We start from the raw sequence: 72089 nt of genomic DNA on the forward strand, positions 1-72089 counted from the left end.
GCAACTGCAACTAATGATCTATTTACAAGGCCGATAATATTTGTAAGCCAAGAGTTTTTTGTGACCATTTCATAAGTTGCATTATTTAATAATTCTTTATTGCCATAGTTGTATACAAACGTTGTTCTAGTAACGTTGATGCTATCTGTAAAGATAATCAATTTAACAAAATCAAGCGTGTCACAACCGCTTATCAGAGGGTTCTCCAAAAGATTCATAATTAAATATCGTGGAATACTTAACTGCTGTTCTACGAGTTTCATATCTTGCTGGCATTATATCCATATTTGTATATCACTGCTATAAGAATTTTATCCTGGAATTGAAGGACCAAACGACTGGAGGCCTCGTGTGTGTTTGCCATAGGTCAATGCAAAAATATATGCTCCATTTGTTCCAAGTATACTACAGGCAAAGTTTTCAGCCGATTCTATCTTTAATCAAATAACTTGAAATCTAATACGTCATGAAATTCAATATTAAAGTAGGTAGGTTCGTTCTCACTCATATCAATTAGTCGTAACTTGGTATTTGATGATAATATCTTTGACGGTACGACACAAAGGAAATTAGCTTTTAAGAAAACGATCTCAAGATCTGTATTTGTGGAGAACATATTTGAAAAATCATCAACAGTTTGCATTTTATGCAACTGATTATTAGAGAAGATAAAACTATTTAGAAAAGATGGCGATGTATTTTCCATATTGTTTCTAGCTAAACCCATAGTCTCCAATGAATGGAAATCATATGCTCCAGAAACTGTAATATTGACTATTATAATGTTATATTTGCTTAAATTCGCCATTTGTAGACCTGTGAAGAGACACTTGTCAAGCATGTATCTTGCATTTAATCTCAGTTGACCAATGGTACATGATCTGTATGTCAAACGTATGCATTATATTTGGAAATAAATCAGGTCCTTCATCTTTAGTCTCTGCCTTCAAATTATATTGCATCAGAAGCGGTTTTAATGTTGATGTCAGACGCAAAATAATTTTACAATACGAAAGGTTTCATTATTTTAAAGCTGTCAATGTTTCTAGTAAGGAATCATGTTCTTTATAGATTAACTTTAAGTCATCGTTATTATCTTTTTGTACATATGGGTCGCATTTATTGTTATGCTATTATATAGTTTATGGAATACATATAAGGTCGATTAAGTCAGTACAGTACAAAATATTTGTGTTCAGAAAAAATGTTTGTATACTTCTTATTTATCTTGACAGCTCCGGTGGCCTAGTGGTTAGAGCATCCGCCTGGAAAGCAGGAGGTCGTGGGTTCGAAACCCGGCCGAGTCATATCAAAGACACAAAATGGTATTAACAGCTGCCTCACTTGGGGTTGAGCATTAAGAGTTCAGTGTTAGGACCGGTCGGCCTGGTGTCAGGATAATGTGACTGGGTGGGACATCATGCTACGTGTCTGCGGTATGATGCCCCAGTGCTAGAAATCACTATAAATTGCCACACTGCAGACATCCTAGCGATGTGACTGAAAAATTGTTAAAAGCTACGTTAAAACTCCAAATCACACACACATTTATTTATCTTCATCTCTTTTTTCGTCTACTTAATATTAGTAGCAGTAGTTGTATTTGTAGTATTAGCGGTAATGATATTAATATTAGTAGTAGTACTTGTATTTGTAGTATTAGCGGTAATAATATTACTATTAGTAGTAGTAGTTGTATTTGTAGTATTAGCGGTAATAATATTACTATTAGTAGTAGTAGTTGTATTTGTAGTATTAGCGGTAATAATATTAATATTAGTAGTAGTACTTGTATTTGTAGTATTAGCGGTAATAATAATAATATTAGTAGTAGTACTTGTATTTGTAGTATTAGCGGTAATAATATTAATATTAGTAGCAGTAGTTGTATTTGTAGTATTAGCGGTAATAATATTAAAATTAGTAGTAGTAGTTGTATTTGTAGTATTAGCGGTAATAATATTAATATTAGTAGTAGATGGTGTTCACAAAGTGAATCTGCCTGATTATGCTTCAGCTCAAATAAACTCAAATATTTATCTGAGGTACGGTGCTATTTTATCTCCTGAGCCAGATATATATATATATATATATATATATATATATATATATATATATATATATATATATATATATATATATATATATATATATGTGTGTGTGTGTGTGTGTGTGTGTGTGTGTGTTTGTGTGTGTGTGTGAAAAAGATTGATAATACTAGGCATAATTTAGCATTTAATGCAAACAATGCTAGTCCAGATGGTATTTTGACCCAGACATGTTACATCATGTCCCACTTAATCATTAGGCCGACCAGTCACCAGACCGACCGGTCACAACACTAATGTTTTAATGCTGAACACCAAGCAATGCAACTGAGAGTACCAATTTTTTAAGTCCTTGGTATGTCTCGGTCGGGATTCAAACCCGCGACCTCCCTCATCCACGGCGGATACCTTAACTAATTACACCGCTGTAGTTTACACAATATATTTATAACTTTACAGAACATTCCCGAAGTAGACATGGCATCCAATGACAGAACCAAAATACACACAGGCGAGGAAAGCAATATTAGTTAGATAATTACGTTTAAGAGATGGCAGAGTAGTACAGGAAGGTATTTGAATTTCTTCGAACATTGCCATAAAAATTTATTTTGTGAATACCATCCCAAATCATGTGCCAAAAGATATAAGTATCACAATTCTCTTAAGCCCTCAAAATGACTGTTCCTACAGACGACACTGTTTCTTTTCTTTCTTCAGATATCTCAAAACCAGTTCAAATGCTTTTTTATCAAATAGTTCTTGCAATGGACTCAACATATATTTTGTTTGAAGGAATAAAGATGTCATTGATTGTCTTGTGTAACTCTGTTATTTATCTAAGCATGTAAAAATCAGGGTATTCCTAGCATGGGACTGGAACATAATTATGTCTGAAAGGCATATACCAATGATGTTTTCCTCCTAGTATGTTTGCTACCAGCATACGTCTTTCCTTAAGACCAACAATTAAGTGTGAACCTTTTCACCCAAATGAGTTAAGCATTTGAGGAAAATGCCTATTTTGTTCCATGTATTTGACGATTTGGATTTTCATAATATAATTTTGTTAGTAATTAGAACGAAGCTTAATTATGCTTACATGGGATTGCGTAATTCGTTCTTCTGGCATATATATATGTTAGGCCATTCATGTGAACACATCATTCTATTGATCCGAGTATCCCAATATCCTAATGCACTTAATGATCATTTTGCTAGGTCGACATATTATAGTCTGTCTGGAGCTCACTTAATATGAGGGTTGTTCGGCTACATTTTATGCGAGAAAAGGGTATGAAAATTGGGGTCTATTCCAAGTTGTTTCATTATATTTAGTATAAATAAAAGTAATAGCAATGACACTGCACTGCTAGGAAAGACTCGTGAAACCTTAATATCGTAGCTAAGCGACATTGACAAAAATTGTTACAGTCTCCTTTCCCTTTGAAATATACAAAAGCCAATAACAAATAAAAATAAATGTACTGCTCTCATGACTTCCTTTAACGTATATGAAGATCATGTACAACAAACAGAAACATGTTTTAAATGGGAAAGAAACTAACTTCAGTGTGCAGTTCATATGAACTTAAATTAAGTATGCAATAGCTCAGTATCAAAAGTCTAGGTTGAAAACGATACTATACGGTTTAAATTGAATACTCATGTTTCACGCGCATGGAAACTGAAAATAATTGTTAATTTCATTCTTTGAAACATATAAAATATACAGATCCATTTCATTTCATAAGATACTGTATCACTCTTTATTATAAAATACATAGCTACTTAAAGTTATACAGACCGGCTTGTGTAGTCCTAAAAATGTGTTCTAGATCTGCATATCTACACATTAAATATATTTAAGTTGCTATTGGGAAAAGAAAATGTAGAGAGTGACATAAATGGATAATACAATACATTATCTGAAGCAGAATAATATCATTCCACTCGATAATGAATACTTTTTTAAATTTATATTCAAAGCTGAAACGCAAGAGACTTGTCGGATAATATTAATAGCAATTGTTTCAAACAAATATACAGATCATATATTTGCATCTAATTTCATCAAGTGTTTGTACATACTTGTAATTTAAAGAATTTAAAGTTTGCATGCCTTTGACAAGCTTTTACTAGTATATATACTAGCATGTTTCATGAGTATGAAAACTAAATATAATTAATTTTATTCTTCGAGACACGCATACACACAGTCACACACACACACACAAGGATATATATATATATATATATATATATATATATATATATATATATATATATATATATATCACTGGATACTTTAGCACTGCTTATTATAACATGAATAGCTACTTATATACCCTTAAAATTTTTATTTCTTCAAAGTTTTACAGACCGGCAAAATGCCCCAGACCCAAAGTAGGTGAAATCATCGGGAAGCACTGACCCATCGTGGAATCGTTGGTCGCGCTAAGGTTAATCCTCCCGAACAAACCTGTAGTAGCCTACCAGAGACGAAAGAACATCAAGGACATCCTAATCAGGACGAAGCTAGCGCCAATCACAAATCATAACCACCTTAATTAATCTGGCTCCTGTGGCGATAAAAGCTGCATAACCCGTCAATATATGATAGATACCACATTTGTTTGAATGGTGACCAGTGAACAACTAAACATACATGGTTCAAACAAAACGTGCAAAACAGAATGTAATTTATTTCATCACGTATAAGATCAGTAGCCTTCAGTATGTCAGAGAAACTGAAAAGCTACACAAAATGATCATCCTTCATAGATCTGATTAGATGACAAAGATACGCCGCCTTAGAACATTGAAATCAAGCTGTTTAATCCAACAAGACCAAGAAGACACATTTTCTTTTAAATAATTTCTAAATTTGTTTAATAGAATATAATGACTAATATAACAATGAAATATTCGGAATATAATTTGCTCTTGCATAAATGTGCATAAAATAACAGATATCGTTATGATGCACTGATTTCTAGGTCATTAAAATATTTCCAGAATCCACAACAAGTTGAAATAACTAGTTGAAAAATAATAAATCTCAAAATTTTAATTCCTGCAGAAAAAGCAATATAAAGTTTTGCAAACGCAACGGGTTTTTCTGTTTTATTAGTTTTGCTTGTCTATACTTTATATTTGCCGTTGAAAAAGACGCATTAAGAGTCAATAGCACCCAGGATAGTTAAATACTAGTTTGCATATATATATATATATATATATATATATATATATATATATATATATATATATATATATATATATATATATATATATATATATATATATCTTCAGTGCAAATGTTGCCCGTTAATTTATATTTTAGCACCCTGATAGATCACCATTAGTCAATTCCTTTTTCGTCTCAGATCCGATTCATCTATTCTTTTCCCTCTCGAATGAATTTGTGCGCAGTGTGCGAATGTTGTTGTTGCTGGTTTTATCACGTGAAAGTGGTCAAATGTATCAAATAAATACTTTTGGAGCACTCTGAAGAAGAAAAAAATCACGATCAACTGAATAAGGGTTTGGCAATTCTTAATGCTAAACTGAATAGTTGAAGGTCGTTTAAACCTACCATCCTGGCTATTTCAAATAAAGTGTATGTCAGATAACGTTTAAAAAATCTTTTCCTTCCTTTAAAACTTGAGTTAGATTGGATGAATGGAAATATTAAGAGTTACTATAGTAAACCAAAGGTTGATTGCGCTAGGTTGACACAGCCAAATAAACTAAACAAAATAAATACAGAAATGTTATGTGTATGTATTTATTTTTTAACTCATGCTATATGATATTATCTAATGTTCGTAATTTTTATTGATGCCTGCAAATTGTGCTGGTTACCTTTAATTAGTTTCGTACCTGCATAAGGTGAGTTGAAAATTAATAAATAACCCAAAATTGCGTAGGATCTATAAATAGATATTTAAGTAAATCTTGACAGTTATTTATAATATAATTTTAGTAAACATGTTTATTAGATTTTCCTTTTTCCCATTTGAAAGATTGGTCACGTGGTACCATAGAAAAATTAAATTAATTCTTGCCGGACGAATTTGGTCTTTTGAAACATTATAATAAATATTATTATCTGTCATGTAGTGGCTTGCTATAAAACAGAACCGTACAAAATGGTGTATATAAGGAAAGGACTGAGTAATCAATTTCATTCCTATTTTGGAGTCATTCTTATTTCTTGTATTCCTGTTGTAAGATAAAATCTGCAGACATTTTTATGTTGCGCGTACAACTTATTTGCTAGCAGAAAGATTTTTGGGACTGTTGAGTGGATATAGAAAGTGCCTTTTGTACTATACTATTATTTTGGAACTGTTGCAAATTATTCAAAGGATTTATGCACAGTTCCCTGTCAATAGCGTCCCTATCCTTGGCGTACAAGAAAATTTCAGGCTTTGACATTTAAAAGGAACTTTTTATTCTTTTCGAGATTAATTGAAATTTTGTATGCTTATTTTAATTCACTTCCTGTTACTGTACGTTCTGAGATATTTTCGTTTATAACATTGATAATTAAACGTTTTGTTAAGTGTTACGAAACGTGCTAGCACCGCTTCTTTCGTTTATAACCAGTATGATGTAACATAAATTAATCAATCATGCATTCGAGATATACACTTCCAGTATAAACATCTTTGCTGTTTTCCTGAGCATGAATAATTTGTTTTTTGGCTAAATTTGGAAAAAGCTGAGAAACTCCAAATCTGTCAAGAAAATTGGGGCTACAACACTTTCACTGCAGCTTGTTAGAAATAAATTATAAAACATAGGTAAATTGAGAAAGGGATTGGGAGGAGAGGGTTCAAAGATTAACACCATAATTATTTGATTCACAATGATACAGTGTACGCCGCCGTCCTTGATAGTTACGATACGGTGTTGGTGGGTGATTCACTACACCACCTTCGTAACTGTCAGTGTCAATTCTTGCACTGTTTGACTGTTGGACCACCATCACTATAACCATATACCGAAATTAGCTCATGTTGGCAGCCTAAACTGCTGACCAGCACGAACATATATTTAATGACGCGAACATTGGTTACTCACGTGTCTGAATCATAATGGTTCGGCCAAGTCAGAATGAACTCATGACATCATCAAACCTATCGCATGTGAAACATGACAAAACATACTTTGCTTTGAATATTGAACTTACAATTAGATCACATGTGCCAAATTAGATTAAAGGTCAAGACCATGATGTGGAATTTTAAAAACTGTAGATCGCCTACAACTGGTAGAATGTTTTGTTTGATAGTTAGGTAGCTATTACATTGCAGATGGAGAATCCCCTGTTCTAGTAATAGCTATGTAGCGGACACCTCAACAATAATTCAAAGCGTCAGCAGGGTCTAAATAACTGATATGAAATATTGATCAAAAACAGCAAAATAAGGAAACAAATTACATAAAATTATGAATAATTGCAATCATAAGAGTTTAAAGTGCTTTTGTTGAGTGAATCGTGATGTAAACTGTCAGTTGCCGACATTCGCAGAGTGCATAATGTCATTTGGGCATTATTTGCTGTGTGATTTGGCAACTGACATTTTATACAACGATAAGCTCAGAAGAGAAACAACATTAAACTCTTAAGTTCTCAGCAGCATACATTTATCTTCATCTTCATGATAATTAACAATCCTTATTTCAGCATTATATTTAGATGATGTTCCTAGATTAATATTTTAGTACTTGCAAAACATGTGTGTACTAAGTCACTCAACGGATGTAACTCGGCACAATGTGTCAAATCGTGCTTAATCTGGCAATTTGTCTAGAATCTCTTTGAATGGGTAATTCACGGTAAATATGGTTGGAATTTATACAGGTGTAATTGAGTACATATTCACAATTCAATGGTGTATGTTAGGTCGGTGATGGAAAATGTATTTGTATGCAATGATCTAAATTAAAGGTAAATCACAATGATATGACATCCTATACACGAATATTAATAATATTTACTTATGCCAAAGTACGGTATCAGAAGAACCGATATACGTAGATTGTGAGCCATTGCTTAAAACAGCACACTAATCTCGGAGTTATCTTCAACATTTTTAAGACAGTATTGAAGGATAATTTGGTTAAATTTAAAACAGATGAGGGTAAAGTATATAGAAGTTGATAGTTGCGATGTAACAAATTCGAGGATCACAACTCTCGCAAAAGATATATAGAAAAATAAGACAAACGCAGAATCTTCGATCCTGTGATGATGAAACTTTGGGTGAAGCAACAGTATAATGATTAGTTTGAGACGAATATTGGCCATAACTAGCTAAACATGGACATAATTTATTAATTTATTAATTTATGGAATCCATCGAAATCTGGTATCTGCCAGAGTTTTAGTTTGATTTGGGTGTAAGTAAAGTAAAACAATGCAACTAATGTTCAGGTTTTCAAAAGGTATTTGGTCGTCGACTTAATGTTAAAATGAAATAAAATTTTAAAAGTCTGCGTGTAATATATTTGTATCACTGGGCTGCAGCACTTAGTTTTTTAATGACTACCAAAAGTTCGGACGATGAAAAGGGTTCTTTTTACATCGCTTGTAAGTAAAATCATTGCTCCTCATGAATAAAGGCAAAGTAAAAAACGAATAACTTGCAATAATCTACAAAATAAAGAAATACATTTTATACCTGATATAAAGACTAAGCCATATTTGCTCTACTAAGACTAAGCCATCTTGAGAAGCGTATATAGTTCGAATATGTTATATTTCCACATAGCGATAGCAAGACACGTTAATTTAGGAATAAATATCAATGTATTTAATTAGTCACAAGACTAGAAACATATATAAACCTATGCTCACCGAAACTGGTCCTTCAACATATTGTACATATACCAAACCTAACCCCCACAACTTTGAAAGCAACAGTTTACAATATTTGAAATTTTCTTATTGGACATAAATTCACTATTGCTTTTCAGGCCATTGTGTTTCAGGCCAGTGGTATTGTCTGCTCCAAAATAATTAGGACTGAAAACGGAGAAAAAAGAGAAATTGATCGTGAAACCCATGCATATATATATATATATATATATATATATATATATATATATATATATATATATATATATATATATATGTGCATGGTTTATGCCAGAGTCTTTCATAAAAATCGGGTGTCACGATATTCAGATTCAGGAATGCTTTTCAGTACCGTGCATATATTTATTTAAATTATACAAATTTCACATAGTCATTTATTTGTATCCCCATTTCACATGATTATTTTATCACGCTGTCCATGTGTACGAAATGTAATTTAGGTCGCACGGGTATATGAGAAAAAATGGTTGTTCTAGATAATTCAATTATATTTTCCAGGAAACTGGGACAAGTAGCGTTGATCACACAACAATCGGAAACAAAAATTAGGCCCTACACTAATTCAGTTAGACAATATTATTCAGTGTCATTCCAGTGACAGAGTATGGTGCAGGGATTGACGGGATTATTGCCTGAGAAAATGTGAGCGCTTATGAGCTACAAATATATAGAGTGGAGCCCCACACAACTGATTTTCCGCTCATACATATCTTCTTATTATTCTTTTAATCCGTCCTTTTATCAAACATCTGAGGGTGAAACGAATGTCACTGTCAGTGTGAATGCGAATGTTGCATTCTGTACATGTGCTACACTTTATGCATCCTTCAAAGTGGCTGATATAAAGACGGATACCACCGAAAAGAGCACTGACTGGTTTTATCGAAATTACATCGATAACCTCATGTGAATGATAAACAACAAAAATGTATAGACTAATGAGAGACCTTTTTACTCTGACCAGTAATTATTTCAGTATGTTGACTTCTATGATGTCCACGTGTCTTTACTTGAAAGAAAAGCGGTACCAGGATTTTAGATTTGTAACTATATCTATGTTGTTGGCGTTATCTTAGATGTTCATGAAGAACATATAGATTCCCTTGATACTAACCTGTTCTAGCAAGTTGTATAGGATTTATGACCAAATGAAATTCTTTAACACCTTTAAATGTAGTATTGATTAATCACAATTTGTGGTGCAACGTTGCATGGCAAGGCAAGGAGATGATACAAACTGGAATGAAGGGAAAGAACGTGGCCAAGAGTTGCAAATATTAAGAATATGCATATATCACAAGAATTGAGAAAATATATTTTCAAGTATGTGCGATGAAGTCACGATGGATGGACGAAATGAACAAATGGACGGCATACACATGAAGGAAAGGAAATTTTGGAAAACATCCTTATAGGCTTCTTAGAATATAATTCAATTATCATGACAGCGAACATGAAAACTATACCTGAACAATAATAAATAGACTGAAATAAGGTATCGTATTCAATGATACATTTCACATTTTGCCAAAACCTTATCTGTTGTGCGACTGAACAAGAGTGTTTTATTGTCTGTATAGGGAGACTAGTAAGTATTTGTTGTTGGCAACATTCTAAGGCTTTATATCGTCCAACATATTAGCCTTAAAAATAAATAAGACTCTGATAATCCCAATGGGATTAAAAAGTTTTCAAACCTTAATATTTGGGTTCATGGATTAATGTTGCTAGTTAATCCATGACCTATCGAGTCAAACGCAATACACTGTGCACATTTCACCAGCACGGAGGGTTTTGCTGCCCGATGTTCATTGATCCACTTTCTTCTATATAGTCTCATGACATATGTGGGAGGCCAAAATGATTTTCCTGGAATATATACCCTCTTGTGAGAAAATATTACTGTATATAAAAACAAGAAATAATAAACTAAGCAGAGAGGGTCTTACCTGACCACTTATATTTTCATAATGTTGACTTCCCTGAGTTCCATCTGCATCTGCATGAACGAAGAGCTTGTGAAGGTGGATATTACTGATATAATTTACAGATACTATACGTATCATCACTTGTTCCGATGTCCCATAAAATGACAAATTTGTCAGTGTTTCTCGTGTCTTTATCAAAAACAAAAGGCATGAAACCCTTCCTTACGATCATATAGATTGTAAGAACCCTTAACATAAACCTAAATGTTAGTCTTGTATTACGATCAGAAATCATCGTCATTCCCTATCAGCATAGACAGAGATTTTGAAAGCTGAACGTAAATGCTTAAAATCTTATCGCACCTGATATTTATCTATAATCTGACGCAGAGTCTGTTTTGAAATTCTACTGTCTACATAGCTCACAGAATATAGAAATATCTTCACAGTTTAGATAATAGCTCGCGTATTCCTTCACAATAATTAAGATAATACAAATTTACTGCAATGCACCATTTAATACAATATACAATGGCTGGGTTAGTCGGTCTACGAACAGGATATGTCAAACGTATCGATTTAGCTCCATGTACAGCTTTACTGTTATAATTACTATTTATCTGAGGTTCATATTTTGTAATATCTCTCTATAGTAAAACAAACAAAGACACAAGTTGCATCGAGGACGCTTTTATATTTGTCTTGAGTAATTCTAGATTACAACATTCGGTTACTGAGTTTTGTTATGACCTTGATAGTCACTACTTGTTCCTTAAACATTAAAATGTAGGCTATTTAAACATTAACTGTAGACGATTGCGAACCAAACGTTTTACACTGTATCTTGATTATTTAAAGGCATCATTGGGTGGTATGCCGTTTCGAAGTTATAACTGTATTCACCATAAACGTGCTTTTGGAGTGGAGCCTCATGTTTTGTTTAGTAATTTGAGAAAAATAATCCTTCATTATGCATCAGTGTTAAGTTTCACAACTCCATCATGGCGATCAGAATGTTTGAAGTCCGGGTGGAATTTCAGTAACACATAATATATTATAGGAAGGATTTTATCATATAAAATAAACTGCGAATTTCTACCCCGCTAATGCAACATGTGCATCGTCGGGCAACGGTTCCTGGTGAGTACGATGATATATATATATATATATATATATATATATATATATATATATATATATATATATATATTCAGTTTAAGCGGCCAGTGCTTTGAAAGTGTAATTTCCAGAGACGATCGACTAACGAATTATAATAGTTTATTTTTGAAGCTTTCTTTCAGGATCAGCTTATTTTTATGGTAGTTATTTCCATATAATTTTAAAGGACGAAAGGTTATAATTTAAGTTCGAATATCCAAGAAAGAGAAGGAATTCGTTAATTACCAGAAGGGACAAACAAATGATTATAATCTATTGCAATGTTATTTCCACAATAAGTCATTAAGGTCAATATAAGTTTCTTTGTTGTTCATCCGAATGATGCAAACTTGTTTATACAACTTTGTGAAAATATTGCGTTGCAATAAACGTATTCCATTCCCAATATTAGTCCCAATATATTTAAGATGGATATCTAATATATTTTAACGCTAAGACGTTTTCTTTATCTCAGTGTAGTCGAGTGGCAAACGCATGTTACAGATATGTTAAAAATAAGATCGAATTCGAGTAGAAGTCATACAAACTTACTATGAGGTTTATGCCTACCTGCACAAACAGGACAATAGTAATGAAAAAAAAAATGCTACATTCTTTCGGGTGAAATTAAAATGTAGGTAATTAAAATTGTTTAATATCATTCAGAGCTGCGTACAAATGAGAATTTCTAAACGCCAGAAGGATTATCCAGTACCATATAGACTAATAATTTTGCCTCAATACAAGTAAGTGTCGTCAGGCGAAACACTCGAAATTGTATTATTCTTTTTGATTGACCAAGGAAATTGATTCATTTGGGGTGTTTATATTTTGTCTCCTATAATTCCGAAACGTTTCAGAAGCTATATGAATAATTGCCTCACCAATTGTATCCCAAGAGGGACGAACAATAAATTGACCTTCGTTATCCGACCAGGTAGCTCTGGTATAGTGCGCTATTAACTGTTTGATTGTGCCAGCTGTGTCATTTGTGTTTGCATGCTGCTTCATTAGGACCACAACTTGTCTGTGGTTCTCAAGAGCATCAACACATTCTCTCAGGCTCCATCGAGACTGAAGAAATGCTGGCGTTATTACAGGTACTAAGACGAGACTTTCATTAATACAGCGATGTATTTCTTCTATGATGAGCATGCCAGGAACAACGCTATCAGCTCCAGTACACACACGATCCTTTTCGTTGCTTAGCTTTTCCTTGAGAATTCGTATTAAGGAAGGCAAGATATTATCTTCTACAATATGAGAGTCTTCACTGCAATGTGACAGAAATACTACAAAGTTGAAATTTGTATTAACCTGAAGAATATCTCTCCTTAGATTTTCCAGATCCTGGTTTTGTCGCGCCTTTCTGTGCCGAAGATGAATTATAGCGGCGAATGTAAATATACCTAATGTAACTGCAGCTAATGATCCAGTTATCAGGCCGATCATTTTTGCGAGCCGACAGTTTTTTTTTTTTTTTTTGATAATTTCATAAGCTTCTTTATTTAATAATTCTTCTTTGTTGCCATATTTGCATACAATTGTTGTCCTATTGAAGATAATGATATCTGTAAAGAGAATCCATTTAACAAAATCAAGTGTGTCACAATCGCATAAGATAGGGTTTTCCAAAAGATCCATCATTAAATATCGTGGAATACTTGAGGGATTTTCTGCCAGTTTCACATTTTCGCTGGCATTATATCCATATTTGTAAATCTCTGCTATAAACGTTTTATCCTGGAACTGACGGAACAAACGACTGGATGCCTCATTTGTGTTTGCCATAGGTTGATGCCAAAATATTTGCTCCAATTGTTCCAAGAATACTCCAGGCAAAGTTTTCAGCCGATTCTTTCTTAAATCAATTAATTTCAAATCCATTGCGTTGGGCAATTCGATATTAAAGTAGGCAAGTTCGTTCTCACTCAAATTGATTATTTGAGGCTTGGTATTTGATGAGAATAATTTTGACGGTACGACGCTAAGATAGTTATTTCTTAAGAAAATAATCTCAAGGTCTTTATTATTGGAGAACATATAGGGAAAATCATGAATAGTTTGCATGATGTGTAACTGATTATTAGACATGTCTAGAATCTTCAGCGAAGGAAAACTACTTAGGAAAGATCGTGATATATATTCCATATTGTTACTTGCCAAATTCAGTGCCTCCAAGGCATGGAAATCATATGCTCCATCAAATGCAATATTTAAAATTATAATGTTATTTTTGCTTAAATCCAATATTTTAAGGCCACGGAATTGATAGTTTTTAAAAATATATCTTAAATTTAATCTCAGTTGATTAGAAGGGTACGTGAAGCCCTGAAAAAACAGATACATTAAATTCGGAGGTGTACCCCGTGTTGCTTTGAGATCTCCTGTTTTAATATTATATTGAATTTACTCCTGGCCTTTTCAATGTGAACCCAATTGACACCATCTGCCAAAAGAATGGCAGAATAAGAAAAGTTTAAGTATTTTACAGTTTTCAATGTTTCTAGTACAGAATCGTGTTCTAAATAGATTACGTTGACTCGACTTATAACAAGACTTGTAAGCCTTTTTGTATGCAGAGCCTTTGAAAACGTTTCACCGAGGACAACACGACTTTTGGTAGATTTTATTCCGATTAGAGATAGATATTTAAGTTTACTCAATCTGCCATTCAATGTTGCCTCTACTTCACCTAGTTTAAGATTATAATTATCATCCAAATGAAGTGCTTCAAGATCAGGTGTAGAATGAAATACGTCCGGGTCAATGCTCTTGAGATCGGGACATGATGATATGGAAAGAAATTTTAACTTTTCTAGTCCGTCAAGAAATTCTCTTTCAATACACTCTGCATTGCTGAATTCAAGAATGGACAGTTCTGATACATTTGTCCATGTTTGATGCCTAAAAAGTCCTTTGGTAAATGATAGATCAAGATTATTTATCCCAAATATCCTAACTTGCTGTACATTTGCCGGCAATACAAGTGGAAAATCGGCTTTGCTGGAAATATTTGTGAGTCGTAAGAAATACCATTCACAATACAAGCTACATGTGCTTCAGAAAAGAATATGAAGACAGACATCATGAAACGTACGGCGAAAATAAGTATTTTTTCTATGTCCATTTTTTTAAATGTATGAACTGCGCTCACTTTGTAACCTAACATTCCAGGCCCTTGGTAAAATCACATCAATCTTCAAGCCACTTTGAAAGTTCTAATTTAGTTCTCCTTGCTGGTTGTTGTCAAAAGACTGCGTTTGATGAGCCACCTTTTCCTGAAAAAGGCACAAGATACAATTTTTAATTTGTTTTTAATTTTAATATATCTGTCATTGTTTACCTGAGGAAACATTGATTAATGTATCATTTAGTCAGTATCATGTACTAATTATATTGTACGCACCGAAACAAAAAGCACGTCTTTGTCACATGTTAAATAAAAGTAAAATAAGTCCACTGAGAAACGATATATATATGGTTTGCTAAGTTGTAAGTGAACCTACTGCAAATACGTTTCGACTTCTCAGGAATTCCTCGCCAGCGTAATTACATTAAAATAAGAATAATCTACCTGCATGAACCGGTCTATTAAAAATGACAATGCACATTTCTCAATATTGTTATAGGTTTCTTTTCCAGGAGACAATGACTGTATATGAACGACGTGGCTACACAAGTTTTAAACGTTACCATATTTACGATTGAACTTTCTTGAAGTCAAAAAAGATGGGGAAACCATAAGACTCGATTTAAACAGAACTACTTGAAATAGTATATTAAATTGATGTTTGAAATATAATTTATTACACGTGTGTCAAAATGCTGGATAATAATTATATGTATTTTGTATATAATTTAAATTACACTTTTCATATACACTATTAAATCCTTAAATATGGTTCTCTGTTTGAGGACATAATCTAAAGTGATTGAATGCGTTGAATTTCACTTAAATATTCGGCTATTTTCTTTCGAAGAGTATTTGATATATGATCGTGATGATAATAAATTTAGTAATGTATATGTTTTGCAATCAATATATTTTTCTTAAAAACTAAACGTAAAGTTATATTCACATTTTATAACCAAATTTAGCTTGGTATTTTCCATTGGAAGGGTGTATTGTCCATGATGAATATATAATAAATGACGCCGATAACAGAAAACGATATATGCAACCTTGGCAAGTTAGGAATATTTTCTGATTACGTGTTATGATATTATATTGCAAGGATTTAAAAGTTTGATTCTTAGATCCCTTACCATGAAAATCGATTTATTTGTTCGAGTACCTGTTTCCCCATATATATATATATATATATTCGGTGTTCTTTATTGAAAGTATTGGGTTGAATTCTTTTGATGCAATTCACAGATGCCGGCAAACCGATTCTATTCTACCACGTGCCAAAGAGTTAAGCATGATAAGAAAATAAGCATGTTTGACACTTACCACTTTCTTTAACATAGATATTATACTTAATTGCAAATATTAGAACGAAATATTGTTATAAAAGCAATTAAATATCTTCATAACCTAATAACTCATTTATACAGAGTCCTGCATGAATGAAACATATATGTTTACATTTAAAATTATATTAGTAATGCTGTTTGTTTTCTGGATATGAGGTTATATTTGATTATTAATAATGTTATATCCTAAAGAACTTCTAAGATATGAATGTTCCGAATTCTATTATAAAAGAAGACTAATTGATTGGATATTGTTTTTGGATATAATATATGACTAATTGGGTATCAGTGAGCATTTAGTGAAGTGTAACTTTTACCTATCAATCATGTAGTTACCGTAAGGTCCAGACGTTCTTTTCACGTGTCAGTAAAATGTTAAAAAGAACACTTCGATAAATATACACCCATACACGATAAATCTTCATAATACCAATTTCCCTCCCCTTTGTCATCGTGGCGATCAATGAGACATTTAATATTAGGTATCACACACATTTTCTCTTTTCTATGTGGTTCCAATGTAGCAATGACCATCGTTTGGCGCAATGATCCAACAAATATTACTGTATTAATTACACTTGACTCGTGAAAATGACACAACCAAGAATAATGTGTCATTGAAGATTGAGTAGCGAAATTATCCAACCCATACTATTTCGTCATTGACCCTGAACGAATGAAATTGATTCGATCGATAATATTGTTTTGTTTTTAATGAACCTTGACTATAGAAATGATAGAACGCATAAAACTGAGTCAATGAACCTTGACTAGTGAAAATGGCCCAAGCCGTATTGTATTATCAGTGACCATTGTCAAGTGAAAATGATTCAACCCATACTACTGTGTTAATGACCCTTGACTAGTGAAATGATTACAACTTACATACTACTGTATCAATGAACCTTGACTAGTGTAATAATCAAATTCCTAAAATCACATTATGAATGTATCTTGACCAGTAAAATGATCACCCATTACTAATGTGTCAATGACCCCTGGCTAATGAAATGATCTATCCTACTTTACTTTACTGTACTAATGCCCCTTTACTACTGAAATGATCCAACCAATAACACTGTATATATGATCCTTGACTAGTGAAAATGATCTAACCAGTATTACACTATGAACGACCCTTAAATTAGTGAAAATGATTCCACTCGTATTACAGAATGTATGACCTTTGGCCAGTGAAAGTTACCTAACCCGTAATACAGTATGAATGATCCTTGACTAGTGGAAATGAACCAACCAATAGAGAATCACAATAAATGAGTTCATTAGTTAAAGAGTCCACCTCGGATACGGGAGGTCGCGGTCTGTTACCCCAACCGAGCCATACCAAAGACCTTGAGAAATGGAGCTAACAGCTGTATCGCTAGGCACTCAGCAGTAACAGGTGTTAGGACTGGTCGGCCTAGTGTCAGAATAATGTGGGTGGGACATATCTGCCGCAAGATGCCCCGGTACTAGACATCACTATAAACTGCTACACTGCATACATCTTAGCAATATGACAGAAAACGTTAAAATCCAAATCACATACACACATACGTTCCATATGATTAGTTTTCTCTGTAATAGCTTCTTCGAATCTATAAATACAATCTCAAAGCAAAATGTTAATCTTTCATGAAGGTGCTAAAGATCATAATGCCCTTTAACTCGTGTTATATTTACAGAAGTGAGATTTCTAATGCCGGAATGACCGAGTGATCAGTGTGGGTACTACTAAGCAGCAATGCTTTCAGTAGTTGTAGATTTTGCACAGAAGTCACCGTCAGATGGGGAAAGAAGGTAGTGGTGCTGTTCTTAGTTTTATTGTCATGAGGTGTTGATACAAAAATTAGTGAATGGATTTACAATGCCAATCAAATGAGGTGGAAATCGGAAATCATTTTCACGTGACTGTTTACAGCCAGTCAGGTAGCAGGATACAAAGTCATTTCTTAATAGTTATAATAGAACGTAAATAAAAGTATGGCAGTGGTCGATCTACAATTCGGGAATATGGGATCATTGGCCCCTCTGTGTGTCATGAAGTGATTTTTAAAATATTTTAACTGGCCAGTATACCACAAAGATTCTGAAACTGTATACCAGCATATCTTTGCTTTTTATTCTTTACAAATTTACACTGTGCGAATAATGATATTCAATGTAAACAAATCGACTTTAAACATTCTTTCTTGATATGTGTTAAATCTGTCTGATATCCTCTGAGCTCTTTCCATATTCTTTGAGACGACCTATTCACAAATTAATAGTTATATACCGCAAAAGTTGATGTCAATGTTCCATTGTTTCTGACTTAATGTAAAGATGTAGGATCGAATGTAAAATGTTTGAAAGCTTATCTATATTCTATCTGCAGTTCAAATATCACAGGTGGTAAAGTTGTACAGTGCCTAGGTAAAGCATCTGAATTTGTTTGAAGAATAGCACAATCAGACACACTGAATTTGTGAAACCCATTTTACAATAATGATAATAATAATAATCAATCTTACTCTCAGTCCATAAACAATATAACAGAAAGCAATCATTGCAACGTATGCAAACAACAAAGTATGTCAATATCTCACATATTCGTATGCGATCCTATTTGGTACCATTTAACACAAAAAATTACATTTAAAACGCATGAATACGCATGCATTTTGAAAGTATACAATATACAAATACATATACATACATACATGACAACACACATGTTCATGAGGCAAAAGTAAAAGTAGATCGCCAATTGGATCTACGTGTTTATGGATTTGTAATTGGACCCCCATATATGAATGTGCGTGTGAGCTGGATTTGTAATGCATAAAAAATAATTATTTTATATCGCTGCAGTGTCTGTAGTGTAGTGATGTCTAACACCGGTGCTTCATGCTGCAAATATGTAGCATCATGAACCGCACAGTCACATGATCCTAACACCAAACCTACCAGTCCTAACACTAACCTCTTAATGCTGAGCCATTGCTCTAACCACTTAGGCCAAAGGAGCAGTCATGATATATTTATGATTTGATATAATATTCCAGATGGGTACAGGACACACAAAGACACCAGAAAATACATGCACACAGTACAGGAAAGCAAATATTAGAAAAATAATTAGGTTTATGGAAAGGCAAAGTAGTAGAGTATCCAGTGAAGGTATTTGAATTTTATTGCACTACGTAATTAGGAACATTTAATTTGTGAAGGCAATCACCAATCATATCACAAAGACTGAAGTTATATTGAACTCTTCGAATGACCAATCCAATAGAATACACTAATTTACCAGATATCTCCAAACTAGCACAAATGTTTTTACCATCAAATATTTTTTTGCAATTGTATCAAAATAGTTTCTGTCCGAAAGAAATAAAATTAGCATTTGTTGTCTTGTTAAATTGTTTTGTTTATTCAAGGATGTTAAGATCAAACAATTCTGAACATAGGACGCTAACATAATTCTGTTTGAGAGTGATACGAAGATAGTTATCTCTCCTAGTATGTTTGCTGCAAGCATAATTGTTTTAAAGCCAAAAATTGAGTGAATCCTAGCGAGAAATGATTTTTCCAAATATCAAAAAAATATGATGCCTTTGCTGGAATTGAGTTAGCAAGGACCAAAATCAAATTCTGGATGGAATTCAAAATATACTTTGCCTTACTTCTCTTCCAAAATAATTATGTTAAGCCCAAAATCTCCAACCCAGTGATTTAATCGTTTGAAGATAATTCCTATGTTCTATGTATTTGACTATTGGAGTTTCTTAATTTAATCATGTTAGTACCGGAACGAAGCATACTTGTGCTCAGATGGGATTGCATAATATTCATTCCTTTAGCAAAGGGTTGTTAAGCCATTCATGTGAAGACAGTATTCTATTGATCAGAGTGTCTCAACATCCTAAAGCACTTAATGATGAATTGGGTAGTGTGACATGTTAAAGATTTGTTGGGAGCATATTGTATGGTCATTATCTAGATATCTGTAAACTGAGGGGTTGTTTGACTACAATTATGCAAATTAAACAGTATAATAATTGTGTTGTGTTCCATGTTATTCCAGTATATGTAGGATAAATAAAAGTAAGAGCAATACGACTGCAACGAAAGTCTTATGAAGCCTTAATAAGGAATCTACGAAACATTGACAAAAATTGTCATAGTCGTCTTCCACTTTGCAAAATACCGACAAATGCATCACATCATAAAACCAACCAATGTGTGGTAAGCAGTGACGAAGACTGCGTCGACAAAGTGTAAACCTTCAATGATTTCCTTAAACGTATACAAGGTTCAAGTTGTCACGTAATTATTTAAATCCTTTTATTCATTAAATACATGTACAAGGGTTTCGTTTTTTTTTTTTTGTTTACAGCGATACCCGAGGGTGATTTATGTATATTGTACAAAGATTTCTAAATAGTGAGTTCGGTTTATCCTATACCGTATGAGCGAAGTGCTTTCGCTGGGAAGGACCGCATATTTCCAGCGTACAGACAATGTATTTCGGCATCTTCTGTGTATAAATACCTCACCGTAGGTCAAAATCATTACATTAAGGAACGTCTTGTCAGTGAGCGGTCGTCTTTAAGGACTTGCACATTTTCAGCTCCAGAGGTATGTGAGTTTTTAATTTATTGTGCATATGTTATAACTATTGTACTACCACGATTTATTTTTGTATATTTTCTATGTAGCGTTGGCTTACGTCGTATCATGAAATATTGTTATTCTTGTTTGTGACTTAGAAGAGATTTATATTAACAATATAAAGTTGCATTTTAAAGATGCCTTTAGTACCGTAGGATTCTTATCGGGTACGGTTAGGTTCACGTCTGAACTCATGTATTGTTTTGTGATTATTGTGCCGATAATGTGATCTGTATTGCTTACCTTATATAACGTCATAACCTTTATCGTATATGCCCGTGTCATGCATAGTACACGGTGTTAGATTTTTCAGCTGATCCGAGTGATGATCAGAGTGATCGGAGTATAGCTGTATAGCTGACCAGAGTAATCAGAGTGACCAGAGTTATCGGAGTGATCTGGTTGACGTGTTAACAGCTTCAGAACTAACTGTATAAGTTTACCATAGCAGCTGTGAAGTTGAACCATAGCAGCCGTAAAGCTTAATAAACAGTGTTGCTGGTCGAGTAGCAGTTGATTGGGCATTGCTGACCGAGATTGGTGGGCGCTGATTGCTTGACTGACCAACCTGAAATACTGACTGCTTGACTGACTAGTGTGACTGGTAACCTTGTGTACTGGTGTCGGAGTGTGTAACTCCATGCATGTAATATTTTAGCCGTGGGCTAATCTTTGGGGCTGGTAATACCCAATGTGATTTTGGGACTGGAAATATATTTTGTACATTTGTCCCCTTTTTATCATTTTCACTATCTGAGTGAATACTTTTTTACTATATGATTAAATCACAACAGTTTTGCAATTTGTGTAAAACACATCATTCTTTCGTTGTGAAATCACTGTCAATCATTCACCCCTTGTCATGCTACTGCGTAAGGTCATTATTTGTATTTTCATTTTTGATCTGGTGCAAATTATGTTATTTGATCCAATATTTGGAGATTATATGCACGTATTAATCATAATTCCTTTCTCATTCAAGTCATTCGTCATTAGACATTGTATTTTGATCACCATTAAAAGTGTTCTGTTGTAAATTCAAAATCCCACCCGTTTATGTTGTTACACATGAACTAGAAAAACGAAACTATTTCCAGATGAGAAAACCCTAAATCCAGTGTGTTACTGATAGGTACTTAAATAGCATAAGTGATATTTCAAAATCAATAGTCATGTTGAAAACAATAATATACGGCTTGTAAAGCCTGCAGGGTTCACTCCATATAAGCGATCCGTTTAGAAACCTGTTAAGTTTAGGCGACAATATTTGATACGAATATAAACTGAAAATAATAATTAAAATAATTGTGTGACACATTGATTTGTTGGGTCAATTCCAACATTAATCTTTTCAAGCAAATTTACAAATCTTATACATGTACCTAATTTCATCAATTAGCAATTAATTAGACACTACTTATTTGATGAAAATGGACCATAAACAGTGTAAAGTAATCTTACAAGCTTATAAGGGAACGAATTTAATGTTTCTATCTCTTTGACAAGAATGTATTAGTATTTGCGCAGCCTCATAAGGTAATGCCGTGTTTGAAGATATCCGTGAACTACATCCGGAATCTCAATGCATATAATATCATAAGGAGGCCATTATACATATATACGTACATACATACATACATGCATACATACATACATACATACATACACACTCATTATACATATATATATATATATATATATATATATATATATATATATATATATATATATATATATATATATATATGTGTGTGTGTGTGTGTGTGTGTGTGTGTGTGTGTCTGTTTTCAATCCAAGTTTGCCCTTTGATGTTTATTCTAGCGCCTTAGTTTCGCCTATTTATTAAAGCGGGCCTGGTTCTCTTCCTTCTCTTTCGAATTAATGTCTGCGCCACGTGAGAATGTTTTGTTATTATATTAGTCGTAACATAATTTATCGAATGTATCATAATGACTACTTTTGAAAACACACCGGACACAATCGGCATTACGAGCGGCTTGTTTTGACTGAAATAAGGGGTGGCACCTCTTAATTCTAACATGATTATTTGATCATTGTCTAAACTTTACATCTTAATTATTTCAACGTACTTTTTATGTGAGATAAGTTTGTAACAAACCGTGTTCTTCCATTACAACTTGAGTTAAATTAGAGGAATTGTGAAATTTATGATAAACCTAAGTATCGATAATATTCACAAAATACTAATTCGTTACTGTGTAAAATGATCAGTCCAAAAATTCATTAAAAAATATTGTGAAACAGAGCACTGATATTTTGATGAGCAATGAATCGTTTCTTATATATATATATATATATATATATATATATATATATATATATATATATGGGTGCAATTTCTTTCATTATCATGCCCTCCAGTTTGACTTTAAATATTCAGGAAAACTGGGTTATATTCCGTTATACGTATTACTACAAGCTTATAATTTTCTTACCTATGATAAGCATGTACTTGTATTTCCTCTATTATACGAGGATGCCACATTTGGCAGACTTCTTTAGTAGTCACAGTGCAAGCAGCTTCGATATGATTCATATTGCAGAATATTTAACATTTGATTACAAACTATCGTCTAGTCCGTAATAATTATGCACATTAATGCGTCTCTCGCCGAATGGATAACTAATGAGTCAACATGTTTTAGTTCATGCTTAAGTAGTGTATGATTTTGCAAAGGGTAGCAAATGGTATGGTGTTCAAGGAAGTTGTCTTATTCGTATGATGCAACAAATATGACCACTACTACTGATAATAATAATAATAATAATAATGATAATAATACTACTACTAATAATAACAATAATAATAATAATAATAATAAGAAGAAGAAGAAGAAGAAGAAGAAGAAGAAGAAAATGAAGAAGAAGAAAAAGTGAAAGAGAGAGGAGAGGAGGTAGAAGACGAATGTTGTTTATCTTTTCAATACATTCGTTTCGTTCTGACTTGATGACTTTGTCTTGTAGTCTTCAAAATAGTAAACAATGCAAACCCATAAAGCTCACGCTTACGAGTATGTCTTAAACACTCATATGAGATCATAATAGATCATATTTCGCAAATATACTTAAATTTAATATCTATATTTGCATATATATATATATATATATATATATATATATATATATATATATATATATATATATATACATACATATAGATACATATACACTTTACGGAACACACACACACAAACACACACACATGCACGCACGCACATCTGAATGAGAACCAAACTTGTAAGTCCATCGTCAAGGGCACGCAGTCGAGCCTCAGAGAGATATATAGACTGATATAAAATTTCAGTTGTCTTCATGAAACCAAGATATACAGAATTACACAGACGTATAAATAATACAGGAAAGCAAACTTTATATAGACAGTTAGGTTTACCGAGATGTAGAAAAATTAAGTATGCAGAAAAAGTATCTCATTTTCAAACATGTTATTATTAACTTGAATGAATATTTGCAATATATTTCCTGACCCCTTAGATTGACCGATCCATTAGAAGATGCTGATGCGCCTAGCATCTCAACATCGAACTAAATCATTTTTCTACCGAACGCTGCTTGCAAGGGCTCAAACTCCAATCATTAAAAATTTGCCGGAAGTTTGTTTTGCAAGGACACGAAGATAATCATAATATGAATGAAGCATATTATCCTAATTTGCCTGACTAGTTTTCCAACATAGGTATGTGAAGCCCTTCCAGCAAGTGAAGCATTTGAAGACATTGCGTGTGTTGAATGATGCATTTTAATGTTTTGAAACTTCTTAACATAATTCATACACTAAAATAATTCTGCTTGGAAGTGTTTGCATTATCATTAATTCCAATGTCCAATCTGGTTGCATAAGCTATTCATGTGAAAGGACCTGGTGAAAACAAGCTTCTTTTGCTCCACGTATCTCATTATCCTAACACTCTTACTGATTGTTGGTCGTTATACAACGATAATAAGGTTATTGGGTGGAGTTCATTATACGGACATTAATAGTCCCATCTGGTCTGTTATGGTGGCGATTTTCAGACTACATATATTCAGTTGTAACTCTGTGAACCATTAGGTTTGTTTAAAAATATTTCAGAACATTTAGTATACATGAAATGTAATAGCAATAACGCTGCTATGAAAGACATAGAGAAAGCATAATGTCCTAGATAAACGATTTTAAGAAATGTTTTCATTTTTCGAGTTCCCTTTGACGATATGTGACAAATGCAGTTTGTCTTTAGATAATATCAACGAATGTATTGAAATCAGGAAGACCGACTGCATAATCATGTTTTGGAGTGTGCATGGAACTGCACTCTCTCTCTTATTTCCTTAACCATATATTAACATCATTCAAGATGAACAGGAGATTGGTTGAAATGGGAAGCACAAAAAGTTGTATCGTATATCAATTTGAACTATTTAAGCTAGAACTTATAACCAATACTCACTGGTGAATATATACTTAGTGAGGAACTAGAAGGCTTGAGACCAAACAATGAGATCCGTGTAGTGCGATATTATAGGACATAGACCGCAAAATGTAGTACAAATGTATTCGTTATCAAATTCCTTTAAATCTATGATTCTCTAAAGCCTTGTTTTGATTTGGTGCAATGAAACCCCCAAATATGAGACTAAAGTTCATGTATTCAAAAGGCATGTGCTTGTCGATTTGATGCTGATAAAGGACAATAAATGTAGAAAATTAAAGATCTGTGTGCTTTCGAATTCTTTCATTTGGCTGTATCACGTAGGTTTTTTAAAATAATTAGACGCTTTTTGAGTAATGCATATGTAGCCACGACCGAAATTGGAAATGTAAAATATAAGTGGGGAAATATGGGGTAGCGAGTAATATGTGCATGTGTCTGTCAGTTTTTATGGAAACTTTTATCAAAATATGAAGCTCACTTATCTGGAGGACCTTTTGGCTCCTTACCCAGGCAGAAGACTTCATTTGGTTTTCTCTTGGATCGGAGACCCACCTTTTACAAATACGATAAGAGTACAATGACCAGTAGGTACAACGAAGAATGCGTTTGGCATCACCCTGTAAACAAAATCGTCACTCTTTATTTAATAAACTAGAAGTAAATGTCACAAGATGAAGCCGGGTTGGAACTGCATTAGGGAAGAAACCAAAAGCAACTGCGTTTATAAGACGTTTATTTATAAAAGAAAATTACATATTAAAAAATTCTGACACAACTATAAACAAAAAGGCAAGGAAAATTATAAAGTTCCTAACATGGAACTATCAACAACAATTAACTCAACGAAGAAAACCATAAACCTGACTTTAACAAATGTAATTTCAAACGAACGTGAATTAAGTCCTATCACCGATCGACAAGATAAAAGTAAATGATCTACAACCCCAAGTCTTGAATGTATCGTTCATATAACGATATTGAAAAGCATGTAAGTTTGAATGTATTATTCATATAGCGATATTGAAATACATCTGAGTTTGAATGTATCGTTCATATAACGATATTGAAATGCATGTGAATTTGCTTAGATAACAGCAGTGAAAATAACAACGTGGAACACATAATATTTATAACTATCGTGGCGCCCATTTGACGTTCAAGATGTAACTCAGGTTCCACTCGCTCTAGTCAATGGCCAGAGAAGCGCCCAGGCACGGTCCGCCCCTCTCAGTTTGTTGAAGGATCCCTCGAGAGCCCTCACATTTAACACAGACGCGATGGTCGCGAAGCCCTGGTCCCTCGCATCGAGAAAACCAGTACACCCTTCCGAACCAACGTCATCAGACACTGCGTATACGTCACACGAAACCACACAGAGTTCTGTGACTCCACATCAAACCATGTAAAAAGCAACATGTATAAGGCAGCAAATTACGTTGCTGACCATACCATGTTTTAATTGTTTTCATTCAATCTTAATCTTATTTAGGAAATACGGAAGCCGATGAATTTCTTATTTGCGTGTTTCTATCGATTCTATATTGATTTTATTGCATATATGTCTGACACATATGTGTTGTATACTGTCCCTGATTTTATTTAAATGCGGAACTTCTCTCCGCTTTGTAGCTGAGGACTAAAATGAAACAAATGTTTGTTGGCAGGTTGGTGTTGTCAACATGTTATTTTATGAATTTTGACAGCTGAGAGAGAGAGAGAGAGAGAGAGAGAGAGAGAGAGAGAGATTTCAACATTCTTTTAAAGAACAGCGTTATGAAGAACTATACACAAATTACCATCATCAGGATAGAATAATAGTTTTAGAAAACATGAAAAAATAGAAATATCCCTATAATTCACAATGGCTCAAATTATGTTGACTATTGTTCTAAAGAAAGAAGAGAATGAGTTAAAATTGAAAAATCTAGTAAATATATAATATATTTGTTTAATATGTTAATGTGTATTTCTTAATTCAGTTTCACAGTCAATACCTTTTTAAATGCATTGTTTTACTTTGATTCTATCTCGGTTGAAAATGTATCTAATATATTAGGAAGCTTTTCCTCCCTAGCACATGTTTTCCTTTTACACTCGGTGCGTGCTGATTAGAAATATTGTAATACGTCATAAGTCGTAATACATTACATAAGCAAGCACCCGCACGAATATAATCAGTCAAATATGTTACTAAGGGCTATATATGAGACACCGGTAAATTGAAAATCGCCATATATAATATTCGTCTCAAAGTGATCATATCGAAGTCAAATATTAGGCTTTTGCAGATCAGAGAGAGAGAGAGAGAGAGAGAGAGAGAGAGAATAGTGTCAGTCTATGTGTCTTTGTTATGATGCCAAAGAGCAGCAAATTATAATATTTAACATTTCACATAAGATAATGTTTCAAGTTCTGATGAAACACAGAAAGTGCCAGATTGCACAAGTTATGAAAACTCTATGTATTTAGGAGAGTCTAATCCATCTTTGGTAACGTGATTCCATGATTAACCTGCAATATGAATTACTTTTTGTTTACACCGGTCTCAAATTAATCAAAATTAAGGTCAACATATAGGTGCGTGCATATTAGAGAGACAGACAGATACGGATATGAACAGAGACAGATAAAGAGAGAACGATACAGATATAGAGAGTGCGTATGTTTCTTGGGTCAAGTGTTTTTTCTATGTTCCATGCGAGAGGCAAATTAAAGCTTTTTAACAAGTATCACTTTAGCTTCTCGTGGGTCGGTGGTTCTTCCCGGGGTTTTCCAGGGTTCTTCCTCCACCAATTATACTGGCCGCCATGTATAGCCTCTCTTGTGCTGAAAAATGGCGTTAAACCATACAACAACAACAACAACAACAAGTATCACGTAGATCATATTCTGTGTAGCTTCACTTGATATTCACACGTTTATTCTTGCTGTGTCAAGAGATAAAACATATTGCTCTTGTATATTATTTGCAACGTAAATGAATTCTTTCTGCTTCACTAAACCTATAGCAAGAAGAATCATAATCAGTGCGATTAATATTCACTCGACAGAATATTTAGTGCAACGTTGCTCTCAGGTTTGCATGAATGACCTATGACATAAAAGCGATAGAAAATGGAATGAAGGTAAGGAACGTTCTTAAGAGTTTAAAATATTTGGTGCATACATTGATATCTCTACTGTATCACGAAGTGAGAAACTATAATACTAAGCATGCGTGATTCTGCATGAGAGTGCTGGAGAAGAAGGAACAATAGATGAGCGAAATGGAAAGACGGATGCCAGATAGATGGAGGAAAGGAAGTTTACAAGATACCCTTCTTGCATTTTTAGAACTTTATCAATAATCATGACACGGAACATAATAACTAATCCTTACATATAATAATCTGCTTGAATGAACGTATCAGATATAACATAATGCATATTTTGTCAAAATCTTACTGCAATTGTTTTGCGGAAGAACAATTGGTTTTTACTTTCTGCATAGGGACATGTGTAAATATATGAATACTGTTCGTATAGTTCGTTAAATTGTAAGTACTGAAGTATTCCATCATATTTGTTTCAAAAGATTAAAATATGCTATTCCCATTAGCTTTAAATAATATTTGAAATTTAGAGAAACGTAAAATTTAAAAATATGTCATGTTTCTGTCTATTTATACAGAAGACACATTAATGTCAGAACACATATCAAATATTAATCTATATTTTATAAACAACTTTAAATCACGATATAAGCCTACTGGCACCGAAACTAACCCACAAGTTGAGCCCGCAATATAATGTACGTTTTTGACCTAACCCGAAATAATCTCCTCGACATCGGAAGCATCATTTTATGATGTCTGGGGCTGACCTGTTGTACACAGAGATTATTACTCTTTTTGTCCGATTGGGTTGTTTGTAAAAACTATTTCAGTCTACAAAAAGAAAAAAAATACATCGTGAAAGATTAGGTCGCAATCATTCTATTATTCGGTTATGCATATATATAAATATGCATGTTGTAGGTTATCATCCTCTATACAAATCGGTTGTCACGACATTTAGTAAACCTAACTTTATCAGTTCCTTCTTGAGAGATATCTTGCATATATTTAATCGAATTTCGCAACGTTGACGTGACGTACGTCATTGCATTATTTCCTCATTTCCCGTCATGCGTCTGTTACGCTGTCCACGTGTAAGAAATGTAATTCAGGTTGCGTATGTATATGAGAAACATATATTGTTGTTATAGATAATCAAGTAATGATTTTTCTATATAAGACTGGTGCAAAATGTTTTGATTTCATAACAATTGTAAACAAAGATGAAATCATACAAAAAACCAGTTAGACAATATTCTTTAGTGTAATACCAGAGGTAACGTATGGTGGGACAATTGAATTGTTTGTTGCGTAGTAAACACGAGTGCTAAAGAGCTCACGATTCATTTACGAATACATTGCTTTTGTCGTCCCACACAACGATAACACTAGTTTTCCTCTTAGTTCTATCGTGTAACTAAACATTTAACCCTTTCGTCAATTCAGATTCATAACTCTGAAGGTGAAACATATGTTACTGTTAACGAGGATGAGAATACTGAAGTCAGAATAAGTATGACACTTTATATAATATATGGATCTACCATCAACGTGGCTGATAAAATGACTGATGCCATAGAACAAAACAATTAAGTGATCGAAATTACGTTCCTAACATTACCATTTTTAGTGTTTTCATTTAATGTCCATTTCCATTAATTCCTACTCTTATGTTTGGAAATAAATTGAGCAATCCGATGGATTTTTTCTTTGCGTATTTCTACCGATCCTCTATGGATTTTTTTGTACATCTAATGCTGATATACGTGTGTTGTATAATTTCACTGATTTTATATAAATGCGTAACTTCTTTCCGTTTTGTAGCTGAGGACTAAAATAAAACAGATGTTTGTTGCCAGGTTTGTTTTGTAAAATGTAATATTATGAATTTTGACATATAAGAGATATCAAATCTTTTTAAAGAGACTGAATTTGCAGAAACTATTCAGAAATTACCATCATCAGGACAGAATAATGGTTTCAACAAACATGACCAAAGTAGAAATATCCCCATAATTCATAATGACAAAAATTATGTTGACTATTCCTCTAAAGAAGGAAGAGAGTTAAAATTGTAAAATCTAGTAAATATGTAATATATTTGTATAATAGTCTAATTAATATTTCTTATCTCGTTCCACAGTCAATGATTTTTGTAATGCATTGGTCTACTTTGATTCTACCTCGGTTAAAATTGATCTAATATGTTAGCAAGCATTTCATCCCTAGGACACGTTTTCATTTCCCACTCGGTGCATGCTGATTAGAAATCTTGTAATACGTGCATTGCATAAATTTTAATGCATTACGTACACATTATTCCCATGTGATCAAGCATCGGCACGGATAGAATCAGTTAAATAAATTACTAATGGCTATTTCTGAGTCACCGGTAATATGAAAAGTCGTCATCTATAGAATCCGTCTAAAAATTGATCATATTGAAGATATATATTAGGCGTTTGCATATCAGAGAGCGAGCGATCGAGCGAGAGAGAGAGAGAGAGAGAGAGAACATAGTCTCGACATTAATAATCACTTAACAAAATATTTAGTGCAACGTATCTCTCAGGTTTGCATGAATGACCTATGCCATAAACGAAATACAAAATTGAATGAAAATAAGGAACGTTCGTAAGAGCTTAAACTATTTGGTGCATACATTGATATCTTAACTGTATCAAGAAGTGAGAAACTATATCATTAAGCATGCGTGATTCTATATCATTGAGCATGCGCGATAGTGTTGGATCTGAAGGAAAAACAGATGAGCGGAATGGAAGAACTGATGCCATATAGATGGAGGAAAGGAAGATTACTCTTGTTGCCTTTTTGAGACATAATCAATAATCATGTTCGATTTGTGATTGTTTTGCGAAAGAAGAAGTTTGTTTTACTGTCTGCCTAGGGACGCAAGTGTAAATATATGAATACTGTTCGTTATTTTCATGAAATTATAAGCCCTGAAATATTCCATTATATTTGTTTTAAATATTAATATCTGCTAATCCCATTGGACTTTGCGTTGCTTAAACCTATGTTGGTTCATGGATCATGGATCAAACACTGTTAGTCAATACAGTCGCATTAGTCTTACATTGATCTCAAACCTCCTCTAACCGAACGAGAGCGAACAAAAACTATACATATTGATTCAACATGGCGGTCAGACGTAGTTAAAGATCCCAGATCCCTTCGTTACACATAGACCATACTGAAAACAAAACATCTTAAAGGAAATTTGACTAAGAAACCACATTCAAATGGCTTGCTATCTTGTGAGTGAACGGACTGCAAATTCATTTCAACATCCTGTTATTCATCGCCAGTGTCACTTCATCAACATAAGAATAATCTAAATACCCGAGGCGCTCCTACCACTATTCATCATTGTAGAAGTTTAATTGATGTGTAAGAACTGCTTGAATGCACAGATTTAAAGATTTAAGGCATTTTCATATGTAATACTAAACTGTACTGAAATATGTTAGGAGAGGATGAGCACATTAATATATATCAATTCAATGACAGCTGCATGAATGATTACATTAACTTGGGTTTAGAAATAATCAGTATAACAGGAGCGTCCAAATTTTAGATAAAATTTATATGTATGTACGTATGTATGTATGTGTGTGTTTGTGCGTGTATGTGTGTGTATGCGTGCGTGCGTGCGTGCGTGTATGTATTTATGCATTTTCTTCTGCGCGATTAAATTCGTCAATCGTAAATTTCGTTATCTGCATAAGCTGGTACTATAATGTCGATGAATGCAAATTCCCATTTCACAATTTTATTTTATTTTATTCAAGAGGCTTTGATCGATGACCAAGTTGGTTAGTTCCTTGGAATGTATATATTTTTCAAACAATAAAGGCTTCTTAACAGCTACAATAAAAGTACAAATCAATTGTTATGGCAAAATGTAACTTGACAATATATATTGTTATCATGTATTGTTTGTCAAGCACTGTCATCCAAAGACGATGCGAACAGGAGACAATAAATGTAGTATACAACAATTAAGGGAGGGATTTCTCATAATTGGATATTATGATATTATTTAAACTAACGATTTGCTAGACAATCAACGTTTGCGCTTTTTGCATAATAACGATATATCAGTCTATCTGTCTGTTTATCTATCTATCTATATCTATCTATCTATCCCTCTCTCTCTCTCTCTCTCTCTCTCTCTCTCTCTCTCTATATATATATATATATATATATATATATATATATATTTGTGTGTGTGTGATGGAATTCAAGCATACATGGCAAACAGAGTCCGCTCTACAACTGCGTAAGTTTAAACGGAAATACGCCTGATAATCACCAGTCTAGTATGTGCACTGATACACTACTTTTGCATGTACACATCTTGCATGAACCAATATCTTTCTCTTAAGTTATAACACCAACGTAATAACAGAAAACCAAACGTGTTAGTCATTTTACGTCAATTATCCCAATCCACGAAATGAAATAGTGTTTAAAAAAGACACTCAAATTTGAATTAATCTAGTTATATATTTTTGATTGGTCCTTCAGAAAATAAATTACACCAACATTAATATGCAGTGCATCGATTCTCATTATTTACGTTATCATATAGCAGGCACATTTAGTGCTATTCAGAATGGGATTTGTCAGATCAGTATTTATCTTTGTTCAAAAACATTAACAACACCCATATGTGTTTGTCTTTTCTTTACAAAATCCGACCAATTGTTACGTTCTGTTATCTTTGTTATATTAATTTGACATGCAATTGGAAAATTTCTCTAAGAGTACAATATAAGACCTTAGAAAGGGGGAAAAAGCTATAATGCGAAACAATATAATTATTTATGTCTCTTTGCAACTAGTTAGAACAGGTGAGAATTAGCACGAATATTGTGAACCTTCTGGGTGAAATACAAATATTGAGAGTGGTTGGGCTACATGCCTTTGTATTATTTTCTCAGTGACTAGAGAATGATGTGGGAAATGAGGTTATACAAAGGCTTTTGATCAAAATGGATTCAGGATCTGATAGTCATCTATTCAATCGACTTATTGTTGACTGGATGTAAAATGTTTCTTATCTTATGTTCGAACATAATTTTATTTTCCTGCTGGCATAAATAACGCAGTTTGTATCCAGCAATTTTTCTACTATTACAATATATTGGAAAACTGGACTTTCTTACATGTGCACTAAATATTTTAGGATAATAAATGTTTTGATTTACTTGATGCCGTGCCAGTTACCTTGCCGAGTTATATCAGACCCACTTGAGAGTCTTGCGAAGTTTAATTAATGTAAACTTGGAGGTAAATATCTTATAAAGGTATTATATTAAAATTATTAAAAAGGATTTTACAACTCTTAATAACATATTATTGCTTTTATGAAATGTACCACACACTTTACAAGACACGGATACATATGTCTGAGATGAATGTCACACGTCCAGGGCAACACATATCATCTACGGTGCACAGTTAATGCTTGAGAACACACTGCCAAGGCCTGAATACATTTTATTTTGAGATACACATGACTTTACGCAAGAAACATGTACTGTCAAAACACTTAAGACTAGCCGCAATGCAATTTGGTATTACTACTACTACTACTGCTACTACTACTACTACTACTAATAATAATATAACAATTATTGAAATAATAAGTCGGAATAAACTGATTAGGGACGAACTAAATATCGTCCAATGTCGAGACTATAACAATCCGATTTTAGCTTCATGTAAGCTTCACCAGGAAACCTATCTGACTAAGTAAGGCTTGATTTATATGTCATCTAATTGCTTATCACGCTTGGACATTTAAGGTAGTAGGTCTTGCATTAATAAGGGAATCTTGACGTTCACTGTAATGCATATAAACAAATTTTACCAGGAATGTATGCTTATTCCAATGAGTGATAGTGTAAACCATTCTAAGGGCAATTTAGATGACTTTAAAAGATTTGGCACCACTTGGACGAGACTGGAGTTTTCCACATGCTTAAATTAGTTTGACGTGATGCCGTATGTTCACCTGAAAATAAATCATGCGGGCAATATTTAAACAGATAGACAAGTGTTGAAACAGGTTATTTCAGGTATTTCATATTTTCTTATGTTTCTTCATTTTTCTTGAATTCCAGGACATTAGGTATCAATCTAATTTCACCAAGATTATCTTGTATTACTAACTAGTTGATGCTACTCAAATGAAGAAACAAAACAAATGATGATAGGTTATGTCATACTTTCTGGGAATATATGCATTTGAAGAAAAAGATGTCTGGATGTTTTAGTGCAACAAACGTTTCTAAAATACGGAAAAGCCCACGTGTTAGCATTGCTATCCTATGCAAAATGCAATGACCGAACTTAATATGTATCTTTCTTTTAGGGTTAGGCTTTAATGCTGCATTCTGATGAATGCAATTATAATATTTCAATGACTAAAATATATTGAAGAGAAATCCGGTGGAAAGTACAAACGATTGTCCTAAGGACTAGTATAGTATACAACCTAAAGCTTTGTCTCAGTGTAGCGATGCCTTGATGGACTATTGATAAAAGATGCAAACCCATAAAACCATGAAGTTTCTATTATTTGACACGGCTAAATGGTTTTCTCTGATGGTCTACAATCTGGATTATATGTGCAAACCTTACTGGTCGAACATTGCTTGTAGGAATCCGTATGTATAGCTGCTGTATTAATTATTGATAAATCGATCGTATAGGCTAACCCGTTTTCAGCAGGTGTTTGTCTTATGGCACTAGTCATTGCTATACATTTTAAATTCCCTCAATGACTGGCATGAGATTACTAATGCAGATTTATACTAAGTTATAGACAGTTCTTAACTTATAGTTGCTTCTGTCAAATCTAAGACCGCTCCGGTGGCCTAGTGGTTAGAGCGTCCGCCTCGGATGCGGGAGGTCGTGAGTTCGATCCCCGGCGAGTCATACCAAAGACTTACAAAAGCGGTACTAACAGCTGCCTCGCTTGGCGCTCAGCATTAAGAGGTTAGTGTTAGGACTGGTCGGCCCGGTGTCAGGATAATGTGACTGGGTGGGACATCATGCTACATGTCTGCGGCATGATGCCCCAGTGCTAGACATCACGATAAACTGCCACATTGCAGACGACGTAGCGATATGACTGAAAAATTGTTAAAGCTACGTTAAAAATCAAAATCACATCACATCACATCACGTCAAATCTAATATGGCCGTCACAGCAGCTTTCTTCAAAACCTTAACAGCTCTGGATGTTTAACAATATCATGGGATTTTACGGTTTCTTATGTTGTCTAGCTGTTGGTCGTTTACGTACTGCAATTCCACCCACTAATATATACATATCAGTTACTTTGAGAGGTTTGTTATTGCTGCCTCACATGAACTTAAAATCATACTGACACGATATTTTCTCAGAATATTTGATTATGTCTAATTGATCCTAAATGAAAATGGTGCTGCTAAGTTTATGGCAAATAAGGTGGTCATTTTGAAGATCTTTTGACAACTATCATTCCTGCATGGATTGTCACATGGACGTGTGTTTGTTTACTGTAAAAGGTATTATGGCGTCTTCAGGTGGTCCAAAATGAACATGGCGTCGATCGACATTATGTATGACTGCCATGGTGGCTATGCTGAAATGCTTGTCATCGCTGTTCCTTCTGAATGGATGGCGTGTTTTTTTTACCAAAATACTTTTTTGGTCCTAAATAAAACTGGTATCAGGACTAGTATACTTCACAGCAATATTATACTTCACAAGAGCTTTTATACAAAAGTTGAATTATCAGATCTAAGCCAAGCCTACCTGAAAAAACAACTGTTGCACCAATTCTCGTTCTTACATTATTCATACCTCTATAGCTCTCTTAATCATAATATACTCATTTCTAAACCTTTCCTTATTTTCCTCTCCTCATGCAAATAATCTCATAAGGCTTGATGATAATTGGAGACTAGAATATAACCCAAGAGAATGTATGCAAGTTTGAAATTATAGTAAGATGGAATTATGTCATAAACCATTCTTGAATATACATTTGGATCTTTTATAGAATATACAATCTGAGAATCAATACTGTAACATGATTGTATCTGAATACATTCGCACACGCTCCCATCCCCATACAGATATACATAAAAACAGCCAGACCGACGGCCTGATACACCCGAACACAGCTAAAATAAAAACAAATTAGTCGTAATAACAGGTACGGAATAAAAATCTATAAACACATGATACTAAATTAAATTCTTAATAACACCTTGCAACAGTTCAACTATTCATAACGTTTGAAATTCGCGTAGCGATAAAGGTAACATTTCAAGTATTAGCTAGGGTAAATGCCCGTGCATACAGTGCTTTTTGTATGTCTCGCCGTAAGCAATCTACGACGAAATGCATGTTAGCTCAGTCACTTAACTAGAAAAACAATTATCCACCTTAGGTAATAATTGCCTCAGATATAAAAAAAATTCTTATAAAGCACGAACAGAAGGTGAATACTGATATGATACTCGTGATATTCGTGCTGTACTTGTATGCCATCAGTTATGATACTCTGTCCTAACAGTTCATATCATCTTCAAGTGTACGGTAATTTAGGCAACGAATTTGGATATGTTGTTAATATTCGTCTTGTACCTGGGTAAAGTGCTTAACCTTGTGACTTGTGTTTACCAGAATGCATGCTATGCAGAGAAGAGGCAGACCCTTGTACCAATAATTGGAAAAAGGATTTTAGCGTACCGTTTATGAGACTTGAAGCTTCCATTAAAGGGATAATATTAACTAACAACGTGTCCGTGCAGGTAAAAAGGAGTATGTTAACAAAATGATTCTGTTGATGGCGCAAATTGGTTTAAAGTGTTCCCGAATAATTTCTAGTTGTATGAGTCAATATTAGCGGTTTAGTTTGGTTATAAGTGCAATAAACAAAATGGGAGCTGTTATCATTTGGGTGAAAAAGTCATCCCAATTTGTTTCCCTATATGTTAAGGTGTGTTAGTATCTTTTAAGTTTCACACACAAAAATAATGCAATTTAAGCACCGACTGTGTTATCATTGCGCATCTAGTAATCCCTATGTAAAAGTTCTATATTACATCTGTGAAACAAACGGTACTAGCGATACGAAATATGCAGACATATAAGACCGAATTCGAATTCATAGTAAGATTTTCATTTTAGTACACCAAAGTTTCTCTATGTCGTATTTAATTATTTTATATTTGCATATGTGATATATAATTGCAGTTTTTATATTATTGTGCTAAATAATTATTTACATATGTTAAAATTTTGAATACGTCAAATACACGAATGATTTCATATATGAAAATCAACAACACATATAAAGTTACATTTTGCATATGCAACATTTAGCCGAATGAGTGCAAGTGTTGAAACAGTTGTTTAGCATTAATTGGATTTGTTTTTAGACAAAAACTATTTTTAGTGAAAGTCAGTGCTCTTATTTTATCTAACCATGATCCTGAGTTGCAACTGATTTAACTCTGCAAACACAAATACTGTCGATGTAAGGGGTTAACAGATGGACTGTTGATTCAGTCGAAACCTTCAAACTGTTCCCAAACGTGGGAAATGTGTACAAATTCAAACGTGTGATCATTTAATGACTAAACACAGTATTAAAAGACTTACAAGATACTATTGTGTGTACATGTACAGACTGTGATTGTCGCCATTGTTAAATCATTCCGTTTTAACTGGAGACTAATGATCACTTAATCATGTTCAAAATTCGTTTCTTTTAATGTGCACATGTTTAAACCATGTATGTTCTATTTTAAATACTCAATATGAAGTAGTGCAAGTATTTTCCTTATTGCTAACGTAGCTAACTTCACCATGTAAAACACAGATTGTCACCAGCACCTTCCTATCAGGGACTTACATCTCGAATAAAGAATCAATTTTCAAAATGAATTTCTAGCTGTCTTTCAAGATTCGTGTTTCATACTATATTCAATCGAAATTGCTATTTAGTCAAAACTGTAATCAGGTCAATTATTAACGGAACTTAACTAAATTAATATGCTTCATGTTTAACAAAATTATTAGATTAGAATAAGAAACAAAATATACTTACCAATCATAGGATTTACGGTACGAATATATTTTCAATAACTGTTGAAATCATCGTTTGCACTATCCAATGTACTTGTAAATATCATTTGCTCTGGGGTAACAGAATGTCCTGAATAAAATAATCTTCACTTAGATTTACAAACTAAAAAAGCTTTCAATCAAATTTTAAGACACGCCTTTTTTGAAAATAAGATGTGGTTTGTTTACGTTCAGGATCACAATTAACTCACGTTTGAAAATAGATTTGTTGATGCGTAGACTGATCAAAAGGCATAGGGCAACGATTGGTCAGATGAATTGTTAAGTTGTACTCAAGTTTAAATAGAGACAAGAAACAAATTAACGAGGAACAACCTGCGAAATTAGACTTTCACAGAGAACTTTTTTATGATCATATAGTTGTAAAATAAGCAAAAGAGCGAGGCAAAATCGTAAAACATAATATATTATTTAATGATCTAGATTATACATTAAAATGTAAGAGAAACTTACAGTATTATGTAGTGAATACAAAATAATGAAAGTTCCTTATACATTTCCAAATTGGCGTTGTCCAGAACTCCTTTGAATGATTGATAACAGTTCCAGATTAATATTATGATACATATAATGAGCACTTTCTATTTCCAATGAACAGTCCAAAACCCACGCCTTTCGAATACTATCTGAGTACTATCTTAAAAGTGTCTGCTGACTTAAACTAGGAAAGTAATACATGTGAATGACTCCGAAATAGGAACGAACCTGATTGCCCAGTTCTGTCTTCATATATACATTTTGTTACGACTATATTTTTCAGCATACCTCGTGTAGTAGATCTTACTATCCACTTTGTCTCGAAATTGACTCGTCAAGCGACTTAGCCCAATCAGTGGGAAGTTATTAAATTCTTCCAGAACCGTCAGAGCCCCATCAGCCTATTTGAAATTAACCTAAAGTCGTCATTAAATAATAATATTTTAAGATTAATATTAGTAACTGTCAATACATACTTAATTAAACGTGATTAATCCAAGAAAACAACATTACTGAAAATGTCGGGACATCAAGATGTCACCTAGTGTAATCGTGCAAGAAGTGCCACCGCTAACTGGACCAAAGTAGAACCTCGTCCAACTAGTAATATTACTACCGGATAGACGCAGTGTAAACGGTGATCAATGGCATCATTTTTCAAAAAATGATTTTATTTATTGAAGTACGAAAGAGGGTGAAATTTTATGGATAGAATGTATTGAACTGTATGTACCTCGAGAAAATTCGCCAAGACAACCACGCCTAGGGATCCCAATCATGCCATTGAATATGATACAGAGTAAGACCTGCAACGTGAATATGAGAAATAACAACAGCATCGCAATCGCGAAACATGTGCACCAAACGTCTTGAAACACGTGCACCTCAAAGCCAAGACTTATGGTTGTCTCTGCCAAAAACTAACCGTTTAAGACAGCAACAGATACGTGTAGCAAGTCTACCCTAACTCGAAGATGTCATGTGATTTTGATTTTTAACGTAGCTTTAACAATTTTTCAGTCATATCGCTACGATGTCTGCAATGTGGCAGTTTATAGTGATGTCTAGTACTGGGGCATCATGCCGCAGACATGTAGCATGATGTCCCACCCAGTCACATTATCCTGACACCGGGCCGACCAGTCCTAACACTAATCTTTTAATGCGGAACGCCAAGCGAGACAACTGTTAGTACAATTTTTTAAGTCTCTGGTATGACTCGGCCGGGGATCGAACCCACGACCTCCCGCATCCGAGGCGGACGCTCTAACCACTAGGCCACCGGAGCGGTCTAACTCGAAGAAGCACGTATAGCTTATACACCAGCCAAAATATGAATCACCTTTTGTGAAAACGTAAGAATAAGAACGTGAAAGAAAACACGAACAGTTTAAGAAATATCTCGATCATCAAACTCATCCTCAGTTTTACAAAGAGAAGGAACGGTCGGAAAGAATAGGTGAACAAATAGAAAACCGAAACAAGGAGAAAGCCTTGGTCTACATTGTGATTCTAACGATCTCAGGGTTGGATCAGAAAATAAATCTTTTGGGATCAATTCCGAAAAGCATCAACCTACCAGGAGTATATTAATGGGGCCAAATAAATTCGTCAGCAGTTGCTCACCAAAGAAACAATAATATCCGCGTTGATGCATGAACGTTTTGAAGATATCAGTGATGAATATCTCGAGGCCGATGACGAGTTCAGAGGCGATTTTGCGCGCAGTCGGTGCTGAGATGCAACAGGGTGTATTAAATGCAGCCCGAAGAGTGTTGTCGCGATGATCACAATCTCATCAACCAAACGGTAATTCAGTGTAATGTTTCATACACCCGTTGGCGCTGTTTTTGTTTTCCATACTTGAGATGTCATTTGCGTCGCTATGAGTTCATTATCGTTGGCTTAATATCAAATTGCAATCGTTTAGTGCGCTATCCGCAAAAGACATATCCGTTCATAAGTTTGTGGAACAAGCTGGGATATGGTAGAAATTTCTACATGTTTGCACGATATTACCTCGACCAATGATGAGGTCCGAATGAGCACTCGTTTACGCGAATTATTTTTTAAAAGGCCTAGCTAATGTTGATTTTGGATTGTTCACAAACTGCAAGAATCGCTAAACATGTTGCAGTGCAAGTCGTTGATGTAAAACGCTTTTATGGAATGGATAAAAAAAGTCGGATCACAGGCAACTATTTCGCTTATGAAATCGACTGCAACGGTTAGTGATTCAGCACCATAAATGCCAATTACATTACCATCGACAGAAACAATGACTGCTACGATTGGTACAACTATTAATGAAGCTTTTCAACATCGATTTTTAAATTTAACAAGTGTATGACTGGCAATATAAAATGGATTACATTTTAGGACGTGAGTGGAGCATAGTAACACTTTTGGTTTTTGCAGGTAGAGCCGTTGTGTCACTGCATGACCCTCGAATGGGACTCTTAATAGATGGATTATTCATGCTAATAATCCTGAGATTGCAAAACGTGTGACATACTTACTAAAATTTTCAAATGTTACGGGAAAAAGTGACATAGACGTAAACGTACGAGAAACCTAAAACTATTATATTATTCTCGCTTGTTGTGGATTTAAACATCTCAGTTTGTCACTTAAAAATACGTATAAGTTGGGTTCGCCAAAGTGACCAAGTTCGCAGCAGGTTGATACAATCGGAGAGTTTATAAATGCATTACAACAAGGTATTGCTAGGCATAGTACGCCCAATAAACGGCGCTTTCTACAAGTGCAAACGAAATGTCTTAAAGTACACGCGGAAATATGTTTTTAGGTTTTTAATTATAACGTAAATTAGCATGTACGGCCCAAGAACATTTCATTTTTGGTTCATAGGGCCTCCAAGATGGACCATCCTGCTATATGCTGTTGAAGAGCTTTTGGGCGGACAGTGGCGTGCAGTCAACCCTTTATGGTCCTTAAAAGTCAATAGACCAGAGCGGACACCAGGTTATCATCGGAACGAGTCCTCAGTTAGTATATACATCGCTGAGATGGACACGGCGATATTGCTTGTCATCTGGACCTCTTTTGTTATCGCTCTTTAAACATGTCAATATCACATTTCTTTTTGAGTTTCATTTTTTCTCGTCATTAGCCGGTGTCCGTGCATTCATCCCGTAAATTCTTGTTTTTGTCGGGTATTTCAATTGGATTTCGATCTTCCAGGTGGCACAGCATACATTCTTGAACTGGATTATTACTGCGGGTTGGATGTGACAAACTTCATCTCGACATCTTTACGGATTTCTTAATTAGTGGAACGAAGGAACCCTTATGCGCAGCACCACGACCTAGTTGAGATATGTTCTTAAGATGGAATACTCTCGAAATGGTACCAGTCGAGGAAGTGATCTACAGCAGTCGAACTTCATAGCATAACACTGCTAAGTCAATAACATTTCAATTGCAAAGAGATTTTTTGAGCACCGCCCTTTCACATTACCTCCTATATATTCAATGTGTCAGTTTAATACATAGATACATACATACATACATACATACATACATACATGCATGCATGCATGCATGCATGCATGCATGCATGCATGCATCCATCCATACATACATACATACATACATACATACATACATACATACATACATACATACAATTACGTTCATACATACAATTACGTACATACATACATACATACATACATACATACATCTATAGATTCATGTCATTTCTGGTGTATTTAAGGGAGATAACTTTGTTGTGATTAAACAGTACGAGACAAGAACAGCAACTTGGTTAGACACGCCCACAATACTAATTTTAATTCACAAGGAAGTAGCCATTGGATATGGATTCCTTAGTTCTTTTATGACATGTATTTGTGAGCTCTTGATTTTGTGTGTCCTTGTAGGTTTTCCAAAATGAAAAATGGTTAGTGTTGTAAGAACAGTACGACTTGTATGTCACGTCCGCAATTCTATCTTTCTTTCACAAGTAAGTGATATTATGTGTAATAATATATTTTTTTAAGGGAAATCACAACATGATTTCGTGTGTCAATATATGTTTTAAAACTTGGTTAGTGTTCACAACAAGGCAGAGCGTTAAACTAACTGAATATTGCTATATCCAATACCACTTCTGGCGTTAATTACGCCCTTACGTCTGATTGACAACCAATACCTCGCTGTGACATACATACCTGAGCCGCGGTTGGCTTGCCGAAAGTTTCTGTTTGCACTTGACATTATGTGTTTGTGCCTTTCAACTTAGATTGCGTATGAAACATCATTAAAACGGTGCTTGCACGATAGGCATAACATACAGATCATGCCGAATGTTTTTGACTGCACTTGATATAATTTGGTTTTAGGCATTCATAAATACACGTATTTAGCATATGAAATAACAACATTTCATGGTCTAGTGGTGGTTTGCGAGTTTCTCACTCTACATGTAAATCTTACATTTTGTTCGAATTCCGTGCCAGGCATATATTGTCGGCGGTTAAGAAATTATAATGGGAGGGTCACAACTGGCTCAAAAGTCAATATATGTGCTGATCATTCATAAGTCGTCTACCACCTAATGGACACGGGATTCGTCTTGGAGGATGACATGCAAACATCATCAGTAATCAGTAAATTCCTGTTGACCGTAGTGGAGCGCGGAATGATTGCTTGGACAGCCTTCTGAACTTCCTAGACTTCAGTTTGGCGTATCTAATAGTTCGCATGGTGCGTGTCCACGCATGTGAGATGAAGGCCTCCACGGTAAACCTAGACAGTAAGAGTGATGAACCAATGACAGAAAAGAAATTTCAGTCAGTAATTAAAGGGACAGTACAGAGCTGTCAAAAAGAGAAAATCGCCTCCAAAAGTGTACTCCATAGGAGGACAGTAAGAATCTGTCAAAATGAGAAAATAGCATCAAGGGAAGCCCATAAAAGACAGGAACGAACCGTCCAAAATAGAAAAAAAGACTCACGAAGCGTACCCCATGAAGTTACCCCATGAGATGGCAAATAACAATATCTGAAAGAGAAGGGACCCAATGGAACTGGAAATAAAACTGTCCATGGAACGGCAAATAAAATAAAACAAGAATATATAAAAAAATAAGCCTCATGAAGGGTACCCAATGAAGCGACCCCATGGAACGGCACAAACGCTCAATTCTAACTTTCTATTTTTGCTACCTAAAATAACATTTGAAATGTGTTAGCACAATACGCATTTAAATAAATATTTGTATTAAATAAAATCACTGAAATATTAAAGCGATTATTTTTGCGATCAAAAAGCTACATGGCAATGCTAGACAACTTACTGATCAACTTGATCCTGAAAAAATAAATATGATTTTGAGGTAATACAAGAACAAAAATCCACAGATGCAGGTGTATCAAATTACTAGAACAGTAATGACAATATCTCTTGCTAGTGATGATACACATATTCAGCAATTGGTTCCGCTCACAACGGCAATATAGAAATGTAGGTGGCCTAGTGGCGAGAGCGTCCTATTCGGATGCGGCACGTCGTGGGTTCTATTCATGACCCAGTCATAGCAAAGAATTAAAAAATTGGTACCTACATCTGCCTCGCTTGGACTGGTCGGCCTGGTGTCAGGATAATGTGACTGGGTGGGACATCATGCAGCATGTGGCATGATGCCCAGTGCTAGACATCACTATAATCTGTCGCACTGCAGACATCTTAGCGATAGGACTGAACAATTGTTATAGCTACCTTACACATCTATATCACACACACACTCACACACTCTCTGATATTTTTACTAGCTGTAATATACTAGCAATTGTGCCAATGCTTTCTCTGGCTGGGATGGAAGTGGCGAAGCTAACATCTATGGCCGGCTCCATTGACATTGCTGATTTCATCGTCATTGTTTGTGTTGGTGTATTTAGCGAGAATTGTTTTAATATTTCTAGTGTATCTTTGTAGAGATTCTAAATGTAGTGCTGACTGCGAGCAGCCTGGCTATCGTGGTCGTTCAATGGCGTACACGTGTCATAATACATATTAATCATTTCCATAAATTCTTGATCTGATAGTATACCGTCGTTCAATTTCGCCGATATCAACCATGCTAAGGGCGCATATGCATGTGTAAATTTTGACAATATTAATGTATGTTCATATCTTTTTTCACTAGCGCATGTTGATAGTTTCTTCGGAATGATATCAAGTATACTAGCAACACCGGCGACAACACCAACACCGATTTCTCTTACTGGTTGTATCACATAGTCTCTGATAATGTACCGATTAACGTTGTGATCTTTCAGCTACTACGATGGAAAACTTGTGTACAGCAAGGTCGATAATCATGACGCCGCTGCGGAATTGTTTTGTCCGACAAGGTTCTATACAATATATCGGTTGAATAACGCCATAGATATGTGGTACATATCCAAGGTTTTGCAGCACTGAAAACTGAGAGCCTGTACACCCCGGTGACCTCAGCAATATGTAGCTTCTCGTGGTTCAGTGAGCAGCAGGGAGGGCAGACAGACCTAGGGTTCCCGACAAAGAATAAACCTTCCACAGAAAACTCTCTCGTCGAAAGGTTATATTTACCGAATAAAGGCTTCCTGGGGAAGTTTACTTGTTACTGAACCCTGTTCCATCAACAAAATCTTAGTCTGAAGATTTAGCTAGAAAAAAGTATTCTACGTGAATTTTAATTGTTTTTGATTATTACTGTACGACCGAATAGGTCGGGCCCTCCCTGCTGCTGTCATCATTTGCACAAAGATTATATTAGAGTTTACATCAATAATGACATAATCAAGGATGTTAGAGAATCATTGAGGACAGGAATAGCAAGAGAGCGACAGGAAACTCTGAAAAAATATGTACCAATAAAAGAAGCGGTTAAGCAGAAAATACGACCCGTCGAAGATGCAAAACAAGGATTTACTGAGTCAACCGAATTATTATTTAAACCAATTACTGAGACCACCGACCCGATTATTTTGGGTGATACAAAAGATATTGAGGATAAGAAACATGGTATTCTTCCTATATTGAAAATAATTGAAGAACAAACACGACCTCAGCCTGTACCTGTCGAAGCAGGACCTAGTGGAATTAGAAAAGAACCTGAACAGGAAATTCCAACCGCAGACGAAGAAGAGGATGTATATGAGGGGGATGAAACATAACAAACTTCTGCTAGAGTTCCTTTTATTGAAAAGTTTACCGAAGAAAATATCAATAAAATAAGATCGATCAGAAATGACGATGATCTTGCTAGGCTTGCTGTGGAAAATCTTAAAAAACAAAGAACGATATTGAAACCCGATTATAAACCAGCAGCTCGTAAACTTTGGTTTAGATGGGTATTTAATGTGCATCATAATGCCAATAAGGTTGTGACAACCGATCCAAAGTTTGTTAATTACATAGATGCAGTAAACAAGTATACTGCAAGATTAAAACAATCTCAGCCTGTGCAGCAGGTTCGACCTATGCAACAACCAGAGCCCGCTGATGTATTCAAAGCGGATGTTTCTAAATTTCTCAAAAATCTTGATAGAGTAACTGAGCTTGCTGCACATGATTATGATAAAAGAGATAAATATCTACTACCAGAGTATATCAATATGGATCCAGAAGATTGGACTGCCGCATTATATTTCAAATATTATAATAAGGATTTTAAGGATGACGATCCGGATTATCGACTTTTCATCAAGGAGGTCAATAAGGAAAAATTAACGCCGGAGGGAGAAATATATGAAGAAGCTGAAGAATTTGTCGCCCCACCGGAAAAATCTAACTTAGCGGGGGGAAATATTAGTAGGATATTTAATAAAGATACCCTCTAAGAGCTTGAAGATGAAGAAAGAGTTACCGAAATAGTCGCATTTGAGTATAAAAGTCGAGGAAAATATGTGATACCAACATATTCTGAGATTACTGAGGATAATTGGATTCATGCTGTGTATTTTGCTCACAAGAAATCTAATGTTGATCTAAATGATCCGGAGTATAAATCTTTCACAGAATATGTATATAAAGATACGAACGCGAAAGCCTATAACAGGTAGTGGATAAATACTATTTGTCCCGATAGCGTTGTTAACGATGCATCTCGGTTGGAGGTTTTAATTGGAGGAATGAGAGCCGGAAATAATTCTCATGAAATAATCAATGACGCAACCGATATCTGCAGAAGGTTATTTCAGGGTGGTATCATCGATGCATCTATTTACCGCGATTTTATCGATGAGATCGTTGATTATTACAGCGTTTAAACAAATCAGATAATAAATAATAATGATTATCCATAAATATAATCAGCGACCAGTACAGATTCACGTAGTCAAATCGCGGTTACCCGTATACAAATACAACTACGGGTCAGGATTGGGTGATCTCTTCACCAGGATAGCTCCTAAGGTTGGATCTATTGCTAAACAATTATCAGCGAAAGCAATAGGTGTCATTCGTGATAAGGTCTTCAGTGCTGTTGGTATTTCCGCTAGCAAAGGTTTTGATGCCATCAAGGAAAAATTATCAAATTTGGTGCGAAAAAACCACCGGCAAAATTACCTATTACCGCTGAGATGCCCGCCAAGGTTAGTAAGGTAGTAAATGATGCGGCTAATCAAAAATTAGCAGAGTTAACGCAACAAGAGGCTCTGGCACAATCATTAACGCAACCTCAAGATGTAGTTAGCACGAGCGAATACGGAGGTAATATTCGTTTTAGACGATGAATATGTTGATTAATAAAATGTTTTCACCGACATCCAATGATGCTTTCAACATGGTTCAGCCAGTGAGAAAAGATTTCTCTGTTCGGGATTATCAATTTTGCTCATATGACGTGGTGACACCAAATAGCAGCAGCAGAATTGAATTACAAGTACAAGATACAACGCGGTATTTTCTTCCTTGCGAGGCTTATATTGAGGTTGATGGTGAGATCGTCAAACAAGCTGATGGTACCGCGTATGTCGTTGGTAATAATATTGGATTTGTTAACAACCGTATTATGGCTTTATTTAAGAGCGCCGCATATATGATCGATGGAAGAGAAATTGAATCAATCAATGATATCGTTGATGTGGCAACAACAATTATTGGCTTGGCCAGATACTCAGACGATTTTACCAGATCGGCTGGTCCTAGTATGATGTTTACCAAGGATAATTCAAATAGCGCTGATCCAGAGCCTTTTAAAAAGATACAAATGGCTCGTAATTATTCAGTTGATGCTGTGGATGGAACAGTAAACCGAACAGCTGGTGATTTTGCGACAATTCATGAACCCAATAACACTTACAACCTCGGATATACCGCGCGTAAGGCTATGCTGTCTGGTGATCTTCGAAGGTTTTCATGCGCGATTCCATTATCTCACATTTTTTGGTTTTTGCAGATACTTCAGAAAGGTTATTTTGGAGCTAAACACACAATCGTTTTTTATCGAAAGGGTGACAGTAACGATGCTATCTGGAGGGGAGCTGGTGTTGACAACGGCAAGGTTGTACTAACCAAAATAACCCTATGGATGCCATCGATGACATCATCAGCGAGCGAAGAAGGAAAATTATTATCATTTATGAATCAGGGTGGTAAGTCAATAATGTCTTGGCTGACAACATTTACGGATAGCATTCAAAGTAACATCAACGGTAATTCTACCTGGCATATAGCATCGCAGCAGGGTGTTTCTGCGCCAAGACATATCTTTGTGGCTCTTCAGACGGCTGATCGGTTAGGTAGTCAAGAACGAACTCACATGATTGTTGATCATTTTAATGCCAGCGAGATCTCACTGCGAATAAACGGACATCAAGAACCAATCGAGGAAATTTCATTACATTACGCAGGTAATTCCGTGGCGCGTGGTTATCATCGGCTATGGAGCTTTATGGGACGTGATCAAAATATAGATACCGGCCTGCAGATATGTCAAATGGATTTTAAATCATTTTACCCCATCTATTATTTTTCATTAGAGCATATGGATTTGATAAAACAGTCTGTTGTTGATATACATTTTAAAGCAAGAATAACTAACGCAGGTGCTGCTCAATTTAGAGCAATCGCTGTTATACTCAGCGATAGAACCATGATTCTTGAGGGTATTGGTGGTCGCATGAGGATCATGGACGCTCCTGTGGAGAAAATGTAATTTAAATCAACCGGTTTATTTATAAAATGTATGAGCACGTTAGCGTAACTCTGACTCCGGGTCAGATAAAAAAATTACAATCGAGTATCACAAAAACCTGCGGGACAAAATTAACGTTGAAACATGATCAAATTCAGGGTGGACCAAATAAGCTATCTCTAACCAAAAAGCAGCTAGCACCTTTCAGTAAAGCTAAATCAGGTAACAAAGGAATTAAGGTTAATTTATCCGCTGGTGCCATTAAAGATATGGTAAAAACAGGTGGATTTTTCCCACTGTTAGCTGCGATACCAACGCTAATCGCGCTGCACCAGCTATAGCAAAAGCCGTTGCATTGGGCGCTGTTGGATCATTAGGAGGATTAGCCGTAAATAAGATAGTCGGTGGAAGATACGGCAAAAAAAAAAGGACGAGGTTATCGTCTACCGGGAACACCCCCTTCATGGTACGGGAAAGGTCTTCGATTAGTAAAATAACACCGATGTCAAATTTAGATCTAATCAACGCTGCTAAAAAACAAAAAATAAATTTTTTCAGAGGTGTATTCATGCGAGATCAATTACCAGCTCGCCCCAATAAATATGAAACGGGAATTATAAATCTCGATAAAAACACCGGTCCAGGTACTCACTGGGCTGCTTACGCGATAAATCCACACGAGATTATCTACGCCGACTCATATGGATTAGCTCCGCCTCGTGAGTTTCTTAATTACATATCTCAGTTAAATATACCAGCATGGTATTCTACGTTACCAACACAAGCACTAACCGATCCTCCGATTTGCGGCGATGAGGCAATTAATATAATCGGTGCGATATCTAAATCTAACAAACCATATCATAAAACAATCCACGAGTACACGTCAAATAAATTAGATCAATCAGGTATAAATAATGGTTGATATTTTCGGTAGATCTCTCTCATCGCGCATGAGAAAAAAATCTGTTGAGGTTGATTTATCTAAATATGCAACAAAAGATTACATAAATAATCTCTTATCGATAGCGGGAGTAGGACCTGACGAAGTTGATATTTTTCAAGATCAACAGGGAAAATTAAAAACCAGCAACGTTAAGATAGACGACATAATCAAACGAGACGAATCCGATACTCACCTACTTGAATACAGTACTCACTTAGGTGATTCTAATACCATCAGTGATAATACTTAAAAAAATGATGATGCCATCAAAAAGACAAATGAAGATATTGGAATCACAAATAATTTAGCGCGTCAAAAAATCGATATATCAGTATATGATGGAGAAATTAGCGATATTAATACAAAAATTAATAATCGTGTAAAAATTACTGGCGATACGATGTCAGGAGAACTCAATATGGGTAAAAATAAAATATATTCACTGGGAGATCCAACAACAGATGAAGATGCAGTAACAAAAAAATACGTGGACCAAATAGATTTTAGATTACGTGGTCTACAAGAAGAATATAATCAACACTTAAGTGCATTCGCAGCTTTTACAAGTTTTAGAAGAAATACTTTAGAACTAAACAAAATAACTATTGAATTTTTTGGTAGATCACCTGCAATCACTATCAACTACTCAGAAATTAAAAAATTACTCGATGAAGTGGTTCGTGTGGTATCATCATCTACATCTGTAACGTGGACGAGAACAGATAATGCAATAAAATATACTCCATCTGTTACTGGCGTATACAGATTATCAGTGATTAGTCCAATGAAATTTAGAGTAATTATAGCTGGACTATCAATTGAATCGCCTCACCCGGTAACAGTTGAATTACAGAAAGATACTGAAGCAGTATTTGAATTACAGCCAATTGATAATGCTTTATTTGGAGAAACTTACTCATACGTGCTTGAGTTTGTATTTAAAACATCGATTAACAAATGACGAGTGCACCAAAATACCGATACGATAAGGCTCGTGCGTGGCAGGAGTCTCTGAAAAATATAATCGATATTTATCAAACAAAAATAAAAAAATACCAGCACATATTAGTTGTAATCGATGTTACTGTTTATTCTGTATCTGCCGTTGCTGTCGGTACCGGAATAATATTATCCGCGTTAACAATGATAGCACTTGCAGCGATAACTATTGTTGTTTCTGTGACTACCACGCTATCCGGTGTGTTCGGTATAATAGCAAAAACAATATCTTCATGTACCAGCGCAAAATTAACCGAGTACAAAGATAAATTAAACACAACGATGGCGGCGTATTCAAGATTATCTTCGATGTTATCAGAGAGTCTTAATGATGGTATTGTATCTGATACAGAGTTCGCACTGATGACTAAGATTTACAATCAAACGATTAAAGATGTCAATATAAATAATGACAGAGTTATTGACGCAGATAGCGACAAACACAAATCCGCAAAAAACAACAATGATCTCGGCGAGCTCGACTAAGCCCGAGTTCAGTATTAATTTTCCAACACCTATTTCTATTAGTGAAATAACACTAGCGCAGTTGAGAGTTTATTACAGCTGGCCTAATATCAGATCTGAATCATTTGGAAATTTACAGTCGAATAATTCTATTGTTTTTGCTAATAAAAATAAACCCGATGGAACACCTGATTGGACTGTAGTTGGATTACCAACATGTAGTTATCAGATTGAGAAAATTAGCACGAATTAACATGGAGAATAAAAAATATAACCGGAGACGATCCTAGAATAAAGATATCTGGGCACTAGCCAACACTGACATCGATCATTGAGGTGAGCTCAAATTATATGGTCGATATTTATTCAAGTTCAATTAGAACCGTACTGGGTTGGCCAGAGGTTGCGCCGCCAGCACCACCAGCACCACCAGAACCTAAGAGAGAGAAGTTTATTAATGTCAAAAAAGATATGATCGTAGAATTAATTAAATATGATCTTCGCATATATGATGTATCAAATTTTATCATTAGAAAAAAAGATGATATGTTATGGATGTTTCATAATGGTATTAATTTTGAATTGAGTGATGTTATCAAAGTATTTAATGAATATGAGCGAGTTCATAATGAAGAATCTTTACAACAATTACGAAATTATTTTCAGGAGTGTATTTTTGATATAACAAGTTCATGCGATAAAATTATTAAACAAATAGATATCATGATAGGACTTGTATCTTCTATGAAAAAGATTTAATAAAAAATTAATTCGGGCAATACAAGAATCAAATAATAAACAAATTTTTTTTAGACGCGTACTCGATTACTGAGGATCAGTTAGAAAATTTTAAATTTCCAGGATACAACACAGATAGATTAGAAAAATCCCTCTAGGATACCATTGATGAGCTGTTTCCAAAACTACACGCTGCGTGGAGAAAAAAATTACCATCACCATCTATTCTTAAGCGCGATAATGCACCAGATGGTACCGGACGGCATATTTCGCCTGATGTGGTAAATATGACAAATGTTGTCGGGGTTAATCTTAATTGTGATATCATCGAAAACAGCTACAGCGCAGACGCGTCTGTGTCTGATCAGGCAAAACAGGAGTTTGTTTTATATTCGTTTTCACCAGCATCCCCATCTGGATTTTTACTTGTGCAAGAACCGATCAATCCTGTGTACTTGAGGTGTCACAATAATCTGCTGTCGAGAGTGAATTTCTCACTAACTGACCAATCCGGAAATTTGTTAGATACACGTGGGGAAACTCTGTGTATACATCTGCTAATAAAATCTTAATTTTGTCATTATAGCAACAACAAAAGATTAATTTTATTTTATATTTGTGTTTTTTTCTGAAGATTTTGAAAAGTTCGGCCGTTTTTGATGAAAAATCAACCATTTTGGTGAAAACATCGACCATTTTACATGATTTTGTTAAAGAAAAATCCGCAATTTTGCTGATTTTGTCAGGTCAAACCTCAAGCGGTTTTCTAAATGGTTTATTGATAAATCATCAAAAATCAACAAAATTAGCTCAAAAATCAACAATTATTGATATTTTTTGATAAATTCCTGGCAGTTTGGGGTTAATTTTGACGTTTTTTTGCATTTTATCGATAAATCAATTAGAAAACCGCTTGAGGTTTGACCCGACGAAAATCTGTAATTTGATAATTTTTCTTTGACAAAATCGGATAAAAATGGTCGATTTTTTCACCAAAATTGTTAATTTTGTAAAAATTATTCAGAAAAAAATTTATTTAGAAATAAAATAAAATTATTCAGAAATAAATTATTCAGAAATTAATTTTCTCAGCTACCTCGCACGTGTATCAATCATTGTTTTAGATTCATACGCGTCAGACAATGCTGATCGAATTTTCTCAACGGCACGCGCCAACGGGGTAAAATCTGATATTTGTGCATCATCGATATTAATCAGCGATTTGTGCATCGCACACTGATTTTTTTTGATTAATCTGTATTCGGACGACAGTGTGTATCGGCCTTCTTGTTTGTTCTGAATTAGTGTTTGAAAATCCATTGTGATTTTGTCGGCGTCTAAATCATCCGATAAGGGAATTTCTTTGATTCGAAGTACCTCAATAGCTTTGATTATTTCATTAATATTTGCTTGGTTCATATTTATATTAGCTTAATTCAAAATGTGCGAGAAAAAAATATTTCAAATAATATACAAAATCTAATATCAGAGGTTTTTATTCATCTGAGTCTAATATCAGAGGATAATAACCGAATTTGACCCAATAACCAAACTTGTATAAGAATGTTGATTTGTCTCTCCCTGTTGCTGTACTGATGCAGGTTGAATACCAAAGTATCTACCAGCGGAGGCCATTGATTTAAAATACAATTCCTCACCAGTCTTCACGTTGATTGATTTGACAGCTTTAGCAATTTTATTAAATTTACCCGTATTGCCTTTTTTCAGCTTTTCGCTCTTTGGTATCGCTTGAAGATTTTCTATGGTATTGATGAGTATATTTCCATCGATATGATCGACCACCAGACTGTGTTTGATTGGTCCGTGAAAACATTCATATACAAATCGATGATTAAAATAATTTTTCTTTTCATCGTTGATGGTAAACTGAAGATAACCGGCCTTACTAACTTTACCAACCGGTTTTTCAATCTGCAGTTTCTGACAACACCGTCACGTGATGCTTCATAATTATCATAGACTGAATATAGGGTTCATTATACAATATCCATTTGTCTAAATCAAAGTTTGTCCGAAAATCTATATAGATAATCTTCTTCGCACTTGATAGCGAGATCACTATCTTGTGATTTTTTTGTTGTAATATCGTTTTAGCTCTCTATATTTTTTCCCACCGCAGTCTGAACAAATACGCGTTTTCCCTCGTATTCCGACGTTGCATCTGATACATCTGGTTGGACCAACTCCACCTCGTTTAATATAAGCTAAATATATTCCACAGTATTCTTTTCTACATGACCTGTTGCAGTAATTTAACGAGCCGACCATAAACCATTTGCAATTGTTCATTTTATTTATTAAACATTTGTCTAAAATATAATATGAAGATATTCGACTCGATGATATTGAATATGTTGTTCCTGAGGTAGATCTCGCCAAGAAAGAATTCTACGATGATGGAGCAGCTCATGTGTGGTCCACATGGAGAACAAACGACATAGACAATACCATGAACGATACAAGAGCTGAAAAAATAATTAATTTACTCGGTGATGACAAATACATACTCAGAATCAAATTCATTGTATACAACGAAAATGACGTATGGATTACTCGAGACAAGCGCGATCCTGTAATTAGCGGGAAAAAATCTGTAACGGTGAGTAAAAAATCTAAGCCAGGATTATTGACCGGCATAAACAAGCCGTATTATGTGCGAGCTTATCCTGTCACAGCGGTTATTTATGGCGTATATAAATTAAATAAACCCACCGTTGAGAATCTTGCCAAGATGAAGATGTCCACGAAGATAAATTGCGTAGCTGAGCGAATAATAGAACATTTTACAAACGCGAAACACGGAAATGGGTTAACCGATCTGCGGCGAGAAAAAGATTAATGCTTGGTCAGAATCTGTTGCTGATGGTGCATCAGTTGACGATGTTGCTTTGTTATCGGCAAAATTAAAATTTCCCATCACGGTAAAATCGATATCAGGCGAGATTTTATACTCATCTGCGTATAAATCCAGAGGAGAACCCATATAAATAATTTATTCACATGCATGGAGCAGCGCGGTAACAATTTTTCCTCGAGAGCGCGTTGTGTTAAATTTTACAGCGGATATATTTTTGATTTTATTCGTGAAATAAGTAAATCTGACCCGGTATCTATTTGGTTGTTTTCCAGTGATCAGAAATACGATCAGTTCGTACGACCTGACGGAGAATTATATCGAAGTGAATCTTTACATGATTCGATGACAGCAATGGTAAAAAAATACTCTGCGGATGAAAATTTGTTGGGTAATTGTTTCACGATTCCATCTGTTGTTGCTCACGCAGCGAAAGAGAAAAATTTATGGAAGCCAACTCGACGTGAGTTTCTTAAAGATATTCAGCAGACCTGTATCGAATACGGTCATGGTGGATTATGGAATACTGAGTATAATCTTATGAAGATGATTTCATTTGATATGATAGCGTGTTATCCTGGTAGTTTTTTGGGAATGGGTGAGTGCGGTAAATACTTTACTCAATTTGGCCATCCCCGCGATGAGATGACCAGAATATCTATTAATGGATCATTGCCAGATTTTCCCCTGACAGGATTCGCTCGTGTTGTATCGTTTAAATTTAATGATGGTTTGCATAAGATATGTTACGTTTGGTTTGGTAAACATTCCTCAGAACAAAAATGGGTTCCAATTGCTTTATTGAGATATATGCTAGATTCTGCGATGTTGACATCGTTGACGGTCAGTGAGGCTATTGTATCATATAAAAAACAAAATGACGTTTGGCTGCCAACTGAATATGACGACGCGAAAGATTTAGGCAGAAAAATAATCGGAAAATTTACTCTGGGTGGTTCGTGTGATCATCAGTGACATAATTTCAGATTGATCATGGACGAAGCTGAATTAGATTTTATAATCGCTTATACCGCTGAGAGAGGTATATTTTGTAACAGAAAAAATGTTTATTTTTTCAAACGGAACAAAATTAGGTACTGTAGTTAGCTATCTCGAGGGAGAGTCGGCGCAGTATGCTCATTTAAGATCATCAATGTTGGCATATGCGAGTGTAAATCTGCTATCGATGATAAATAAATTCCAAAATGACGCTGTTAGGGCACTACTGATTCATTCTATGTTGATGAAAAATTTGTACCAGAGTTGAAAAAATTAACCGGCAATGGATGGATCATGGGGTACATGGCGAGTAAAGGACGAACGTATTTTATGGTATTGTAACAACGCCGATGTACCTGTTGGGGATAATTATTATTCTGATGGTATATCAGAAATTTCGACAGCACCATCTGTGTATGATCCCGCATCAAGACACAAGACAGTCTACGTGAATGGACCGGGTGGATCAGGCAAAACGACCAGAATTATAGAATTATTTAAGAATTCTGATGTAATTGTATTGACACCGACACATAGATTAGCGCGAGAGATGAGACAGCGCGGCGTCAACTCATGTACGTACCACAGTTTTTTCAAATACAATGGTGGTACATGGACTCCTTCTCGAATGTGAGAGAAATACGTGAACAGAGTAATTATATGGGATGAAATTTGTACTATATTCGTTAAAACGTTGAAAATGTTTTTGGATTGGTTGCTAACAAAAAACACAGCGATTATTATGAGGAGGTCAACACCGATTACAGATCTCTTGATGGTCGGTTGAGCGAATTCAAGAGATTAATTCGATTACAACCAAATAAAATTCAATGCAGTGTGATGCGAGAAATAATTCCAATAATATCCATGGAAGATTTCTTATCAACGTGGACTCCAAATGATTTGATTGTGGCTAGCAGAAAAATAATACGTGACGTACTTCAGCAAAGATTACTTAAATTACATCAAGAAAATTTCCGCTGATGCCAGTAGCAATGTGTTACAGACCAGCCGATACCAGATTGCAGAATATTGACGTTGATATACCAGAACAAGGAAAGCAGAATCTTGTATTTAATGATATTGTCACTGTTGATATTGATTTTGTCAATGATATGTTAAATACAGAAAAATCTCCGTGGACGTTAGGATATGCCATGACAATTCATTCTTCACAGGGATTAACCATAACCGATATTCGAGTTTGGATTGTTGAAGATCACATACAATGGTCTAATTTGGTGTATTTAGCCGTATCTAGAGTCAGAAAAATAAATCAACTAGGACGGATTGTTTTAGATAGAATAAATATTAACGATGAAATTGACGAGTATTCGATTTAGATGTCGAATTTATTTTATTGCTGAAAGAGAAACAAAAAAATCATTGTGCCGGTTGTAATTGCATAATGACGTGGATTTATCAAAAAAATGATTCCAGACAATTTACAATAGACAGAATGAATAACAATTTAGGTCACAATCGCGATAATGTTACTCTGACGTGTTTAGAGTGTAATCGGCGTGGAGTTGATTATCTAAGTGACTGAGGTGGTAATTGAGTATCAGCTGGTATTACCTGTAATTGCTCGCGAGTAAATCCTCGCTGAGGTGCTAACGAATCGAGCATGTAAATTGCTGGTCTACCTGAAATTTTGTCACTGATACTATCTTATGTGTCGTCGTGCTCCAGATTGGATCTGTTGCTCTTTTTCTGATACCCTCAGCCTCGCCCGGTTTGTATAGATATCTGACGATGACACTACCAAGAACAGGTCGAGCTGAAAAATCACGTCGTTTTATCGGTATAAAAAATCTTTCTGTATGGCAATTGCTAGTTTCATTGATATAGTTCTCGTTGTTTCGTTATTTATCTCAGAAATAACACTGGGTAGCCTGACAACCCAGTCGTTAGATCGTTTATCCTGAATAAATTCCATCGCGTATTGATAACCAAATAATCGCTCACCTAATGTTTTTGTTGAATCTCTCCACAATTGCCTGATCATTGTGAATATTAACCTTGCCTCGTCTTATTTTTGTATTTTTTTCTTTCATTAATGAGGTCACCGCACCAAGAAGTTCCAGTCCAGGATCAACCTGAAGTAAAATTGGCCAGGTTAGTGGTCCTCGTTGATATATTCGTTCAAATGCGTCAGCTATCTCAGCAGCTGTTTTCTTAGTTAATGGTTCATCTTCTTTGTATCTGCTAGCAATATCTACTACGGTTAGGACGTATTTGTAGATTTTACCGTCAACAGTATCGTGTGGCTGAAACATTATATCAGCCTGATGGACCCCATTTGGTACGCTAACTTCAAAATACGCGTGTTCGATTCGTTTTGGTGGTGGTAGATAAATTTGCCATATAACCTGTTTAGATAACCAAGCAGCAGCTGTTGATGGTTTTACTCGAGCTGCTTTTGCAAGTTTCTTGATAGCTGGTTTACCCCGCCAATATCCAGTAGGAGAATAATAAATTGCTTCCATATTAATTACCAGCATCGAAGATTAATTTACCCTTCATCGCGCTTTTAATTAACCACGAATCTAACCTCTCTTTGATAGATTTATTTTTTATGGAATTTATTGCGTGAATTAAATTTATATCAGCAAGATGTCGTTGTTGAATATCTTATTTCGATATGCTATGTCATGAATCAAACAGGCCCGATCAATCGCATTAATTGGCTCCTCACCTGAATTTGGTTATCTTGATTATTTAATTTGATATCGAGTCTGGTGTCCGGTCCGCAGTAGCTGTATCCTGGTAGGTGTTTTTCTCCTGAGTATTTAGCCCAGGGGAATCCTGGTAGCCAGGATAATTTTGAGGTGATGTCACCTCCGTGGAATTTTTTTTTTAGTTGATGAGGTAAATCTAAATTTTTTGTGCCGCATTTTTCACATTTACCGGTTAGAGCTGATCTCTTGTTGCGAGTAACAACCGTAGTTAGCTCTACCGTTGGTGTGCGTGTTTTATATTTGAGACAATATAGATCCATAATATTTATTATATCATGAATGTAATTGATTTTTCAGCTACAAAAAATTCCGTTGCTGTCAAACATCATGCTGCATTACCTAATTCAATTAGAATGATAATAATTGGCCCATCTGGTAGTGGGAAAACTCAATTATTGTTGAATCTGATAATGAGATGGCTAAAATGGGATAAACTGCATTTGGTTGCACCATCTGTGGATGATCAACGTTGTTATCAGGTATTGAAAGAGTTTAATGAAAATGCAGAATTGATAAATGACGGTGAAAATATAATTGATTTTATCACCGACATCGAGGAGGCTCCCTCTGTTGACGATCTAGATGGGTCGATCAATAATTTAGTTGTCTACGACGACGTGATGCTGGATAAACAAACTAATCCTGCTAGAATATTCTCCCGTGGTCGACACAAAAACACTGATGTTATTTATGTAACTCAGAGGTATACTCAGATACCTAAAGTGATCAGAGATAATTGTAATATTTTGGTTATTACAATTTAACGGCGTCGATGCTCATACATTAAGAAAGATTCATCAAACTTGATGTGGCGGCGACATGGATATAAATAAATTAAAAAATTTCTTCTCAAGAGTTCAAGCTACACTTCATGGATTTGTAACGGTAAATCTATGTGATCCCAGGTCAAGATATCAAATAGGTTTGGATAAAATCTTTTAGCGCCGACTGTTATAATTATATGCAATTAGATAATAGCAGCAGGGAGGGCCCGACCTATTCGGTCCTACAGTAATAAACAAAAACAATTAAAATTCACGTAGAATACTTTTTTTCCAGCTAAATCTTCAGACTAAGGTTTCATTGATGGAACAGGGTTCAGTAACAAGTAAACTTACCCAGGAAGCCTTTATTCGGTAAATATAACCTTTCTACGAGAGAGTTTTCTGTGGAAGGTTTATTCTTTGTCGGGAACCCTAGGTCTGTCTGCCGTTCCTGCTGCTTTCAGTGGTTCTTTCCGGTGTTTTCCCGGGTTCTTCCTCCACCAGTAATATTTACCGCTATGTATAGCCTATCATGTGCTGAAAAATGGCATTAAACCCCACAACAACAACAACAAAAGAATGACCCATAACAGTATATAATCATTTTAAAAAATCATATAGTACACATAACGTCTACTAAGTCTTTACCCCAAAAATGGTATTGTATTCAATTCCTGGAAATTCTCAGAAAAGTATCAGTCCATTCTAGGTACTCCAGTTATTTGTATTGTAGCAAAAGTATTATTTGTTGTTATAGTTGGGAGATTGTTGTTGTTGTTATTTTCTTAGATTAAAAAACATAACTGAAATGTGTGCTGCACTATGAATTTTTTTTGTATATCCTAGTAGGAAAAAGTGCAATTTGGATCTTTCAAAACACCAGTTTTGAAAACACAAATAAAAAGTGAGGGATTGTTCCTTAATTTATATTGAACTATTTCTCCAGTGATAAACTAGTTGCAACTGGAATTTTTTACATGATAATTAAGTGTTGGTAGTTTTTAATCAGTATATTGTTGCATTAAATGGCATCATCGTTGCATTTGTTAGAACCACAAGTGTGAGCACGAAAACCTCAAAGTGAGCTGTTTTTAAAATTTTAATTTTATAATTGCCATAGCTGAACTTAAAACTACATTATGTGAGATGTTTGAAATAAATATAACTTTGATAGTTTCAACATTTAAATTCAAACATTAATGAGTTTCGACATTTATTGAAATTCAAAGATTAATAAGTTTTGACATGTCAAAAGTGGTTCATATTTTAAAATATGGTAGCTAGTTGAAATGTTGGAACGAAGAAGTAAATGATGTGACATTCCAATTTGTATCAAACTGGCTGACTGTAAAAACAATTGCATTATTATTTTTTTTACAAATTCCGAGGGGCCCAAAGTGGCAGAGTGGTCTAACACGCTCACTGTTATGGATCTCTGCCATCTCATCTCTGTAAGGGCTCCGAGTGGTCTAAAGCGCTCACCGTTACGGATCACTGCCATCTCACTTCTGTCTGCATCGGTTCGAGTCTCGGATTCGGCTAATGTGGTTATGTGAGAAAGCTCGCCAGTAGCTTCTTGTGGGTCGGTGTTTCTTTCTGGGGGTTTTCCGGCTTCTTCCTCCACCATTAATACTGGCCGCCATGTATAACCTATCTTGTTCTGAAAAATGGCGTTAAGCCCTACAACAACAACAACAACTCTCATCTGTCTGTGTGCTTTTGAGTCGCAGGCTCGGCCTGTGTGGGTATGTGAGAAAGCTTGCTGGTAGCTTCTCGTGGGTTGGTGGTTCTTTCTGGGGTTTTCACAGGTTCTTCCTCCACCATTTATACCGGCTGTCATGTATAGCCTATCTTGTGTTGAAAAGTGGCATTAAAGCCTATAATAACAACAACAAATTCCATATGTTGTTGCGGGCTGCAGGAAAAAAGTCCATCGGCCATCAGTTTGAGACTTCTGGACTAGATTCATATAAGCTGTACTTTCTGGTAATGTATGGCAACCTGAATGTTTTTTATACAACGACCATTTAATAATATTTAATGTGCACCTGTTTTCCAGATGTCGGTCTGCATGTTCTTTATTTAGATAGGAATAAGTTAGGCTCCCTACAGTCTGTGGTTACCAAACTATTTAATCAGCATGCCTTTGGGAAGAGTCTGATTAATTTTAGGCATCACAAGTCAGGGTGACGAGGACTAAAAGACTGAAGATGGTTATCTGCATGCATACTCACTGCTTTGACCAAACCATGTAAATGGCCCACATAGGAGATGAAAAAGACACTAAGTGATTGAGAGAGAATGCCCCACTTGTTACATGGCACTTTTGTTGGTTATTGGTATCTAGGAAATGATTGGCTGTGGTGTTATTGCCCAGATTGAGTAAATAACAATGTCAAATATGAAATTAATGGATGGAATAACAGAGATCTGAGCAGTGATATGAAATAGTACAACATAAGCCCCCCACCCCATATTTAAAAAATAACAATTTAATCAATTATATAAACAAAATGGAATTGAACATGACATTGGATATACTTTCTCTTAAAAATACAATTTAAAAATTGATAAGAAATGCAGTTATCCATTCTGTTATACCGATAAAACAAATTTGATCAGAGAGTCGAGTGAACAATAAAATCATTGCTCAGCATGCCAGCATAATCTATATGTCTCCTTCCAAACTCAGTGTTTGTGAAAGTTCAAAGTAGCTGTATTCCTTTTCCTCTTTTTCTCTCTCTTCAGCCTCATTTGGGTCTTCCACCATAACTTGGTTGTATGTTGTCTTTCCCCACTGGTTTACATATAGAGCTCATTTCCCCTTATGCTTTTCAAAACACGCTCTCTTTTCTGTGACTGAATGTCTTCGTGTCCCTCACTTCCAGACACCCATCCCGTGGACAATGTTTGAATGAGAAAAGATACTTTCTCTTTTTCTTGGAGTGGGGCATCCACTTCCTCAGAAAAACTTGGACTGCCAAAACGTTTGGGGGATAATATTTAAAACATTGAATTTTGTCATGGAAGGACACTCCTCATTTAACTTAGAATGATTCTCTCTGGTCCGCCTTTATTAATAACTCTTCATGAAACTAATTTTAGACACTTGTTTCCAAATGGCACTAGACTGCTCCAGTGGCCTAGTGGTTAGAGTGTACGCCTCAGATGCAGGAGGTTCAGGGATTGAACTTCAGCAGTCATAGCAAAGACTTATAAAAATGTTTCTAACAGCTGTATTGCTAGGCGCTTAGCATTAAGAGGTTAGTGTTAGGACGGGTCAGCCTACTATAATGTGACTTGGTGGGATATCATGCTACATGTCTGCGCTATGATACCCTAGTGCTAGACATCACTATAAACTTCAATACTGCAGAATTGTAGTGATATGACTGAAAAATTGTGAAAGCTACATTAAAATTCCAAATCACATGCACACGATCCAAATGGATCAGAATTGCCTCTGGTTTGTCTCTACGTTGCGTTTCCCACCACTTAACCCCACGTTAGTATCGCCTCTTCTATATCTCTAAACATTATTCCAGCTGGTCCTAATTAAAAATCAATCATGCCCTATCCCATGTGGCAGAGCATCCCATCTTTCACAGGCAGTTATTTATTGTAGGCCAAGCTTATACGCTAAAGTTAATTGTTACATGCCACCTTGACTGCAACAAGATTCCACTTAGTTATGGTACAATAATCATTTTCGAAAATTCATACTGTTACATTGATTTTGTAGTCAGGGTCACTGACCATTTAGGGAAATATAGTTTACTGACAATATCTTCTGTTCTTTGTTACCTACTATAAACCAGTGATTGTGGATGTCATGCGTTTGAGACTAAAGACACCTATTTATTTGTAGGGAAAGATCCCCAAATACATTTTCAACAAATTACTTTACGTTTCCTTAGCTAATTTGACCAAATTTTGTGGATGACTCACATTTTAGACAAGGAATACATCTATTGATTTTGTGGCTTTGAGCTCAAACTCTATGATCACATTGACTTAAAGAATATATATTACCCGTCTTGACACAGTCTGAACTTGAGATCTGCATCCCATACTCTGGTCAGAATATTCTGTTGGTTTGCATTTCATGCTTTAAACAAAGAACTGTTTTGATATTGGAGTCAAATGGGTACATGTACTCCATGAAGAAAATTTTGTTGACTGTGTAAAAAAGGAAAACTTAATTTATTTCCATCACCAAATTGTTATTTGAAGGCATTTGAGTTGAGAAAGATAAGGTGTTGGATAATATAGTAAGTAACGACTTGTGAGGTTCCACCCACCATAATGGAGGTACGAGGGCTGTTACTGATTCTTGGGGAATGGACTGAATGTTGTTCATAATTTTGGGAATGGATGTTTGGTGTACCATTTATTGTACTCATTTGGTGATAGCAAAACAAAACTTAAAGCATGTATCTCAGAACATGATCAAGTGGATTATTCCTACCCACCATGCTTTATTGTTTGTCAGAAGCAAGATATTGCCTTTTATGGAGTTGAGAATGGTTTTGCATTTCTAATGAAAAAAGTAATGTGTCGTATAATTTCAGCCATATTTAGAGATGTTTCCTTAAAAAGTTTTACAAATTATGGCATGGGACACCTGTCACATTGCCATATGAAACATGCTTTGCATAATATCCGGATCATATGGAATTGAAACCAAGGCATGCAAAATATCTTGCCTACTCAGGATGTTGGGATAAAGGCCTAGCGTAATGTCTGGTGAATGAAAATGAGGCTTCTTGCCGCAAATCTTGGTAGACCTTGGGTGAGGCAGTAACCACTGACATTTTTCAAATTTGGCCAGAAATGTTTGTTGTGTGTTTGCTGTTGTAAACATATTACATTACTAAGTCTTGTTTGTGATTTTAGTTTGTATATTAAGATAATTATCACTTAGAGATAAACATATTTATATATGTTTAGTTACGGGTCTGTTTCCTTTTTAAATGAATGTTCTGTAAGCAACCTTGCAAACTAATGCATGACATACAAGCAAGCCTAACAACTTGCTTACCTCCTACAGCAGAACAAGTCGATAACTGCCTGCGTTCATTGCTCGACAAACATAACCCAGCTACCAAGTGACGAGTATCAATTCAAAAGTGTTCTCCATGGTATAGCAGTGTTACGGACCAGCTTCGCACTGCTAATAGAGACCGCCGTAAAGCTGAAAGGCTTTGCCTTCCAGCAGACTTGCTATTCATAAGCAGATCTATGAAGCCGCTAAGAAGAATGCCACAAATATAGTCCATGGAGCAAAATCAGCCTACTACACTACTAAAAGCATGAAAAGGTCCAGCTGCAAAGAGCTCTTCAAGATTACTAACAAGCTAATGTCAAGGAACAAATCTACACCACTTCCATCTACCTTCTCTCCAGCAGACCTTCCGGACATGTTTGCAAATTTCTTCCGTGACAAAGTACACGCCATTAGAGACAAGCTTGACACCAGTTTCACTTGACTCGTCATCACCATACAGTTGGGAAACATAATTTGAGCGGCAACCATTAGCAGTATATTGAACCTGTCTCTATGGATTTCGTATGTACAATCCTGATGAAGAGTGCACCAAAGTCCTGTGAACTTGATCCAATTCCAACATCACTGCTGCTCGAGTACTTAGATCCAGTAATGCCTTCACTAACTGATGTTATTAAAATCTTTCTCTCGTCTGGGGAATTCCCATCATTTTTCAAAACTGCCATTGTAAAACCCCTGCTGAAGAAACCAACACTAGACCATAACGAATTAAAGAACTACCGCCAAGTTTCTAATCTCCAATTCGTTTAAAAATAACTTAGAAAAGGTTGTTCTATCCCATCTTGTATCTCTTCTGAATTCAAACAGTCTTTTTAGCAATGTACAATCTGCATAGCGCCCTTGCCACAGTACTAAAACTACTCTTCTAAAAGTAGTTAATGACATCGTCTCTGTTTTGGATAGCGGAAAGATTACAGTACTCACCTTCCTTGATTTGTCTGCAGCATTTGACACAATAGACCATGGTATATTACTTCACCGTCTCCAGCATGCATTTGTCATTCATGATACAGCCTTATGTGGTTCAAGTTCTACTTGGTCAACAGGACACAAATTGTATCTGCAAATGGAATACACTCCAGCCCAGTTGATTATATTGTGGTGTTCCACAGGGGTCTGTTCTTGGACCTGTTCTCTTCATTCTGTACACTCAGTCGCTCTCAAGTGTCATAGATCGTCATCCAGTGTCTCACCAATTGTACGCTGATGACATCCAACTATACAAATCTAGCCACCTAACCGAAGTTGATGTTACCATCAAAGGTGTAGAGAGGTGCATATCTGATGTGAAATCATGGATGACATGTAACAAGCTGCAGATGAATATGATAAAACTGAGGCCATACTTATAACAACACAAAGATTTTCTCATTCACATCCTTTATCTCAAACAATAATTATCAGCAACACCAACATTAAATTCACACTATTTGTACGAAACCTAGATGGTACTCTGGACAGTACTCTCACATTGCACCAACACGTCATGAAGATATGCAAGGATGCATATCTTGAGCTGAGAGGCATCAGTTCCATTTGCAGGTATCTTTAGTTGATGCCACTAAAACAATTGTGTGTTCATTAGTACTTTCAAGACTGGACTATTTTAACTCGATTCTGTCTGATGCATCTCAATATTTACTCCAAAAACTTCAAAACGTTACAAAGACAGCTGCTTGGATCATACTTAGAGTAATACGATCAGAGTACACCTCTCCGCTGCTCTGTACCTTACATTGGCTATCCGTTCGATCCAGAATCAAACACAACATTTGTTCTCTGTGCTACGTTTCACTGACAGACTCTAGTCCAACATACCTATCTGAACTCACCAATTTATACACACCAGTAAGATACTAATGATCTTCTTCTGACAATCATATACTCATTATTCCCACTATGAAAACAAAGACATCTGGACAGCGTTATTTTGCATACCAGGGCCCAGAAACGTGGAATGAATTGCTCACTAAACTTAGACACAAATACACAGTGATCCCATTCAAGAGTGCTATCAAAACTCACTTATTTCGACTGCAAGAACAAACTTAAAGACCTAAATATGTTTCCAACCATAAATATTCTCAGCATGTTTTTCTTCTGTTTTCTAATTTCATGGTGTTTGTGTTTGTAATGATATCATTATACATGTTTTGTATCTTATAGATGTTGTCTAATGTTGTAAAGCGCTTAGAGCTTTTAAAGATTAAGCGCTATACAAAGTCCTCTTTATTATTATTATTATCATTGTGAATTTAATGGCAAAATGAACTTTTGACCCTCATCCAGGTTATGTTACTGTGTCTTGGCTTTTGTTATATATACATTTAGTTTACATCAGAATGATTCAATCCATATCTTAACATCATTCTGCTGGAGTCAGTTGTGTGCAATTATATTTTGTGACGATTTAATTTATTTATTTCAATCATTGATTGTAATTCCAAAGTACTCTTTCATTTTAGGACTAAATTACTATATTGGAATTATTGTGAATTTATTCAAGGATATTTTGGGTTATATTGTTGCGTTACATCGAGACTGTCAGCACATCCACACTATTCCAAACTTCTCGCACAACAGTGTATTCAATATCGAATTTCTTTTGGAATACTACTGGAATTCATTTGAAATACTTGATACCCATTGGACTTATGTTATAATTTGTTGGGACTATTTGAGATGTAATTCACAGTAGTGTAAGTTCCTGTTAAACGTTCGCTTTGTGTTCATGGGAAATAAATTTTCTGTTGAATTTAAGGAGAAACTTGTTGGTTTTCAGTAGATTCTGATACTTAGTTTAAGACCATAGAGTCATAACACCAGTCAGTGCTGTGTTTCGGGGTTTGGGGTGTAAAAGAGATTTACAATACTGGTATAATGTAGTGCCATTTTTCTTTGCATCGAACCTGGTAATTGTATCCTTTTTATAATTATGTATTTATATTTAAAAAATGCAGCTAGATTGCACTAGTTGCAAATTTTCATATTGGTTCTTTAATTAAATTGGAAATAAATTAAAGGATACTGGGTTTCTCTTAAACAGGTTTAACATATTGTTGCCAGGGGGAGGAGGGTCAGATCCCTTGCAAAGTTGTGATCATAACATTTTATGGAAATGAAATTAATTCTGAGTTGTTTTGGGGTGACTTTGTAACTGTCAATATTCTGTGCCTAAGGTTTAAGCATGTCAGTGTAGATTAACAGTACATGCATACAAGTTTTGTTGTTATCTATCTGTTTATAACAGGTTGAACTCACTAGACAACACAGTGGCATGCAGTTATATAAATATATATTGCAGTGTGAGCTGTGTTTGTAGCCATTAATTAAAGAACTTAAGGTACCATGATGGAACACTGCATTGCATGTTTCTCAGATTTTACTTTTCACAGAAGATTTATTTAGAATTCATGTAGAGCTTAAAGAAAACAACAAACCTTATAGCACAATAACTAGACACCCTCTAAATCAAGATTGTGCCCATCTTGTAAGCTACCTGTCTGATCTGTTCACAAAAGGTGCTGCATAATTTGCTTCAAAGAAACCTTGATCCATTTGTCAAAATTATGCATTTGCACAAAAACTTCAAAGTATAGGACTGGTATAGTAATAAACTTTGCCCAGCTCTGAAAGTTTTGCCAGGCTAGCAAATTCTTTTCCGCCTCCAGCTGAAAGTGCCCCCCCCCCCATGAATTGGCTAGTTGATTAACCCCCTTGCCAATTACACCATTAGAATATTTAGATAGCAAAACTAAATTTATAAAAACAGATACTAACTTAGTTTTAAAACATTATAAGAACAAATCTCTGTCCACCCCCCGCGGATATATTAGTTTTTAAAACCAATCATATTAAAATAAATATTTATGTTACAACCTTCTATATTAACAAAATATATATAATATGTCCATTCTTCATTGAGGTTATATGTTTTTCTTGTTTTGTTTGGATTTTATATATAATTAGAATATAAGTTGAGGAAATATAACTTTTGTACGGTCTCAGTTGGAAGAAATATGATTGTCCCAATTTGTCAGTTTTTATTAGCATGTATACAATAATTTTGTATTTTATTGAAATTGCAAATTAAAAAGAAAACAATTGGAAGTTCACAACCAGTGTTGTAAGTATTCTAGGCGTTCCTTACTTTATGTATATTTAATGAAAGTGTCACAGGTGTGATGATTACTAGTGAATGCTATTGTTCTAATTCATATTTTTGGGGTTCAGTGGATCAGGGAAGGGTGGTCAGATTTTGAAAAGAAATAAAGCCACAAAACTTGTCTATTGCAAAACCCACCGGAAATGTCATATGTTCTATACATAGTAATTATCACAGGTAATTCCATGTGTTCCCTACAGGAAACTGGTCTATAATCCCATTTATAAGAGCATTTGGTGGCATTAAATCTTGATATAAATAAAGCTGAATATCCTTAATATTACTTCTTGACTCACAATCTTGGATGACAAGTTATACATTGATATAGTATCGAATGTTAATGATGGCACCTACCCAGCAAACATGGCAGCTATCAAAGCTCTCAGTAAGAGAAAAAGTGAATTGAGGTTAAAGGCTTTACTGCAAGCAGTGGTATACTTTATAGTAGAAAGGAAGTGTCAGCAGTCCTAGCAAGCTTTCATGATGGTAAGTAGTACTTAAAAAATTATTAATAATAATATAATATTAATGCAAAATTCTAAGATACTCAGATAACATGTACAGAGCCTGGGTCTATTGGCCGTAGTCCACACAAAGAACCCAATATAATACTATTTGCTAAGCTACTTAATATATTGATACATCCATACTCTATCAAAATCAATTATCCATCAGTATTCCAGGAGTGGAATCTGTTTGTCTCTGCTCCCTCTCTCTGTCTCTCTCTCTCTTGTCTCCCCTCTGTCCTTCCCACTCTTCCTCTTTGTCATCATCGCTTCCTATCTCCATATCCCTTGTTTTCATCTCTTTTGTCCTCTCTCTATCTTCCTTTCTCTCCCCCTGTCTTATGTTCTCTTGTCTCTCTTTTCCATTCTGTCTTTTTCCCTCTCTCTCTTCCTTAAGTCTTCCTCTTTGTCTTCCACTTGCCCTCTTAATCCCTTTCCATTACTTCCTCCCTCTTGTCCTGTCTTCCTTTCTCTCTGCCACTTCCTCTGTGTCTGTCTTCCTCTTTCTTTCTCTTCCTCTATTCTATGTCTTTCTATCTCCTCTATCTCACTCTCACTTTTCTTCTATATATATTCCTCTGCTCTCTTTTTGTTCTCCTATCCTTTCTTCCTGTTTTCTTATATCTCCTCTATCTCTCTCTCATATTTCTTCTATGTCTATTCCTCCCACTCTCTTTCTTCTCATTTCTCTTTCTTTCTGTCTTCCTCTCACTTTTTCGCTCTCTCTCTCCTTTCACCATCTGCCTCTAGAACTCTCATCTACTCCTCTTCCTGTCATTCTATCTCCCTCTGTCTCTCTCTTCCTTTCTTTTTCTATCTCAATTCCTTTCTCTCTTCTTTCTCTCTAGCTCTTGCTCTTACTCTCCTCTTTCTCTCTATGGTACACAACGTACATAATTATAAATCGTAAACTTTCTTTTCTTGTACTTTTGAAATATAATTCTTATATTTTTATTTTAACCGGTAAATACCCATGGTGGACATGACAAAACATATGAGAAATGCTAGGAAGGGTATTACTGGATGTGGATGAAACAACATATGTCAATGACTGCAATATATACAATAGAGTGACTCTAGGCCAATGCAAGCTGCACCTCCTCTGAATTTGTTACCAGTGCCATCAACAGTGTTGAGTTTAGCTGGAATCAATATTAGCTGTCCTCTTCCAATAACAGACAGCAGGAACAAATATATTGTTGTAGCCACAGATAATTTTTTCAAATGGTCTGAGGATGAAGGTCTCCCCAACAAAAGTGCTGAGGAAGTAAAAATATAATTATACTTAAAATCATATGTTATCAGGGAAAAGGGTTCACAAACCTTTTACTCAGTCTGGAATTTATTAATAAAACCTTGCAAATGACTATTTTAATATAGTGTTAAGTTACTAAGAAGAAGTATGAAGAATAATTGAAAGCTGTATTTTATTCCATGTAGGTGATTTTTGAAAGGTTATTAGTCTGAAATTCTAATCTGTATTAAATTTAATGTAATGGCTCATTTGAAATAAATCATATATGAGTTTGTTACATGAACTTATTACATGTAATACATTTCACATGTGGACCCTTAAGCAGATTAAGATTTGTTTAGTGACCAATTCTATGTAAGGTATTTCACCTGTAGGCATTAAATATATTACGAAAGAACCCATTAATAATAATAAACTATTAGGTTGGGGGTGGGGAAATAATCAGCTAGCTGATTCTGGCCCTCCCCCCATCTGCTAAATGACCCATTACATGTATGATATTTCACATGTGGACATTAAGCTTATTACCAATTAGTCCAGCCGGGGGTGGGGGAGAATTAGCTGTTAAACTGGTTGAGCTAAATTATACTCTGAAACGTATGAAATTGGGGCATGTGCTTTACTACATTTAATAGTGAGACACAGTATGTGCATGCTTGTTAGAATCTAACTGCAAAAATCTGAATATAATCAGTAAGAGAAATTAATGTATTTTTTTTACTGTAACAAGATAAACCAAGGGATGTGAGGAAAGTTTGCGGTTGAAAATCATCTCAATCCAGATGGATTCAGCTTAAAATATGTATCACATACTGAGGGATCATAGCCAGTTATCCTTCTTTTAAACTGATTGGTGGCGGCATGGAACAAAGCAGTCTAAAATTGTATGCGGTATACTTCCTATAGCATCTACATGTTGCTTTGCAGAATGTCTCAATCATATAGATCACAGTCATTATCGGCAGCGAGAGAGGCGTTTAACTGATGAGATAACTTATCTATGTAAAAAAATGAGTTAATCACTTGGTTAAGCAAACTAGGCATCAGTGATATTGTT

General features: G+C 35.0%; 1 protein-coding gene across 1 annotated transcript; it reads right to left on the bottom strand.

The window, feature by feature from the left end:
• Nucleotides 1-11747: 11747 nt before the first annotated feature.
• LOC149787265 (toll-like receptor 1) lies at nt 11748-14142 on the bottom strand. The gene has a single exon (XM_089978363.1). The coding sequence runs from the start codon at nt 14115-14117 to the stop codon at nt 12804-12806; it is 1314 nt and encodes a 437-aa protein (XP_089834489.1). The 5' UTR covers nt 14118-14142; the 3' UTR covers nt 11748-12803.
• Nucleotides 14143-72089: the final 57947 nt, after the last annotated feature.

Source organism: Sinohyriopsis cumingii, chromosome 12 (assembly GCF_028554795.1).
Source record: "Sinohyriopsis cumingii isolate HCF-2022 chromosome 12, ASM2855479v2, whole genome shotgun sequence".
Classification (NCBI taxonomy): domain Eukaryota; kingdom Metazoa; phylum Mollusca; class Bivalvia; order Unionida; family Unionidae; genus Sinohyriopsis; species Sinohyriopsis cumingii.

What these genes read in the sequence shown, in the direction of transcription:
- LOC149787265 (XM_089978363.1), bottom strand. Translation starts at nt 14,117, where the DNA reads ATGTCTAATAATCAGTTACACATCATGCAAACTATTCATGATTTTCCC.